This window comes from Megalops cyprinoides, chromosome 1 (assembly GCF_013368585.1).
Source record: "Megalops cyprinoides isolate fMegCyp1 chromosome 1, fMegCyp1.pri, whole genome shotgun sequence".
Lineage (NCBI taxonomy): Eukaryota > Metazoa > Chordata > Actinopteri > Elopiformes > Megalopidae > Megalops > Megalops cyprinoides.
Window position 1 is genome coordinate 3969786 of NC_050583.1, and position 72089 is coordinate 4041874.

Here is a 72089-nt window from a genome sequence, read left to right on the forward strand (position 1 = left end):
GAAAGGCCGTTTCACTTCTGCGCCCATTCTGACACAGCCTGATCCTGCCCGTCAGTTCATCGTGGAAGTGGACGCTTCAGACATAGGAGTGGGGGCCGTCCTGTCGCAACGGTCGGCTGCCGATAACAAGCTCCATCCCTGTGCGTTCTACTCTCACCGCCTCACGCCCACCGAGCGCAATTACGACATCGGCGACCGGGAGTTGCTAGCGGTGAAGCTTGCTCTGGAGGAGTGGAGGCATTGGCTGGAGGGGGCAAAGACGCCGTTCCTGGTGTGGACTGACCATAAAAACCTGGAGTACATCAGGTCGGCTAAGCGTCTGAACCCCCGACAGGCCCGCTGGTCCCTGTTCTTTTCCCGGTTCGACTTTGCCCTGTCCTACCGACCAGGAACCAAGAACGGGAAACCTGACGCCCTCTCTCGCCAGTTCGCGCCAGCAGGCGAGACCCCAGAACCCAGCACCATCCTGCCTACCCGGTGCGTGGTTGCGGCGGCGCAGTGGGACATCGAGACCACCGTCCGTGCCGCCCTCCGGACCGAGCCGGGTCCTAGCTCCTGCCCCCTTAACCGCCTCTTTGTTCCTCAGTCTGTCCGATCCCAGGTCCTGCAGTGGGGGCACTCGTCTAGACTTGCCTGCCACCCTGGCGCCCGACGTACTGCGGCATTCATCGGTCAGCGGTTCTGGTGGCCCACCATGAGGGAGGACATCTCCAGCTTCGTTTCCGCCTGCTCTGTCTGCGCCCGGAATAAGACGTCCAACCAGCCGCCCGCCGGTCTGCTGCAACCCCTGCCGGTTCCCCGACGACCCTGGTCCCACATCGCGTTGGACTTCGTCACTGGCTTGCCCCCGTCAGACGGTAACACCACCATTCTCACCGTCATTGACCGTTTTTCCAAGTCTGTCCACTTCATTCCGTTACCTAAGCTTCCCTCCGCCAAAGAAACAGCGCAGCTGCTTATTCATCACGTTTTCCGGCTGCACGGCCTGCCCTCCGACGTGGTGTCTGACCGGGGCCCCCAGTTCACCTCTCACTTCTGGAGGGCATTTTGCAGATTGCTGGGCGCTTCAGTCAGCTTATCGTCGGGGTTCCACCCCCAGTCCAACGGCCAGACCGAGCGGGCGAACCAGCAACTAGAGACGGTGCTGCGATGTCTGACCTCCCAGGAGCCGTCGGCGTGGAGCCAGCACCTGCCCTGGGTGGAGTACGCTGTCAATTCCCTGCCGTCTTCTTCGTCGGGGCTGTCCCCTTTCCATTGTTGCCTGGGCTACCAGCCCCCTCTGTTTCCTGCCCAGGAGGAGGAGGTCGGCGTCCCCTCGGCAGCTGTGTTCATCCGGCGATGTCGCCGCACCTGGAGGCGTGCACGGCTCGCCCTGCTGCGAGCCTCAGCCCAGGCTAAGCGCTTCGCTGACCGCCGCCGCTCCAAAGCACCTCGTTATCGCCAGGGTCAACGAGTGTGGCTCTCCACCAGAGACCTTCCCCTCAGAACGGACTCCCGCAAGCTCACCCCTCGCTTCATCGGACCGTTCCCCATTGCTAAGGTGATCAGTCCCACAGCGGTCCGGTTGAAGCTGCCGCTCTTGCTCCGCCGCATACATCCCACCTTCCACGTCTCCAGGATCAAGCCCGTCTTCCGCAGCCCGCTCTGTCCTGCACCCCGGGCGCCCCCGCCACCTCGCCTGATTGACGGATCGGAGGCGTACACCGTGCGCCGCCTGCTTAAGGTTCGGCGACGGGGGCGCGGACTCCAGTACCTGGTTGACTGGGAGGGCTACGGTCCTGAAGAGAGGTGCTGGGTCCCTGCCAGGGACATCTTGGACCCCGCCCTCATCCGAGACTTCCATCGCCAGCACCCTGGCGAACCCGCTGTGACGCCTGGAGGCGTCCGTAGGGGGGGGGGTACTGTCAGGGCTCCGCCCCCCTAGCTGTGGTGTTTTTGTTTTTCCCTGTCCATGTGCTTTTTGTTTTTCCTTGTGTTCCAGCCCCGCCCCGCTCCCCGCCTGGTCCCCGCCCACCTGATTGCCCCATTACCTTCACCTGCCTACCTGCTCACCTGCATCCCATCTCCTCATCAGCCCAGCCCTATTTCTACCCTGCTTGTTCCTGTCTTGTTTGCCAGTTCGTTGCAGTGTGTTTCGTACCTGTTTCGTTCCCGCAGTTTTTTGGATGTCTGATTTCTCCGTGTTTGACTCTGCCTGCCCTTCGTCTTTGTTTTTTGCCTGCCGTTTTGTCCCGTTGCCTGATCGTTTGCCTGCCCGGTTCCTGACCCTGCCTGCTTCTGTTACCGACCCTGCTTTTGTCCACGGACTGCCTTCCGGTTTTCGACCCTGCCTGCTTTTGTTGCGCAACTTGCCTGCCGTCATTAATAAACCCGCCTGGAACCTGAAGCTCTCTTGGTCTGCGACTGAGTCCCTGCCTGAGCCCTTACACAAGCGTTGACAAATTCTAAACTACGTATTATTCTGGTGGGTTATGCCAGACTATCAATAGGCCTACATATGATCAATACATAGGCTATTTCAGAGAAATCACCATACAACAAACAAAGAAACAAAAGTTTCAGATGGGACTGTAATGAACAGTGTGAGAGTCGTTTCACAGAATAGCATTATCAAAATGTGACGATCGAAAAAGTGGCCAGTAGGCGTCACCGTGGAGACGGGTGTCGGATTGTTTCGAAACCTCGAACCAATTTCCGGCACAATTGCTTCGAACGTTTCAGTGTTTCACAAAGCCTCGCTTCGCCCACCACTAAGCTTAACTGTCATGTTGTGCAGTTCACTGTGCTCAGAAACTAGCACAATTAACTTCTCCACAGCTACCTTCTCCATTTTTGGTGGTTGTTATGGGAAACGACAGGTGTCACTACTCCGCTTGTGATTGGTCAGCTGTCAAAAAAACGCTTGACGTGAGGGCGTTTTTTTCTGAGAAGTTGAACAAAAAACGCCGGCGACGGCGTAAAAAAACGCTCAGGGCGTGTTTGAAAACACGGTCTACTCCATAGGGTTATAATGTTAAACAGACGCTGACAGCTTCAGAAAGACGCTCCGTGTGAACACAGCCGTACGCGCGAAAGGGTGTGATAGGTGGGCCATGGAAGAAATTCTGCAAATTTATTTGGCGACCCAAATAAAATCTCCTGCGACCCAGTCTTTGGGAATCACTACTCTAGACAGCACCCAACTGTCCCAGAATATCAGCATCCCTTAAAGATAACAGCTCTTTCAACGTGTTTAACAAGAGACCACATTATAAACAGTTTTAACTCTTACACTAACACAGGCTACATAAGTCTGTAACGCTGATTTTAAAAGTCTCCAGATTTCAGTATGAAGTGGTTGCTTACTTGGCACTGGGAAATGCATTAGGTATGTTTCACAGAGATATTGATACACGGCGCTGTAAAAGTTGTACTTTTTTAATAAGGCGGCGTCAAAGAAACATGCAGTGCGATATTACTGAGAAAAACGAAAGTGAAAGGATTTATGCAACTGGAAGTCACCATTTTATGAAGAGAGCAGCACCTGTGGAATAATTAGCACCGTAAGGTAAGATGAATAAATGAAATACAGGCCTATAAAATATCATATATATTTCACTGGAGTGTTACGGGCTGGTTTGTCTGTAGCGGAAGACAAGTTTAAAGTTGCGTTTTGTCCAGTGGTTCGTTAAGATTTAGACTGAATACGGAAATAAGAAAAAAAAGAGCCCAATAAAATGGTGCCATTAAATTCCATCAAATAATACAAATTCGAAAGACAACACCTTAATTTTTAAATGTGGCCTGAATTCCGTAGATGAGGGACTTTTACAGGCGACTGTATTCGCTTAAGAAGCACCAGAGCGCCGCGCTAGGAAGCAACAAGTGTGACGCGGTTATTTGCGCAGAGCTTCTTCTAGTGACCTGAAGCTGCCCTTATCTAAAAATGGGTAATATAAATGTATTACACTGAATATTTATTATATCGTATTTTAGACACATTCCCTGTGAATGTGTATATTCCGCTAATGTGACGGATAAAACTGGAATCATGCATCAAGTACATCAGCTGGAAAATGATTAAAATGGCTGAACACTATACTGTTTCGGTTTGAGTTACATGCGCTTTCGGTAGCTAAAAGCTTATTTCCAACAGACGCGACTCGCAATGTGCAAATACTTGGGTATGAACAATTTACGCTGCAGAGCTTGAACACCGTTACCCAAGACGTGCGGGTTTGTGGGAGAGTTTGCTGTCGGAGGTGAAGTCATGCAAAGGGGATTCAAAGGTGGCGTCTTTGTTATTGGACATTCGCGAATTTAACCTAAATTATGGAGCTGAAAAATGGTTCAGAATATCAGATGTAATGTGTTTCTCATAAATACGTTATTAATCTCTGTAGAACACTTCTACAACACACCGAGTTTGGTTACAACTACATCATCCGAACATCAGCGGGCGCATTAAAAAAGTAAACTTACTGAGTCTTGTTTAATCATACTTTAACGGACTTACACAAGAAAGTAGCCTGCAGTCTTGGATAAATGAAATAAAACATTAAAACGTTTTAATGTAAAATGTCTGCCATTGACAACACGACTGAACATTACATGGATGTGATAATAAAACACACACGTGTAGCATTAATGATGAACCTGGGCACTTGGTACTTGAAAATGAGGTAAATGTTAAATAATCCTGACACAGACCTAACCAAGCCAGAGGAGCCTGGGGAGTGGGGTGTGACCTCCAGAATGAATGCTGAAGAGGATGGAGAGGAGGGGGGCGTGCCCTCTGGAATGCACCACGCCCTCAGTGGAGCAATGGACCCACCCAGAAAAAGGTGAGGAGAAACTGTGTGTGTGCAGGTGTCAAACACTGTCACATGTCACAGACATGATAGGGTTAGGAGGAGCTATGCTGAGTATTTCAACACTGTATACTTGTGTGTGCATAAATTGACGGAAAAACGATGTGAGGCTTAACGTCCTGTCTCCATGTGCTGCTACCAGGATCAGACTGCAGAGATCAGAGTCACCGGTGCCCAGCTGTCAGTCTGTGAAGAGCGACTGGTCCATGGACCGTCCCGTTCGGTTTAGTGATGAACATCAGCCCCATGAGTCAAGGTGAGGTCACTTTGGCCAAGACAGAAGTCTCAGCGGGTTAATGGAAGCCCGGTGTACCAAGATCTTACCTGAGATTTGAGCGAGCTTTGGATAAATGTGGTGCACCTGCTTTTGCTTGAGTCTGATCTGCTCCGTGGTTGATGACATCAGAAGAGGAAGCACATGGTCATGCTTGTTTATGATGACATGTAAAAACCCAGAAGATGGTTGAAACCTTTCAGCACTCAGCTCAATGAATTGATACAGTGCCACTTGAATGAAGTGTAATGTGTTATGATTCTTCCATTTTTTCATATCATGAATTGAAAACGCATGCTTTAAAAAACATTTTCACCAATATTTATTTAACTTGTCTTTTATGTCAGATTTGAGAGTATATTTAAACAGCTGTAGGGCATGAAATATTCAACAGATGCTGCGGGCTTCACAAGGCACATTAGACATGAATGTAGCCAGTTAGCTAGCTAGCAAACTCAGGAGCTTTGTCAATTTGCAGCATCTAACTTGACTAGTTAGGTAAGTGGATGGAAATAAACTAACTAGCTAACTAGCACTGTTAACTATTTAACTAGCCTCATATTTAGCTAGCTTGTGAGGTAGATGGCTGAAAGTAGGATTACCCAGGTAACTAGCTGGCATGGGAAATACAAGACTATCTAATGCCTTTAATACCCTTTTAATGAAATGTCTTAATTTTACTAGATGCAGAGAGTGTTATGTGTTTCACTGGGACATTGGTAACATTACTCTGGCCTTCCCTCCTGCATAGTCATAAATTGAAGAAGCTTTGAAGTGATGTGGCAGGAAAGTTAAGGAGAAGCAGAAGATAAGGAAAAAAGGGCCAAGGTTCCAAGTTTTGGCCTTCATCATATGTTCGTACGAAGTTGTATCTAAATGATGTCTGTTTAAATGAGGTCATATGGTACATAAGTACATGTCTGCAATGAGCCAGACTTCAGACTCATTGTGATGTATTTTTTTAGAAAATGCCAGAAGTAGCCAAAGTGTAGGTGTTGTATATGTATGGGGTATGCCCATAAATTGGTGCATGACATGTCTTCCATTCCAGTATGAATGTCAACATTTTGCGGATGTATTTGTGAACTGTGTGTCTAAATGTAGTGCTTTATAGATGAGTTAAATACACGTGGGTGCACAGAATAAATCCCAAGACCAGATTTCATCCACAAATAACAGTATTCAGACTCTGTATTCATTTCAGAGTTCAGTCACATTGAAAATGTGGAGCAGAAATGGCAATAATGATTTGAATTGAAACCATTCTGACCTTACCAGAAGCAAAGTAAAAGTATAGCAAATAATTTTAACATGCTGTGACCTTGAACAGGGAAGAAACTGAGATCTTCAGCTGCTTTGAAAGCAAACCTGATTTCTATTTGTCATCTTGGAAGCTTATCTGTAACTTCAAAAAGATAATAACGTGTTTTGATCCTCCAGTTCTTTCATTTAATACATATATAACAGCTATGCTGAGTATTTCAACACTGTATACTTATGTGTGCATAAATTGACAGAAAAACGATGTGAAGCTTAACGTCCTGTCTCCATGTGCTGCTACCAGGGTCAGACTGCAGAGGACAGAGTCACCGGTGCCCAGCTGTCAGTCTATGAAGAGCGACTGCTCCATGGAGCGTCCCGTTCACCTTAGTGATGAACATCACCCCCATGAGTCAAGGTGAGGTCACTTTGGCCAAGACAGAAGTCTCTGTGGGTTAATGGAAGCCCGGTGTACCAAGATCTGACCTGAGATTTGAGCGAGCTTTGGATAAATGTGGTGCACCTGCTTTTGCTGGAGTCTGATCTGCTCCGTGGTTGATGACATCAGAAGAGGAAGCACATGGTCATGCTTGTTTATGATGACATTTAAAAACCCAGCACATGGTTGAAACCTTTCAGCACTCAGCTCAATGTATTGATACAGTGCCACTTGAGTGTATGGTAATGTGTCATGATTTTTCCATTTTTTCATTTCCTGAATTAAAAATGTATAATTGGAAAAAAACATTTTCACTTATATTTACTTTTGTTGTCTTTTATGTCAGACTGAAGAATATATTTAGTCAGATCTAATACATCAGATGTTGAGGGCTTTATAAGGCACATTACTCATGAATGTAGCTATTTAGCTTGCTATCAGGCTCTAAAGCCTTGTCAATTTTAATGATCTTATCTGGCTTTGAAGGTAGCTAACTGGCTAGCAGTGTTTACTATTTAGCTGGCCAGACAGCTAGTGAGGCGGTTGGCTGAAAGTAGGATTACATACGTAACCAGCTGGCATGTTAAATACTAGGCTGACTATTGGTTTTAATGCATTCAATGAAAAATCAGATTTTTGAAATTTTCCTGGATTGAGGGATTGTTATCTGTTTCTCAGGAGATAATTTTACTTTTATGTTAATTTCTCTGGCTTTCCCTTCCGCATATTCATAAAGTGACGTCCGTTTGATGGGATGCGGTAGGAACATTCAGAAGGTAGAAAAGGAGATAAGTGGGACAAAACTTCGAGTGGTTGATGTTTATACATTTTTAATGTGTTTTATGAGATTTAATTCAACTTCTGTCTATTTAAATGAGTCAGACAGCAGGCTCACTGTTACTTTTTTTAGAAAATACAACAAGAGCAATCTCAGAACTCCTATGATAGCATAACTGCCATCCCAGTATAAATGTAAGCATATTTGGAAGGTATCTGTGAGCTGTGTGTCTGGGGGTACTGTATGTTTTGTATATGAGTTAAATGGTATATAATTAAGTTGTTAAATGAAGTATAAGAATATTGAATGGCTTCAATTCATTTTTAATTACAAATACTAGACCAAGTTTTGAATTTCACTGAATAGAGGTACTGTTATGTAATTAACAGGGAAAGCAGTTGGTTAATTTCATAACATTGGGACATGTCTCCAGCTAGCCTGCATGTACAGCTGAAAAGATAACATTTTACACTCAGTTTCCCATTATGCCTCTGTAATGCAGTGCACTGTGGGACTGTTACCATCATTTCAGTAAAAGTTGTGGATGTTACTTCTCTGTCAGACCTCTCCATTCAGTGAATCAACAGGGAGCCAGATGGCTGTTCCAGGCACATAATATCTCCCTGTAACATCTCCCCGTCACTACTGTGATGAGCAGAAGAGGTGAAACCTACAACATAATATTTTCAAAAGTAATAAATACAGGAACCAGCTTTGGACAAATAGCACACATCCAAACTGAAAAGAGTGATTCCCCCCTCTGCAGCCACACACCTGCATTTAAAGCCTGCTGATCAGAGCAGGTGTGGCTCATTAACCAATAGCTGGCTCAGGGTGAGACTCCCTGTCCAACACATCTCTGCTCTTCCTCACTTTACAACCCAGTCAGACTTCAAACAGTCTGGTGTCTCACTCACGCTGGTCCAAAGTCAGACGGAGTGTGTCTGTAACCTTGTGCTCTTTATGATGTTTAAATGAGCTGGTGAGATGATAAGATAAATGTGCTTAAATGAAAGGCAATAGAGGTCATTTCTGCCAGGAAACACTGGAACATAAAGAGCCTTCTGTTTGCTTTGTCTGCGACATTTGTCCTTAAATCCTACATCCTGGTAAGTCAGTGACTATTTATGAAGCCAAAGTGGGTTCACTTCTGGTAAAATATTCTTTGGAAATAATGAAACTCCATGATGCTTTTGAGCAGCTGTGTAATCAAAAATATTTTGAGCTTGTTTCTCCTTTTCGTCTTGCTAACTGGGCTCTGATTAAATGTGTATTCATGCGTCTGCAGTGAGCTGTCAGAGCTCCAGTCCAGCTCTGCAGTGTGTGAGCAGATGAGCCAGCAGAGACTCTGCCAGCAGGTAAAGGACTTCACTCATTCACCTGAATCTGCCTGTACCTGGAGTCACTCATTCACCTGCATCTACCTGCACCTGGAGTCACTCATTGACCTCTGTCTGCAACTGGATTCATCCATTTGCCTAAATCTGTCCTGGTTTCACTCATTCATTTGACTGTAATCCTCTTATTCACTGACTGGCTGGATTGTCTGTCCTTTAACCCCTCATTCATCTCGGTCTGTCTGTCCAGTATTAAGCCATTCACCTATCTGTGTCACATACTCACTCATTCATACTCTGCATATTTTATACTCACTCCTTTGTTCATTCATTCATCTGGCCTCACTGAAAGAAAGCTTTAATGTTTCTCCCGGTAATATTCTGAAATTTGTTTTCTCTAAGATTTTTCTTAGTTTTCATATAATCTTTTTCATTCTGTATTCTTAAGCTCTGGTTTAACTGATGTCTTTATTTCTCTGCAGTCCATGATTGTAGATGCTTCATCCCTGTGTTCCAATGATCAGGACCTGGCAGCAGAAAATAGTAAGTTGTTTTTTACTCCATTTTTCTTACAAATAGAAAAGGGTTATCTGAACAGGGCCATCATTTAGAAAACATCACCAATTTATCTCACCCACACCATCACTAGACACAGACACACTACTGCTGTTTAATACCACACCCTATGGCACGCTACTGCTGTTTAATAACACATAATACTCTCACACCCTTCAGCAACAGTCTGTTCTGAAAATGTGCCCATTTTCATGCAGGAGTCCAAAAGCAGCTGAAATCCAGTCTGAAGAAGAGCTTTGAGTGCATATTTGAAGGGGTTGCAACATCAGGGAGACATACCCTCCTCAACAATATTTACACAGAGCTCTACATCATAGAGGGGGACAGTGAGGGAATCAATAATGAGCACGAAGTGTTGCAGGTTGAGACAGCATCCAGGACACAGACCACACAAGACACTGCAATCAACTGCAATGACATCTTTAAACCCTTACCTGGACAAGAGAAACCCATCAAAACTGTGCTGACGAAGGGGATCGCTGGCATTGGAAAAACAGTTTCTGTGCAGAAGTTCATTCTGGACTGGGCAGAAGGAAAAGCCAATCAGGATGTTCGTTTCATGTTTGTTCTTCCTTTTCGGGAGCTGAACTTGATTAATGATGAACAATACAGTCTGCTTGGGCTTCTGCATGTCTTCTACCCTGAAACAAGAGGGATTGAAAACATCGAGTCTGATGTTGACAAAGTTTTGTTCATCTTTGATGGTCTGGATGAAAGCAGATTTCCCTTCAATTTCCAACACACCAATGTATTGTCTGATGTAACAGAGACATCCTCAGTGGATGTGCTGCTGACAAACCTCATTAAGGGGAATCTGCTTCCCTCTGCTCTCCTCTGGATCACCTCCCGGCCGGCAGCAGCCAATCAGATCCCTTCTGAATACGTCCACCGTGTGACAGAGATACAAGGTTTCAATGACTCACAGAAGGAGGAGTACTTCAGGAAGAGATTCAACGATGAGAACCAGGCCAGCAGAATTATCTCTCACATGAAGTCATGCAGGAGTCTCTACATCATGTGTCACATACCAGTCTTCTGTTGGATTTCTTCTACTGTTCTGGAGAGACTGTTTGGTGAGTCTGACTGTGGAGAAATCCCTACAACTCTGACTGGAATGTACACCCACTTCCTGCTCATTCAGTCCAACATCAAGAATCAGAAATATCAGAGAAGAAATGAGACAGATCCACAAAAGCTTCTGGGGCTGGATAAAGACATGATTCTGAAACTGGGGGAGCTGGCTTTTCAACACCTGGAAAATGGCACTCTCATGTTCTATGAAGATGACCTGAGAAGGTGTGGCATTGATGTCACTGAGGCGTCAGTGTACTCTGGGATGTGCACAGAAATCTTTAAAGAGGAGTCTGTGCTGTATCAGAAGAAGGTGTACTGCTTTGTGCATCTGAACATCCAGGAGTATCTGGCTGCTTTGTATGTGTTTCACTCATATGCAAGCAAGAATGTAAAGGCATTGAAGTCCATTTTTGGTCAAAATTCTGAAGTCACTGACTTGTATCACTTGCATGAGAGAGCTGTTCAGAAAGCCTTGGAGAGTAAGAATGGGCACCTGGACCTTTTCCTGCGATTCCTTCTTGGCCTCTCACTGGATCCCAATCAGAACCTTCTCAAAGGCCTTCTGAAACAGACAGGAAGTAATTCAGAGAGCATCAAGAAAACAGTCCAGTACATAAAGAGTTTGGAGAGAGATGATGCTTCCCCAGACAGGTGCATCAATCTGCTCCACTGTCTGGCTGAACTGAACGATCAGTCGCTTATGAAGGAGGTCCAAAAGTTCCTGAGCTCAGAAAGTCATGAAAGGATCTCACCTGTGCACTGCTCTGCCCTGGCCTATATGCTCCTGATGTCAGAGGAGGTGCTGGATGAGTTTGACCTGGGGAAATACAGGACCTCAGACGAGGGGCGCAGGAGACTGGTTCCAGCTGTGAGGTGCTGCAGAAAGGCTCTGTGAGTATTAACATGAGTATCTCCTTTCAAACATACCATGGTTATCCTGAAAACATGCATGTTAGAATATGATAGTGTATATTTAGCTCTACCATGTTGCCATATGATCAAAATCTCATTCGATTTTCGTTTTAATGCTAAAACAATTGCACAATCACAAATTAAAAAAAAAAATCAAATAAAACTATTATGGACATTTATAGAGTTCATATTAAACTGTTTGTATAGGCAAGAAAGTGGCAAAATAGTTGAGAAATATGGCCTGTGTCCACTTTAATGTTACATTGGAATATTGAATTGTTGAGTGGAATTAATTTGTACATTTTCCCTAAACATCATGCCATCCTATTTCTTGGGAGTGGATAAAATCTTTTCTCTGCATTTTATTCAGAATAAAAATGTTGTCTAGAATACGCAACATTCGCAGGTTGGATTATAAATATGTGTCACTGCTTTATTACGGACCACCAGATATGTTCATGATTGCTGCTGTTGCTGTTACAGCTGTAATGTAGGGCGGCATCATTAGGATCTAGGGGCATCATTTATAAAGTGTGCCTGCTCCCAAATTTCATGCTAAATTCTGCATGTGCAGAAAGCCATGCCAGCGTTTTGACTTAAAAACCTTGATGTGAGAATGTGCGTACTTCAGTGCAGACCTCAGACCAAGCGTACAAATAATCCTTTTGGCTGAACAGGTGTGTTACAGATACGAGTTTTCCTATCTGTAAACATGACCCTCTGAAATAGCAGAAACGACAGCCTTAAAAGAAGTGGAAGATGTACCTGTTCAAGCGAGAGCACTGTGTGAAATACACAGGCAAATTTTCAGTAAAACTCTGTACTGCAGGTAGTGATCTTTCAGAAATAAATATTCTGTAGAAACATTCTACATCAATATCATTCATATTAATACTTGATGCAGTTCAAGCAATTTATTAACAGGTTTTTGGTACGGCTGGATGTAAATATTCGACTATTTGGATATTCGTTTGTTGGGTAGGTATTTGGTTTTCAATTTTGAGATTTAGATATTCGTTTTTTTGCTAAATGTAGGCTATCAATAAAGGTGAACTGCAAAACACATTTGTCAGCACATTCTTGCACTATATTTATACTTTTTAATTGCACTGTTAAAATGTGGAAATATATACCATCTCAGCTTGGGCGCCTGACATCCCTCTCACTTACAGCAGTGAACGTCACGGTGATGGGAAATAAAAAGTAGCTGGCGACCGCTGAGCTCGTGCTTTGGGACTTGAACAGAGGGTCTAATTGTTTCGACCGACCCCCCTAGCTAAGTTTGTCACCCTGGGAGGACGCTAGCTGCAGCGATGCCATGCTTCTCTCTGCTTCCAGTGGGGCGTGAGATAATTTTTAAATACCACGGCTCCGTAAGCAGTGATGGAGATGAGTGTATAGGATGGGTTAAATGCAGAGGACACATTTCATTTCAGTGTATGTGGGTAGTGAGAAATGACAATACAGAAATTATAAATAAATATAAATTTCATAAATATAAATCTCAATTCTTAAATTTGTTTTAGCTAGTATGCTGTTTCTGCGCTTCTGTTTCACAGCGCTTTGTCAGCCGCTGTCTCGGATTCAGAGCCTATTATTATGAGCATTTATGTAGGTCTATAATTTATCCATGGTAAGAAAAAATGTCACAAGCTGTTATAATTTCACAAAAAGTGCATAGATAGGGGCTCGTTCAATCAAACCCCTCGGGATTCAGGGCTCCAGACTCCGACCATTTAGTCGCATTTTGCGACCATTTTTGGAGACAGTGCGACTAAATTTTATAACTAGGCGCACCAGTGCGACTTGCAAATATGCCTGCATGTGCCAACATTTTTTGAGAGTGTGCAAGTTAAAATTTCACGTGGTCGCATTCGTGCGAGTGCATGATGATCATTTTGGTGCCCTTCCCGCACAGGTACTGCGTTAGCCATTGTGCTTGAAAGTAGTACTTTTTCTTCACTGGCTTAGTCGGTCTCTCCCTACCTGCACTCTCCCTGCCTGTACACACGCACTGATGGTGAAACGTGCGAAACGATCCATTGCTGTTATCCTGTTGCAAAGATGAAGCGGTCTATAGCTGATTATTTTAATCCTTTCGCACATAACTTATTTTATGTTATGTAGCACGAGTAACCTTACATGGTTCGTTATGTTTTCACTAGCATTATTAAGTAAGTAAGTAGTGCTGTAATTGCAGTAAAGTTAATGAACAGTGATCACTTATCTCATGGTTGCATTTAATGTATTTGTTTCGTTGTTTTTTGTACTGTAATGACAGGAAGGTCACTGAACAGATATTTCTTTGTGTACATTTGTTAAGTTGAGGTTCTTCTCTGACTACATACCTCATTCTGACTACATTCTGTAAACATGATTGAAAAAGCACCATTTCATTTAAAATGTGACACTGGTAACAGCACATTGTAGTTTCTGTATTTATTACAGTTAAAATGGGGGGACATGTGAATAATTGTGTTGCAAATCGATTTATGATGTGCGCCCCTAAATTTTCTGCTTGCGCTCCTAAACATTTCAGTTAGGGGCTACAGTGCTCCTGGTAAAAACGTTAGTCTGGAGCCCTGGGATTACAAGCATGCATAAAACATACCAAATCTTTTGGAAAATGTTTTTTTTATTAACAAATAACAATACAAGCAACAATACTGTAGCATAACAGAATCCTTAAACATTAATTCCTTTATTTAAATGGAAAGACACGTGTTGCAGCGCTATGCCGTCCATCTCAGCCAAGAACGGAGAAATGTGTGGCTGAGTCCTTCCCGAGTCATCCTCAGCCCCCCCCCCCCCCCCCAAAAAAAAAACAAAAAAAAAAAAACAAAATGGTATTCAGGACAGCCCTAGTTTTTGGATTGATCCACAATTAATAAATGAAAGATAATGTCATTTTGACTGATGTGGTAGCATGGCTATGAAAAACAAATTATTTTCACTGGTGTGACAGTTTAACAAAGACATGATATCCCTGTGTGTATCTGTACTATCTCTACTGTAGATGTGTGTTTTTGCTCCACTTAATGCACTAGCACTTTTGGAGGATGTGGCTAATGGTACCTTACACCATGAGTGTGCATTCAGAGATTAGGCAGACTTTATGGTGCGTATGAATGGTACAGCACTGCTTCTTCATAAATATTTGCATGCTGTTTATCCCAGCACTGGAGAGCCCAACTAGATGCAATACTGCTGTACAAGTGCAGAGGCAAGTCCTCTCCACCTGTGGTTTTCTGGCCACAGGGAACTTTCAGAGGGACCCCAGTGACAGGTCTGCATGTCCCCATCACTAAGAGGCATTATGGCTGATGCACAGAGCGGCATCATTCACATCACAACACAATATACTCACTTCCTCTGCACTGCAGAAACACACATCACAATATACTCACTTCCTCTGCACTGCAGAAACACACATCACAATATACTCACTTCCTCTGCACTGCAGAAACACACATCACAATATACTCACTTCCTCTGCACTGCAGAAACACACATCACAATATACTCACTTCCTCTACACTGCAGAAACACACATCACAATATACGCACTTCCTCTACACTGCAGAAACACACATCACAATATACTCACTTCCTCTACACTGCAGAAACACACATCAGCAGGACATCAAAGGGAATTTATAGTTTGTATTTTTACCTGCACCTCATTTAGAGTAAAATACATTTTTGCATGGTTGCATCTCTCACTATAGAGCCATCTTCATTTCTTCAGCTGTTCCTTTTGTTACACAGAATGACTTTATTTTAATTTTAAATATGATTAAATTCCAAGTTCTACTGACATATTTCATAGTTCGATGTTGTAATGGGCCGTAATGGGCTGTTTAAAAACCCATCAGTTAAAATCACATCATCAATTTTTAAGAATCAGTTTCCGCTCATTTATCACTTGTAATACAAGACTCGATGGAGTGCACTCAGTGAGGTAGCACAGTGCTGTTCATTGTGTAGAGCTTGTACAATATCATTAACTACTACAGAACCTGTAGTTATACAGCTGTCACCAGACCTAAATACTTACTGTGCTTCACTGTATTATTATCATGTAAGAAGTGTTTTAGCTGAGCCTTAACCTGAGCATTACGTTTAACTGAGCATTAAAGCTTACAGATTTGTTTGGTAATTAAATTTGCAGCAAGCTTCAAAAAGCAAGGGTCCAAGTTAAGAGGACCAGCAGGATTTCAGGGTTGAATATCTTTAAAGGCCTTACACATCTCCATATCAGATACTGGATTAAATATAAATGTCCATGTGCTGTTGACAAGATGGGTGAGTTCTGTCTCTACATATCCAAATATTCTTAAAACAGGAACCAGCAGATATAAAATGTTGTCTAAAACCTTTACAACATTGTATTTATGAATTTGCTGAAGGAGAGTGGAAGAGGCTTCAGTCCCAATCAGTGATTTAATCATTTTCCAGAATTTGGAAGGATTGTTTATGTTGCTTAGACTGTAAAAGATTTTCCATAATATTCTTTTGTGCCTTATAGGACATTTGTTGCAGAAATATCTGGAATGAGTCCAATCACAGGAGGAATTTTTCTTTCTCAGTTTTGATTAGGTCTTGTGGGCACAAGTTGCTTGAGGTTTAAAGTGTCACATAGTGTATGCCTTTATTGGAATCAGATGCTGATGATAACCAGTCCAGAATTAAATCCCCCATAAGAACAAATTGTGAATCATTAAACTTAGCCAGTTGACTGGGTAATGATGTAATGGTCTCCTTCAAAATCAGCAGATAAGCAGACCTCATAGCAACCTATGACTGTTACATGTAGGTTATTGGTGATATTCATCCTAACTGAACACCTTGTGCTTTTCATTTAATGTTAAAGTGCATTTCGCACACAGGAAAATTCTGCGATTTAGGTCTTTACTAGGCATTCCTGATTTTTTTTTTCAATTGAAAATGTCAACAACATGTAACAAACTGCATTGCCTTCTCCATGGAAGTACCTTCACTCTGCTTGCTTAAGCTGAAAGATGATTGACAAACCTTAGTCCTATATCCTGCTATTTTCTTGGCAATGTTGCACCTGAGCTCTGACCTAGGAGTCGGGGTTGAGCGGGAGATCTGAGAGTCTTTCATCACACTGGCAGGCCTAATCGAGCTTGTGAGAGTGTGGTGGCGATCTTGCTGATGGGAACGCCAGGTTGTGGGGATGGAAGCAGCAGCAGCAGGTGGCTGGGTTATCAGGAACCTCAGGAGTAGCAGAGAGTCTCACAGCAGCAGCACTGCAGGCAGACGCAGTAGCAGTGATGGAGGATTTAGTCCTGGGAGGAGGACCAACACTTCCACAGACACGGCACCACAATCAATGCTGGGATGGTCACTGCTGTAAATGTCATTAAAATCAGTCAGATCAATAGGAGATAAGAAGTCAAATGCTGTTAATGTACTTTAATGGAAATATATGTTAAATCTGTAAAAGCTTTTCAGGGTCTTCTCATACAGGTGTTCAGGATCAGGTAGTTACTTTTCTCTAAGACACAGTTTTAAGTAGAAATGCTTTTGTTGTAGTGAATATTTGATCATTAATGCTTTTTTATGCTTTTTGTCTTTTCAGGCTCAGTAACTGTAACCTTACAGAGAAGTCCTTTGAAATTGTGGCCTCAGCTCTCCAGTCAGCCACCTCACCCCTGAGAGAGCTGGACCTCAGCAAGAATAAGCTGGGAGAATCAGGAGTGAAGCTGCTGAGTGCTGCACTGATGAGTCCAAACTGTAAACTGCAGACTCTGGATCTGAGCTTCTGTCAGATGGGAAGTTCAGGAGTGGAGCTTCTCTGTACTGGACTGAGCAAAGTATCCACTCTGAGGTTAGAATCCTGTCATTAATTTTGGTTAATATCCTCTCGTTTTTTTCTGTACAGGATTTTAAACAGCATCAACAGCAAATTCTTTGCTTTCGTTCTTACCTATTTGATATTGGCCTTCTCTCAGTCTGCCAGGTCTTTTAACAAAAGAGTCATACAAACTGATTTACAGGACTGATTTTAAAAAAGGAAAATCCATGGATTTTCCTGGCCTGGAAAAGGATGTGGTAGACAATGTAAAAACATTACTAACTACAGTTTACTGTAATGCGTGAGACAGTCTGAAGTGTTGATGCGGGATATCAGACACAATTAGTGGAACAAGCTAACAGAGTATGAATTCAGTCCTTTCCCTCTGAAAGTTATGGTGATTAAAATAACATTTCATTTTGGTGAAGAGAGACAGACTTTCAGCTAACAATTTTAAACCCTTGTCTGGAGAATCCTTAGTTTTGTATGCACAGCAGGAATGATAACCATCTTCAGCTACACAGTGAAAATCAAAATAAAATTGATTATAACTAAAATCTTATATGCAGTCTGCTTTGGAATATAAAGAGTCAAAGAGATCAGTGTCTTCGAGAATATCACTAAACTAATAATACGTGCGTGAACTAATCTAGTAGACTGATATATGTAGGTCAGGCAGTTAGTACAGATTTATTTTGTATTTTTCTTAACAAAGAACTCCTTTCATAGCACCTCATAGTAACAAGTATGTGTTCCAGGACATAGAACAAAAGTGTCTGCTAGCAAAGTCTGTATTGTGAAATGTATGAAAAATAGCATTACATTAGTAACAGTGGTAGTGATCATCATTTCATACATGTTGTGATCATATTTTTTAGTGTATGAACAATTTCCTGCAGTGCAAGATGACACTGTGTGGGAGGATGAAACTTTGTATGTAATTTTAAACTGAAGGCTGTCCCCAGTCATGGTTGGCTGTGCCAGGTGTCTCTTTGGAGGAGCAGATCAGTAAAAGGTATGAAGCTCAAAGAACTGAACTGGGTCCAGACTTTAAAATAAGTTCCTCTTTGAAGTGAATATATCTGGAGTCTCAGTGCAGGAAGTGTTTGTTCAGTGTCTTTGTAGGATCCTCTTGTGCTGTTGTAAGAAGAGCCTCTTCTCCCTTTGCAGAATGGATCAGTGTTGTTTCAATGACCAGTCCTGTGATCTCGTGGCCTCAGCTCTCCACCAGTCAGCAAACTCCCAGCTGAGAGAGCTGGACTTCAGCAACAATAATCTGGGAGAATCAGCAGTGAAGCTGCTCTGTGCTGGACTGAGGAGTCCACTGTGTGATATACAGGCTTTGAGGTAAGTACTAATTGGTTATGAACTGTATCAGTGAATCATTTTATGCAGGAATAAAGAAATAGTTCATGAGAGGGTGTGTGTTGTTGTGAGTATTGGCACAACTATGCTATCTTGTCTACTGTCAGCATTGTCGTGACAACATCAGCATCTACACTATCATAAAGGAACATAAGTGTCTGCATTACCAAATCTCTAGCTGCCTGCAGTGGCACAGAAACACAGCTGGGTTTTATAGTGGTGACCCCATTGGTCCATGTGAGGAAATCTCAGTTGTGGGTGAAAATAAAAAGGCAGCGATGCAGTTGTGTTGCAGTCGTTTGGAATGTTTAATGTTACATTGGAATGTTGAGTTGTTGAGTGTAATTTATTTATACATTTTCCCTAAACATCATGCCATCCTGTTTCTTGGGAGTGGATAAAATCTTTTCTCAGTATTTTTATTATGAGAATAGTGTCTAGAATATGCTACATTTGCAGGGTGGATTGTAAATATGTATGACTGCTTCATTACAGACCACCGGACATGTTCGTTATTGCTACTGTTGCAGTTACAGCTGTAATGTAGGGCGGCATCATTAGGATCTAGGGGCCTCATTTATAAAGTGTGCCTGCTCCCAAATTTCGTGCCAAATTCTGCGTGTGCAGAAAGCCATGCCAGCGTTTTGACTTAAAAACCTTGATGTGAGAATGTGCGTACTTCAGTGCAGACCTCAGACCAAGCGTACAAATAATCCTTTTGGCTGAACAGGTGTGTTACAGATATGAGTTTTCTCTCATCTGCAAACTGTAAATCTGTAAACACGGCCCTCTGAAATAGCAGAAAAGACAGCATTAAAAGAACAGGAAGATGTACCTGTTCAATTTTCAGTAAAAATCTGTACTGCAGGTAGTGATAACTTTCAGAAATAAATATTCTATAGAAACATTCTACATCAATATCATTCATATTAATACTTGATGCAGTTCAAGCAATTTATTAACAGGTTTTTGGTACGGCTGGATGTAAATATTCGACTATTTGGATATTCGTTCGTTGGGTAGGTATTTGGTTTTCAATTTTGGGATTTGGATATTCTATGCTAAATGTAGGTTATCAATAAAGGTGAACTGCAAAACACATTTGTCAGCACATTCTTGCACTATATTCATACTTTTTAATTGCACTGTTAAAATGTGGTAATATATACCATCTCAGCTTGGGCGTCTGACATCCCTCTCACTTACAGCAGTGAACGTCACGTGATGGGAAATAAAAAGTAGCTCGTGCTTTGGGACTCGAACGGAGGGTCTAATTGTTTTGGCCGCCCCCCTCGCTAAGTTTGTCACCCTGGGAGGACGCTAGCTGCAGCGATGCCATGCTTCTCTCTGCTTCCAGTGGGGCGCGAGACCATTTTTAAATACCGCGGCTCCGTAAACAGTAATGGCGATGAGTGTATAGGATGGGTTAAATGCAGAGGACAAATTTCATTTCAGTGTATGTGGGTAGTGAGAAATGACAATAAAGAAATTTTAAATAAATATAAATCTTATAAATATAAATCTCAATTCTTCATTTTGTTGGAGCTAGTGTGCTGTTTCTGCGCTTCTGTTTCACAGCGCTGTCAGCCGCTGTCTCGGATTCAGAGCCTATTATTATGAGCATTTATGTAGGTCTGTAATTTATCCATGATAAGAAAAATTGTCACAAGCTGTTATTATTTCACAAAAAATGCATAGATAGGGCCCCGTTCAATCAAACCCCTCGGGATTCAGGGCTCCAGACTCCGACCATTTAGTCGCATTTTGCGACCATTTTTGGAGACAGTGCAACTAAATTTTATAACTAGGCGCACCAGTGCGACTTATGCCCGCAACTAGATGCAATACTGCTGTAAAAGTGCAGAGGCAAGTCTTCTCCACCTGTGGTTTTCTGGCCACAGGGAGCTTTCAGAGGGAGCCCAGTGACAGGTCTGCATGTCCCATCACTAAGAGGCATTATGGCTGATGCACAGAGCGGCATCATTCACATCACAACACAATATACTCACTTCCTCTGCACTGCAGAAACACACATCACAATATACTCACTTCCTCTGCACTGCAGAAACACACATCACAATATACTCACTTCCTCTACACTGCAGAAACACACATCACAATATACTCACTTCCTCTACACTGCAGAAACACACATCACAATATACTCACGTCCTCTGCACTGCAGAAACACACATCACAATATACTCACTTCCTCTACACTGCAGAAACACACATCACAATATACTCACGTCCTCTGCACTGCAGAAACACACATCACAATATACTCACTTCCTCTGCACTGCAGAAACACACATCACAATATACTCACTTCCTCTACACTGCAGAAACACACATCACAATATACTCACTTCCTCTGCACTGCAGAAACTCACATCAGCAGACCATCAAAGGAAATTTACAGTCTGTATTTTTCATGAGTGCCTCTCTCACCGTGTAGCCACCTTCATCTCCTCAGCTGTTCCTTTTGTTAGAACTTCATTTTAAGGAATTGGAATCTCCGTTCCTCAGTGATTAGAAAATAGTTTAAATGGCAGTTAGTCTGGAAAAATTAAACATACCAAATTGATGTGAAAAGCTTCACACCATCTACAAGGAATATAATGAAATATGACATCTTTCCCTTTATATGTGTGATTTTTTTCACACATCTGTTTAATAACTCTTTCTTAAGATTCTGACTCCCTCACATTTGTATAAGTGGTGGCATGTATAATTCCTTTGGTCCCATTCTTACTCTTAGATCCAATTATATGTCAGTATCTTGAATGCTGGCACCTGGACACCTTGTACTTTTCATTTAATGTTAAAGTGAGTTTTTGCAGCAGGACTGAATTGCGATTGAGGTCCTCAATTGGCATTCCTGTATTTTTCACATTCAAAATGAGCAGTAAAAACATGTCAGAAGATTGACACAGCATTTTCCTCTTATTGTAAATACCGTCATTCTCCTTGTTCATGCTGAAAGGTGATTGTCCCACAGAGAAACATCCTGCTATTTCCTTGGCAATGTTACACCTGAGCTCTGGCCTAGGAGTCAGAACTGAGCAGGAGATTTGAGAGTTTCTCACCACACCGACAGGCCGATTTGTGCTTGTGAGAGTGTGGTGGCGATCTTGCTGATGGGAATACCGCGTTGTGGGGATGGAAGCAGCAGCAGCAGGTGGCTGGGTTATCAGGAACCTCAGGAGTAGCAGAGAGTCTCACAGCAGCAGCACTGCAGGCAGACGCAGTAGCAGTGATGGAGGATTTAGTCCTGGGAGGAAGACCAACACTTCCACAGACACGGCACCACAATCAGTGCTGGGATGGTCACTGCTGTAAAAGTAATTAAAATCAGTCAGATCATTCGTTCAAAACATTTAAAAGCTTTTCAGGGTTTTTGATACAAATAAAAAACAAGACATTTTGAAGTAGAAATGTTTTTGTTATAAAGAATTATAAAATAATGTATGTATATAATGAAAGATATCAAGTACAGTTTTGCGCTGAATTCATTTGTTGAAATGCAGACAATGCTGTTCACCACAGGCTTGTTCCTTCATAGTAGCAGAAAAGGTATCAAATTTGAGGAGTGTGTGTATTTATATAATGAGCAGAGATTCTGTCTCTTTTTCTCCACAGACTGGGTTGCTGTAATCTCACAGAGGGCTGCTGTGATGATCTGGCCTCAGTGCTGCGCTTACACCACTCAGAGCTGAGAGAGCTGGAGCTGAGAGACAATGACCTGCAGGATTCAGGAGTGACAGCGCTCTCTGCTGGACTGGAGGATCCACACTGTAAACTACAGAGACTGGGGTGAGGAGCATAATAATGTACAGTTAACTCCTGATTATCTGGGCTAATGGAATGGAGCCATGGCACAGATAATCAATAAAATGTTACTTTAATCTTTTTATGTATATCTACCATTTAAATAAAGAAATAACCTTTAGTTTGAAATAGCATGCTGTTAGAAGATGCACAATACAACAAATCCAAAGTTTCCATTTGAATGGCTGGTGAGTGTTAGACTGAGCCCTTCCTCCAACCCTCCCATGTGACAGGAAGGGTCCAGCTGCAGCTGTACTTCACTGGGGGCTGGACTTCAGGACGACTCTCTAACCTATTGGCTGCCAGCATTCTCTGCTTGGTGCATGTCACCTGTCCATTTGGTTTGGTGTCTGCTTAGGCACAGTTAGAGCTAGAAGAAGAATAAATAATAATAATAATGGTAATAAAGGACACAAGAACAATAGAGTGGTTGCCTGTATCTCCATGAATACTGGTTCTACACACGTACAATTTACGTCAAAATAGAGGTTCACTGTTCTCAATGTTTTCAGTTCAGTGCTGTGATGAACAAATTTTGATTTATGAGCCAAAATATTCGCCGAGTTCAGTCTCCACTTTAGATCACATGTAGCCGTTACTGCTAGCATAACGATATTTACATATCTTCAACGGATCCAGTCAGGGACAGCTTGTGTGAAGCCACTGCTCTGAGAAGTAGGGGGGAGGGAGACGGCAAGCCAAATGCACACAAATTCCTGACTTCACTTCCACGTCTGAAAAACATGTATTTTTAAACTGCCGTTCCCAAGAAATTCACATGTACCATCAATGCACATCACATTTTCTTTATGAAATGCACAAAAATCTTTGTTTGATTTGTTCAAATGAGATTTACAGGAGCCTAGTTAAATTCCAGAATCATGCTGGTACAGTAATCGCAATCCTGGGAAAAATGGTGTAAGCCTAGAATACTGTTCACCAGCTGTTAAAAAGAGCTCAGTCTTTTCCTATGAGTAAAAATATCAGTAAAAATCAAATACGTGAAGTATTAAGGCAGGATAGCTTTGTTAACCAGTACTTCCTATATCTCGGGTTCTGTAGAATTCATCATTTTAAATGCTGTTGCCAAAGGACACAGGACAGGTAGAAAAGTTCAGCTTGTTCTAATCCCATTGTCCTTTGTAAAATAAATTACTCAGTAATACCCATGTGTCTTTAAGCTTCTATAACTGTCATCTTGACATAAATGTTCTTATTTTTCCATTGTTTAAACTTTTGTCACTGTCAAACAGATGAAATTCAGCTGTCAGTCATTTCAAAGATTGAAAGTTTTTGACCTGCCTCACCCGTGATACTAGGTGGTATATCTGAGCTGTGGTTAAACTCCATCTATGGCATAAACGTAGCTCAGATGTGGGCTGGAAAGCTAGTTTCACCTAATATTGAAGTTTTTAATCATCAGTGACCTGAAGAAAAACATTGACCAAAGTCTAAAACTAGATTAAGGGGTGAATGCACCAACATTTTAGTTTGATTGTAAAACAGTTATTTTAAAACATGGATTGTTTAAATACATTTATCCTCACACTATCACAGCAAGCAGAGGTGAATGGTATTTTGTCATGAATATAATGCCGCGAGGTTTATCAAATAATTTCAGTTATTATCTCTAATAACCAAAACTGTATGGGTAAATTGAATCATCTCTTCTTTATTCATCTGTCCCCTGGGTCCATGCACCAGAGATGAAACTGTGGAATCAGTTGCAAATGTGCACTTTTTATTGCATTATTATATTGATAATTAGTAAGAGAACAGTGATGATAATGGAGGTATTGTCCTGTGGAAAGAGATTTAATTAAATATAGCAGCAGGGCATGTTCTCTTTGCATACAATGCACTCTCATCTGGTTGGTCAAGAAGTGAACAGATGTGATGACTAGACCAATTAGAGGAGATTGCACATTGTATGTGCAGGGAAAGGTCATGTGCTTTACCTAATTACAGTATTGATCAGTTTAACTTCTAATGGCCCGTCCACATTTAAAGCGTTTCGCTTGTCACCCGTCCCTTTGTCGCTGACAGTTGGTCGCTAGTGGACATTCAGCCCCATACACACAGGAAGAGACTAAGCGACGAGAGGCCATGGAATGTTAATGAAATTCGGCGACTTGCAGCGATGTCAGGCGAAATGACAGTTGGCGACGTGAAGTGGCAGGGTTCCAATGGGAGCGAAGGATATCGTTGACTGACAAGGTATCCTTCGCTCCCCTTGGTAGTCGCCTCAATTGTGTCGCCTCAAAGTTGAGATTTAAACTAATCGGAACCCTCCCACTTCATATAGCCAACTGTCATTTCGCCTGACATCGCTGCAAGTCGCCGAATTTCATTAACATTCCATGGTCTCTCATCACTTAGTTTCTTCCAGTGTGTACGGGGCTATACTTGTCATTCATGCTTGCTGTTCATTTTTTTTGATGGTCAAATGACATTTTTGCAAGGGTCTAACCCACATGCATTAATATAATTATTGTTCTCTGCTGCAGTCTCCATGTACTGAGTGTCAGATATTCTGGTAATTTCTCCTGCTTTTCCTCCAGAGCTGTGACAGTGAAGAGCTCTTCTCTCCTTCTCTCTGCAGGCTGTCAGGCTGTCTAGTCACAGAGAGAGGCTGCGCTTCTCTGGCTTCAGCTCTGCGTTCAAACCCCTCACACCTGAGAGAGCTGGATCTGAGCTACAACCACCCAGGAGACTCAGGAGTGAGAGCGCTCTCTGCTGGAGTGGAGGACCCCAGCTTTAAACTGGAGACACTGCTGTAAGCAGAGTTCTGCTCCTTTGTGTGTGTAGATGTCTGGTGTGTTAATGGAAAACCTAGTGAGATGTGTAAGATGGTTCCCAGTGTTCTCATCTGATCAGTAGAGTCCTGGCAGTGTGTGGAGCTCTCCCATTGTTACAGAGCTCTGAGTTTCCACACTGCACTTCGTAGACGGAAAGTCTGTGTCTCTCAGTCTCTGTTCTTCTGTTCCTACAGTGTGGACCATGGAGGAGAGATTAGGCTCAAAGCAGGACTGAGGAAATGTAAGATACACACACACACACACACACACACACACACACACACACACACACACACACACACACACACAAACAGACACACACACACACACTCTCACATACACATATACACACACACACACACTCTCACATACAAATATACAAACACAAACACACACCGACACACACTCACACGCACACATACACACTCTCATATGCAGATTTACACTCACACACACACACAAATACACACACACTCTCACATACAGATATACACACACAAATACACAAACACATGCACACACACACACTCGCGCACACACACACACACACTCTCACGTACAGATATATACACACACAGACACAAACACCCACACATACATACACACACACACACACCGAAGCACACACACTTTTCTGTGTGTGCATGTATGTGTGTGTGTGTGTGTGTGTGTGTGTGTGTGTATGTACGTGTATGTGTATTTGCGTGTGTGTATATATGTAAGCGCACGTGTGTGTGCGTGTATGTGTGTGTTGGCCCACGTGTATGTATGTGTGAGTGTGTGTATGTGTGTGTGTCTGTATTTGTATGTGAGTGTGAGTGTGTGTGTGTGTGTGTGTGTGTGTGTGTGTGTATTTGTATGTGAGTGTGTGCGAGCGTGCATGCGCAGGCATAGGTGTGTGTGTGCGCACGAGTGCATGTCTGTATGTGTGTGCTTATGTGTTACTGTATACGTATGTCAGTGTGTGTGTGCGTGCGTATGTGAGTATGTGTGTATATGTGTTTGTGGGTGTTTGTGTGTATCTGTATGTGAGTGTGTGTGTGTGCGCGTGCATGTGCAGGCATAGGTGTGTGTGCGCACACGAGTGAGTGTGTGTGTGTGTATCTGTATGTGAGTGTTTGTGTGTGTGTATCTGTATACGTATGTCAGTGTGTGTGTGTACATGCATAGGTGAGTGTGTGTGTGGATGTTTGTGTGTGTGTGTGCGTGTGGGCATGTGTGTGTGTATGCGTGTGTGTACATCTGTAAGTATATGTGTGTGTGTGTGTGTGCATGTGTGTGAGTATATGTGTGTGTTAGTCTGTGTGTGTGATTCTGCATGTGTGTGTATGTGTGCGCATGCATGTGCGTGTGTGTGGGCGCGTGTGTGTGTGCATGTGTGTGGATTTGTATGTATGTGTGTGTGTGTGAGTATGTGTGTGTTCGTCTGAGTAAGTGGGTGAGTGCGCGTGCATTTGTCTGTGTATGTGTTCATGTGCATCTGTAAATATCTGTGTGTGTGTGTGTGTGTCTGTATGTGTGCATGTGAGTGTGTGTATCTGTGTGCACGCATGTGTGTGTTCGTCTGAGTGTGTGTATGTGTTTGTGTGCGTGTGCATGCATATGTGTGTTTGTGCATGAGTACGCATGTCTGTGTTCGTCAGAGGGTGTGTGTGAGTGTGTGTGTGTGTGTGATTGTGTGTGTGTGTGTGTGTGTGTGCATGCACGTCTGCGCTTGCATGTGTCTGTGTGAGCGTGTGTGTATCTGTATGTATGTAGGTGTGTGTGTGTGCATGCGCATGAGTGTTCGTTTGTGAGAGTGTGCGTGTGAGTATGTGTATCTGTATGTGTGTGTGTGTGTGTGTGTTGGCATGTGTGTGTTCATCTGAATGTGTGGGAATGTATGTGTGTATCTGTATCTGTATGTGTGTGTGTGTGTGTGTGTGTGTGAGTTCATATGTGTGTGTTTGTCTTTGTGTATGTATGTGTGTTTATGTGAGTACACGTATGTAAGTGTGTATGTGTGTGAACATGCATGCGTGTGCATTTGTCTCCTGACTATGTGTGAGTACAGTATGTGTGTGTGTATCTGTGTGTGCGCATGCGTGTGTGTCTGCTTGTGCGTGTGTGTATGTGTGTCTGCATGTGTGTGCGTATGTGTGTTCGTCTGTCTGTGTGAGATTATGTGTGTGTGTGCGCATCTGTAGGTATTTGTGTTCGTCTTTATGTGCATGTGCGTGTGCATGCATTTGTGTGTGCGTGGTCGTGGTGTGTGTGTGTGGTTGTGTGTGAGTGTGTGTGTGTGTGTGTGTGTGTGTGTGTGTGTGTGTGTGTGTGATGCTGATCTCCTGGTTCTGATGCAGTAGATTGTGTTGGAGATGTTGCCTCTTCTAACCTCTTTCCTGTCTGCAGATGCCTGCCAGCTCACACTGGACCCCAACACAGCAAACAGATACCTGTCTCTATCTGAGGGGGACAGGAAGGTGATACACACACCGGGGAGAAAGCAGCCATATCCTGATCACCCAGAGAGATTTGACTTAGTGCGGCAGGTGCTGTGCAGAGAGGGTCTGTCTGGGACTCGCTGTTACTGGGAGGCTGAGTGCAGTGGGAGGGCTGTGATTGCAGTGGCGTATAAAGGAATCAGCAGGAAAGGAGGAGGGGGTTCTGACAGTAGGTTTGGATGCAATGATCAGTCCTGGAGTCTGTACTGCAGTGGTTACAGGTTCTCTGCTCGGCACAATAAGAACCGCACTTCCATACCCGCCCCCTCCCCCCCCCCCTCCTCCCGCAGAGTAGGAGTGTATCTGGACTGGCCGGCCGGCACTCTGTCCTTCTACAGCGTCTCCTCGGACACTCTGACCCACCTGCACACTTTCCACACCACATTCACTCAACCCCTCTATCCTGGGTTTGGGGTTTGGTGCAGCTCAGTGTCCCTGTGCATGCTGGGATAGATCCCTGTATCCTGGAGGAGTGGATGGGATGTTATTCGCTGTTTTGTCATTTGCACACACACACATTCACACACACACACACACATCACACACACCACACACACAGACACACTCGCACACACACACACACATCACACACACCACACACACAGACACACTCGCACACACACACACACACTCGCACACACACACACACACACTCGCACACACACACACACACACTCTCACACAAACACACACTCACACACACACACCACACACACACACACACACCACACACACACATTCACACACACACACACACATCACACACACCACACACACAGACACACTCGCACACACACACACACACACCACACTCACACACACTCTCACACAAACACACACTCACACACATACACCACACTCACACACACACACCACACACACACACAACGCTCACACACACACCACACACACACTCTCTCTCCCCCTCTCTGTCTCCATCTCTCTGTCTCCCTCCCTCTATGTCTCTCTCCCTCTCTCCCCCTCTCTTTCCCTATCTCTCTCTCTCCCCCTCCCTCTCTCTCTCTCTCTCCCTCCATCCCTCTCTCCCTTTCTCTCCTTCCATCTCTTTCTCTCTCTCCATCCATCTTCCTCTCTCTCTTTGTCTCTGCCTCTCCCTCCATTTCTCTCTCTATCTCTCCGTCTCTCTCTCTCTCCATCTCTCTCCCTCTATCAATTCATTTCAATTCAAGAAAGCTTTATTGGCATGAACATTACAACAACATTATTGCCAAAGCCATGTACATACACACACATAAAAAAAGGAAAAAGGGACAATTATGTTGAACAGAAAACAGGACAGAAAGGATTCCAGATAGGAATGGAGCTGCTGTTTTCTTATGGGTGGCATCACTGGCTGTCCCTCAGGTTATGACAAGCTGCCACAAATTTTGCTGCCAGAGTGGCCAAATCCTTGTTCTCTCCCAGAATGTGTGGTAATTTTTCTTCATGTGTGTAGTTTCGAAACTCAGGGAGGATTGAGTAGAATTTAGTAAATGAAGATTCTCTAATTTCAGCATATTTAGTGCATTCGGTTAAGAAGTGCAGCTCTGTCTCTACAGCCCCCAGACTGCAGTGCGAGCACAGCCTCTCCTCTCTGGGCAGCCAGGTCTGCCTGTGTCTGCCTTTTTCGATGGCGAGGCTGTGCTCACTGAGTCTGTACATTGTCAAGGTTTTCCTGAGTTTCACGTCTTTTACTGTACTCAGGTAAGTAGCTGTTGTATATTCATGTTTTATGGCCGAATAGTATTGTAATTTGTGTTGTGTTTGAGTGACTACTTTCCAATGGTTAATGTAATTTTCCTTTTCAGGGGCTGTAATTTTGTTGGGTCTAATTCTTCTGGCTATTGTGTCATTGTCCTGAGCCTCTGTGATGTGCGCTGGTGTTAAATCACTGAGGCTCAGGACAAATTGGCTCAGTGGGCTCCTTCCTATATTCAGCTCTTGGTTTTTCAGGACTATGTAGTGGAGTGAGTGGGGGTCGCTCATTTTTAGGTGTTGCCAGAATTTGAGTGCTCTTTTTTGGATATTGATAATTAGAGGGTATTGGCCTAATTCTGCCCTGCATGCATTGTTGGGCGTTTTCCTCTGTACCCGGAGGATACTCTTGCAAAACTCTGCATGCAGGGCTTCAGTGGGATGTTTGTCCTAATTTGAAAAGTCACATTTTGTGAGTGGACCCCAACACCTCACAGCCATAAAGTGCAATGGGTTCAATAATTGATGTGAATAGTTTAATCCAAGTTCTAATTGGTAACTCTAATTGTATTGATCTTTTGATGGCATAAAATGCTCTTTTTGCCTTTTCTTTAAGTTCCTTCACAGCCAAGCCAAAGTTTCCTGTTGAATTGATAGTTATGCCTAAATAAGTGTACTTGTTTGTTTGTTCAATTTTGATGTTGCCAATTGTAAAATTGTTGGTGTTTCCCTGTAGCCTGGAACGTTTTTGAAAGATTAAAACCTTGGTTTTTTGAGGACTTATTTTCAGGGCCCATGTTTGACAAAATTTTGCCAACACATTCATGCTGTGCTGCAAGCACTCTTTTGTGGGTGACAGCAAAACCAAATCATCTGCATAAAGCAAACATTTGATTTCGGTGTCCTGCAGTATGAGTCCTGGAACTGTAGAATTCTGTAATGTGTGTGCCAGTTCATTAATGTAAATGTTGAATAGTATAGGACTCAAACTGCAGCCCTGTCGCACCCCCCTCATTTGGTGGAAAAAGTCAGTCCTGTTGCATCCAATTTTGACCGCACACTTACTGCTGGAATACATAGATTTAATTACATCATACAGTCCCCCCCCCCCCCCCCCCCCCCCACCACTCTGAATGAGTTTATATTATAGTCCTTTATGCCAAATAGAGTCAAATGCCTTTTGGAAATCCACAAAACAAGCAAATATTTTACCTTTATTTTGATTTACATATTTATCGATTAGGGTGTGAAGGGTGAAAATGTGGTCTGATGTCCGATAATTTGGGAGAAATCCAATCTGGCTTTTACTTGACACATTGTGTTCTGTGAGGTAGTCAATTATTGTAGGAGCCAAATGTTGCTGATAATTTAGTTGTAGTCTTTCTGTACACTGGGTGTCACTGTTATTAATTGGGGTGTTCAGGTATATAGGTAGCCAAGTTCAATGTTGTGGTTAGGTGTTTGACCCCGGAAGAGCAAAGGGTTTTTGACCGCTAGGTTCACGCTGGGCTCATGCTAAGCTCATGCCTGCTGTAAGATATACCGCGAGTTTGTTTAGTTTGGTGTTTCGGGAATGGACATTGAGCTTGATCTGCGACTGCTGTGGAATAAATGCGGATTGCTTTACCACAAAAGAACCGTCTGCAGACTCTTTGCTGAATAATCTGGTAGGTTTAGCAAATTTAGCAACATCAAGTCTAAAACACTTCAGTAGTTCTGTATTAGACAGAATTCCTTTAACAATTATTCTTGTGTTAAGCATGCTGCAGAACACTTTCCCAAGGTTACTGTTGACACAGATGCCCCTGTAATTGTTTGGGTCAAATTTATCACCATTTTTATATATGGGGGTGATGAGTCCTTCGTTCCAGGAGTCAGAAGTAGGTAGAGGGAAGTAGCCTACCTTTAGTATGAGATTGAAAAGCTTTAGAATGACCAATTTGAATTTGAGGTCTGTATGTATTAGCATCTCATTCAGGATACCACCTACACCACAGGCTTTTCTGGGCTGGAGATCGTGTAGCTTTCCCTCAAGCTCTTTCTGAGTTATTGGGAAGTCCAGTGGGTTTTGATTATCCTTTATAGTAATCTCAAGGTTTTCCAATCTGTGCGATATTTGTTGCTGGTCAGAATTTAAAGTAGGGTGGTTTGCGAAGTGCTCTCTCCATATATCTCCATTCTGAATTGCTAAATCATCATGAGTCCTTTTGTTTAAATGTTTCCAATTGTCCCAGAATTTGTTTGAGTTAATTGATTCTTCTATATCTTTCAGCTGGTTTTGGATATGTTTGTTTTTCTTTGCTCTTATTGTATGTTTATACCTCTTGAGGGATTCAGTATACTGAATACGAATATCTTGGTTGTCTGGTTGCCGATGTTTTTGGTTTGATAATTTTCTCTGATTTTTTCTCTGTTTTTTGCATTCAGAGTCAAACCAGTGATCTGATTTTCTTTTCTTTCATTTGTTTTTAGTGGTGGCCAAATGTGAAAGTTGAGCTACATGGTCAAATATATTGTTTAGGTGGGATACAGCCAGGTTCATGCCTTCTTTATCGTCTGGGTAATTTGTGGATAGAAATTAGTTTAGGAGTGATTGGGTTTCCAAGTGTGAAACTGAGCTTTGATAATTTTCAGAGCTGTCTTCACCCCATCTGTAGCTGGGTTTGATTTTGAGCATTTTCCCAGGCTTTGTGTAAATGTTGGGTGTTTCTGTTCTGTTCAGATAGACTGTGATTTGACTGTGATCAGAGAGTGGTGTCAGTGGCTTGACTGTGAAGGCTCTCAGAAAGGTCAAGTTCAAATCTGTTATGGCATAGTCCACAGTGCTACTGCCAAGAGCTGAGCTATAGGTGTAGCGACCGAGGGAGTCCCCCCGTAGCCTACCGTTGACAATGCACAGACCCAGGCTTCGACAGAGCTGCAGCAGTTCCTTCCCATGTGCATTTGTGGACTTGTCGTAGTTCTGTCTGGGGGAGTAAATGGGGAAATGGATGTTATCTCCCATTATAAAATCATCCCCTTGTGTGCTGACAAAGTCAAGTCCATCCCCAGTCCTAGAATTTAGATGTCCACAGATCATAACATGCCCCTGAGTCTGAAAGTGGCTGATTTTGCTCTCTAGGTCAGAGAAGGTGTCCTCATTAAAGTAAGGGGACTCTATTGGGGGAATATAAATTGCACAGTGAAAGAGATTTTGAGGTGTCAGTATGGTTTGTTTTTTGATTTTCAGCCACAGATTATTTTCTCCTTTTTTGACTAGTTCTATTGAGTGTGAAAGTTCTGATTTAAACCAAATAAGCATCCCCCCTGAGTTTCTTCCTTGAGTCACTCCTTTCAGTTTGGTAGATGGGATTACTAACTCTTTGTAACCTGGGGGACAGCCAGTGGCCTCATGTCCTCTACACCATGTCAAAATTAAAACATCAACATCCTTTACTGATGTAATGAACTCAGGCTCTCTACTCTTTAAACCAATCACAGAGGATTTTAGACCCTGAATGTTCCACAGAGAAACACGAAAAGATTTCATTTAGTCTCTCAATGTAGTTTTGTGTCGATTGCATTTTTTTTAAAAAAAGAGAAACATTGAAAAATTGCATTTGTAACTGTAATGTTTTGAATTAGGCATTTTAGTAATAAGTAACAGAGTGAAACATGTAAACTTTAAACTTTTTTTTTATTATCATAGTTAATAATTTTTGTCCATTTACCATGTGGTTGGGTATCTCTTACCACGATCCACTGCCCATTAGGCATGTACAGATGAGGCTGAGCATCTGTTGAATGGTCAGTGCTGGCAGGGCTTCCTGTTCCACTGAGTGACTGAGCGTAGGTGAGCGTACCTGGCCGAGGCTGGAGTTGCTGGGGTGGTGGAGCTGGGTTATGGGGCAGTGCAGGTACAAGGCGAGTTGCAGCTTGCGGTGGAGTTTCTGGTCCAGGGTTCTCGTGGCGTCTCCTCTGCCTGCCTGGTTGTGGTGGATAGTGTGAGGTGTGATATTGGATCCTCGGTGGGGGGGTTTGCGATGTTCTGTCTGGAGGTGCTGAGGTACGTCTCATTGGTCGAGGGGTATTTGGGTGTCCTCTGTTGTTGTGTTTTTGAGGGATGATTTTCCGAGTGAGTACAGCATCTTTCAGTGTCTTAGCAAACACAGGGACTACCTCTTTATGTAGATGGACGTGGTCGTAGAGGCAGTCAATGTTCAGAGTGGGGTGATGGGCGAAATGGACATTTGGCCGTAGTGCACAACCCCTGGAGATGTTGACATTAATCTTTTGGATGGTGAGTGGGTGAAAATCTTTCCTGGGCAGCAGGGTGGATATGACAATCTTGGTTTGTGGAAATATGTTGCAGGCCTTCTCTATTACTGCTCTCAGTGAATCAGCTACTCTCTCTTGCTGAGCCCTCAGGTCATTTGTTCCTGTGTGGATCAGGATGTGACTTGGTGACCCGAGTTGTCTCTTGTTGAGAAGCTCTAAGGCTTTTTGGGTAGTGGGACACCAGAGCTTAGCTGCTTTGTGTTTTGGGAAGAGCTCTTTCTCATCAATGAATTTCCCGTTTGAGTCCATGAGAAGAACAATGTTTGCTCTCTCTGGGTGTCGCGAGTCCTGTCTCTCACCTGTGTTTTCCTCATGAGTGTTGGGCTCTATGTGTGTTGGCTGGCTAGAGGGGGTTGCCTGTGAGCTGGTAGATGCTGAAGAAGATGGCTGGGTTTGGGAGTCTTGGTTGGTCTGGGTGGGGGTCTGTGGTGTTGGTAGGTTTTGATGGCTGAGGGAGAACAGCTGCTCTCTCAGGCTCTGCACTGTGCTGTCTCTGTCCTTCAGCTCCTCTATGAGTGCTGCCAGCTCTCTCCTGTATTTGTCTCTGTCCTGCTACAGCTCTTTCACCTGCTCTCTCTGAATATCCAGCTCCTCCCTGTAACTGTCTCTGTCCCTCTGCAGTTCTCTCACTTGCTCTGTTAGAGCAGACAGCTCTTTCCTGTAGCTGTCCCTTGTCTGTTGTGACTGCTGTTTAAGAACAGTCTCCCTGAGTTGCACTAGTTCAATTTCTAGCTGTGTGAATTGTTTTTTCATTATGATCAGGGAGTTTTGTGTTGATGGTGGTTGGTCTTGCTCTGAGGTGGGGGGTACATTCGTCTCCTCTGCCCTGCTGCTGACAGTAGGGGCACAATCTGTCTCTCTCTCCCTCTGGGAGTTCTCACACCCATGGGACCTCTCATTCTCGGCTATTTTTTTAGTTTATTAAATCCAACGTGAAACTCTCTTAGGTTTCCTTGTACCATGATAGTTCCATTCTTGTAAATGTTCACTGTTATCATTATGCTATCAGGGTCATTGGAGTCTCTGATTTTTATTTTCCACCAACTGCAGATTCCCTCTTTTTTCACAGAGGGGTAGTGCTTGATCAGAGATTTGTGCCAGGCACTCTCTATCCCTCTCTCTCCCTCTCTCGCTCCCCCTCTCTCTCCCTCTCCCTCGCTCACCCTCTCTCTCTCTCTCTCCTCCTCCTGTTTCTCTCTCCCTTTCTCTCCCCCCCCCTCTATCTCCCTTCCCCTCCCCCCTCACCCCCCTCTTTCTCCCTCTCCCCCCTCACCCCCCTCTTTCTCCTTCTCCCTTGCTCTCCCTCTCTCTCTCCTCCTCTCTCTCTCTCTCTCTCCTCCTCTCTCTCTCTCTCTCTCTCACCCCCCCCCCCCCTCTCTATCTCCCTTAATTGATAATTTAACAGACCCTTCATCTTGGCCGTCCGAAGCAGGGACGATTCCGGGATTTTTAAAATGAGGTGGCACGGGGGGGGTTCAAGAACCAGTGGGGGGGCGGTGATAATACCTGAAAAGCGGCACTGCACAAGAGCCTGAAAATCGTTTTGTATTGAATAACTGTTTTGCATGGATAGGACAACACAATTTAGTTTTTTACTAAATAAAAACATCACATGGGCATTAATTATTCATTTAACTTGTTATATATTAAATACAAACATTGCAGTGTGTGTGTGTGTGTGTGTGTGTGTGCGTGTGCATGCATGTGTGTCTGTGTGTGTGTGTGTGTGTGTGTGTGTTCACTGCACTCCATGTTCTGAGCTTGAAATCTGTGTCTGTTCATGTGGGCTAACTGTACCGTCACACATGTAGGCTATGCTCTGCCTCAGAACAGCTGTATTCTGCGGTTTCTGTGCTGGCTCCTAAACAGTCGAATAAACTCGTCCATGTCCAGGGACTTGGCTCTCCATGACTACGCTGATCACTCCCAGGTCTCTCAGTTGCTCATCAGTCATGGTTGTTCGTAGGTGATTCTTGATCAATTTCAGAGTGGAAAAACTCCATTCACAAGCAGCATTGCTTACTGATATTGCAATAGCAATTTTTGCACAACCAGAAAAGTTCATGGAACACCTCTCTGAAAGGCTCCAGAAACACAGTGAACTCCAATATGCTGGTCAGGCTTTGCATTCCTCCTTTCTTTATCCTTTTGGCGTGGTGCAGCTCATGCCTCAGATCATCTAAGTTTGACTCGAACGAAAAAACAGGTGACTCTTCTAAAAAGCTGTTGCTGCTGGGATGGAGTGTTTGAACGCCTCTCATTATGTTGCGGTTGGGCTTGGAGAAGCATTTCTGTAACTCCGTAATCATAGAGTCAAAGATTGGATAGAGGATGTTCTTTCTAAAACTATCCTTGTCATCTTGGCTTGCCAACAGTGGATGTCGCTGCAGATCCCTCTAGAGCTGGTCTTCCGTTGCCTTTTTTTCACCCTTTCTTTTTTTTTTGTAATTTAAGTTTTTATTTTAACTTTTTAAACAGAGATGGTACATAACTCATGTTGTACATCATATAGAAAATAAAGAGTAAAACACATGATCAGACATTAAAGTTAGAAATTAGAAAGTGCTCCTGGATAAAGACAATATCCATATATTGTATACATCTGCATGCAAGTTTTACAACATACAAAGTATGACCTTAATATGCATAATTTACAAAGAGAATGTTCAGCTATGTGGTAGTCTCTTACACTTATGCCACTGATCAGAGGTAAGGTACTCTTGAAAGAAGTCCCAACTGCTCAACACTTCAGGCCTTTTGCCTCTTATTCTGGTCAACATGACCTCATATGACACAGTTTCAGTCATCAAAACTTTCCATTCTTGGAATGTCGGCTTATCAGGTGACTTCCAATGTCTTAGTATAATTCTAGCAGCTGATGTTAGCCCTACTATCAGCACAGTGTGTGTATCTTTTGTCAGTTGAGGTATTACGGTTCTATCTCCTAGAAGACACAAACGTGGGCATATTGGGAGGTTTATTGTCGTCCATTTCTCCAAGAACTTCAATATGTTACACCAGAATGGCTTAACCATGGCACAGTCCCATATGAGATGTAAAAGCGTGCCAGTTTCCTTTTTACATTTCCAGCAGATATTATTATTCATTAAACCCATTCTAAAAAGTCTACATGGTGTCCAGTAAAACCTGTGTAGGATTTTGTATTGAATAAATTTACATCTAATTTCTTTGATATATTTACCATTATCAGCCAAAATATGTTCCCAAGTGTCTTTGTCTATGTCACATTCCAGATCTCTCTGCCAGATCATTCTTAAGTTTTCACATGAGGTACTGGTCAAACAAATCGAGCTATTGTAAAACACTGAAGCCTTATGATTACATGGCAATCGGAGATAGTCAACAATTGGGTTGTCAATGTCATTTGGTTGAGGTATTTTTAATATGCAGTTTCTGATCTGCAAATACTTCCAGAAGTCACTCTTTTCTTGCAGATTGTACTCCTGGGCTAACTCAGCAAAGGATTTAATAGTGCCTTCTTTGTAAAGGTCATTAATTGTGTGTATTCCGTTCTCTAGCCACTTTTTCCAAAACACTGTTCGTTTCCCAATTTTGATTTCTGGGTTATGCCATAGTGAGGCATATAGCTGTTTGTAATGAGACAGTTTGTATAACTTATGAATTTTCACCCAAACCTCCCTTGAGTGTTTAAAGACTGGGTTTCTATCCTCCTCAGAGTTAGTCACCTGTTGGGATAATGTCTGTATAGGATGAAAGGGTGTGGCAAGAGTCTCTTCTATAGTGGCCCATTTTAAGCCAGACACCATTCCACTCCAATGTTTAGCAATCTTTGCCATTTCAAAAGATAGGCTGTACAGTCTAATATTGGGTAAGCCTAGCCCACCTTTATCCTTGGGTGCAAATAATTTGCTCAGTTTAAATCTAGGTTTTCTCCCCGCCCAAAGGAATTCTTTGATGAGATTGTCATACTGTTTAAAAATGTGGTCTGGTATGCTGAGGGGGAGCATCATGGATATGTAATTAAACTGTGGAGCAATCACCATTTTAATGACATTCACTTTACCATACAAGGTCAGATTTAACTTCCCCCACTTTCCTATGTTTGTCTTAATTTTTTGAAGCAGTGGTTCATAGTTCAAGGCAATCATCTCGTCAAAGTCTGGGCTCAACTTAATGCCCAGGTAGACCATGCCCTTTGGCAACCATTTAAAGTTATATTGAGTGATTACCTGTGGATGACAATATTTGGACACTGGCATTGCTTCAGACTTAGTCCAGTTGATTTTATAGCCTGAGAGCTGAGAATATTGACTAATAGTGCTCATCAAAGCAGGTAGGGAGTTTTGTGGGTCACTAGTCAAAAAAAAGAATGTCATCAGCATAAAGCATTAGTTTATGCTCACTACCACCTCCATCCACTCCTTTGATGAAGGAGTTTGCTCTTATGGCTATCGCCAAAGGTTCAAGGACAATTGTAAATAGAAGTGGTGATAGGGGACACCCCTGTCGTGTTCCTCTGGAGAGATTAAAGAATGGTGAGATCACCCCATTAGTCATAACTGCTGCCTTAGGATTACTATACAGTATTTTAATCCATTTCATGAAACCATTTCCAAACCCGAATTCTGACAGGGCCGAGTGAAGAAAACCCCACTCGACCCTGTCAAAGGCCTTCTCAGCGTCCAATGAAATGGCCACCACTGGCGCAGTGTTAGAGGAATTGGACCACATTAAGTGCATGAGCCTTCTTAAATTATCTGTAGACGACCTGCCTTGTAAGAAACCAACCTGGTCTGGATGTATAATGTCTGGTAATACTGTTTCCAGCCTCATAGCTAGTACTTTGGCCAGTATTTTGCTGTCCACATTAATTAGGCTAATTGGTCTGAAATTGGCAGGATCAGTATGATCTCTGCCTTTCTTAGGGATCACTGAAATGAGCGCTTCATTCAGAGATGGTGGAAGAGAGCCTTTCTGAAAGGCCTCTTCATACACTTTAGTCAAGACAGGGGTAAGTATATCTATGTATTCTTTATAATATTCAACAGGAAACCCGTCGGTTCCAGGTGACTTCCCTGTTTTCATAGATCTAATAGCCTTCTTCACCTCCTCCTGAGACACAGGTTTATCAAGACTTCCCACCTGTGCAGGTGACAAGCATGGAAGAGCTACGTTAAGGAAGAAGTTCTGCAGTGATAGTTTGTTAGGCATGCCTTCTGACCTATACAACTCCTCATAAAATGTTTTAAAGATGTCATTAATTTCTTTGGAAGATGTTACTAGTGAGCCCCCTCTTCTAATTGCAGGAATTACATGAGCACAACTTTGCTCTTTGAGCTGTCTCGCCAGGAGTCTTCCCGTTTTCTCTCCTGCTTCATAAAATGTTGTTTTTAACCTAAATAGGGCATATTCCGCTTTTTTGTTAAATATTTCATGTAATTTAAGTTTACTTCTACAAATATTATTAAACAGACTATCAGAGTAATGTTCTGCCAGTTTTCTTTCCATTATGATTAAATCTGCTTCCAATTTTTTAATGGTGTTAATATGCTCTTTTTTCTTTTTAGACGTTTGTGCTATAATTTTACCTCTAATATATGCTTTTGAGGCCTCCCAAACCATTGCCATACTGTCTGTGCTACCTATATTGATCTCAAAGAATGATGATAGATCTTTTGCCAGTTCATTATGAAATACCTCATCTTGCAGCATGGAGGTATTCATTCTCCATCTACCTCGCCTGAGTCTGTCTGGATGTATTTTTATACAGAGTACAACAGGTGCATGATCTGACAGAGAGATGGCATTAATGTTGCTGTCAATTACAGCATTGATTAGATTCTGAGAGATTAAAATGATATCTATACGTGAATAGGACTTGTGGCAGTGAGAATAAAAAGAATAGTCTCGTTTACTTGGATTGACGACACGCCATATATCAATCAAACCATTATCTTTCATTAGCATATGAATAGCTGCTCTATCCTTAGGTATGGAAGATTGGAAAAATCTGCTTTTATCTAATGCACTATCAAGAACCTGGTTAAAATCTCCAGCTAATAGCACTTGTCCTTGTGCATTCCCCAATATTCTATTAACCTCATGGAAAAAAGATGGCTCTTCTTTGTTGGGGGCATAAATGTTACACAGTGTTAGTTCCATGCCATTTATGATGGTTTCAAGGCAAATAATTCTGCCATTAACATCCGCAAATTCCTTTACTAGTGAGAAATTTAACCTTTTGTGTACTAAAATAATAACTCCATTTTTCTTGCTTGAGAAAGAACTGTAGAAAACTTGTCCTACCCAATCTCTTTTAAATTTTTTAGCCTCATCATCTTTTAAGTGTGTCTCCTGAATAAATGCTATGTCTGTTTGTTGAAGTTTAAGATATGAAAGCACTTTTTTTCTTTTTACAGGGTTACTGCAGCCATTAATGTTCCAGGACACTACCTTAACATAGGAGCTATTTGCCATTCAGGCTTTTAAAGTAAATAAAAATGTATATGGGCAAATAAAAGCAATTCAAATTTGTCTGACCTTCATAAAACAATATCATTTTCAAAGCTGTTGTTGTACCATCGCTGAACAATTCCAAAACGTCTATAACTAGACAGAGAACAAGCATGACCAAACTGGTCAAAATAATCCCCCCCTTATCATTAAACCCCCTAACTGAAACAGTAGTCATACTTAAGAGACTCTTAACTAGAGACTCTTCCTTGTTAAATCTATCCAAATGTAGAAAAATAAAAAATAAAAAGGAAAAAACAAAACAAAAAGTTGAGCTGGTCTGTGGAACGTCCAACTAGTCTCCTAGGTTCAGACAGCTTCACAAGTTATCCAACCACACCATACCTTTCTCAAAGTGTCCCTTAGTGGTAACTGTCTATACTGGATCAATCCTCACTGACGTTGTCTCTCTCATCGCTCTCTGCCTCTGTCATTCGTTGTTCAATGAACTCGACAGCCTCCGACGCATCTTGAAACTTTCTGCTCCTCCCCATCCATGTAAACCGGAGTGTCGCAGGGAAGGCGAGGGTGAACTTCACTTTCTTGGCGTGCAGTAGTTGTTTGGCCGCTGTGAAGGCTTTTCTGCTCTCAGCCAGGTCTCTTGTCATGTCGGGGAAAAGCGAGAGGTTACATCCACTCCACGTTGCTCCACCTTTTTCCCTCGCTGCTTTAAGCACTTTATCCCTCGCGGAGGAGCGCAAGAATCGAATCATTACTAACCTCGGAGGTTTGTTCTCCTCCGGACGAATTCCAGGGGAACGATGAGCCCTCTCAATTTCAAATTCACTGTCGATATCCATGCCTAATCCCTCAGACAAGATCTTTTCAATGCAAGTCTTTATATTGTTCCCCTCCTTGCCCTCCTTCAAGCCAAGCAACCTAATGTTATTGCGGCGACTTCGGTTGTCTAAGTCTTCCACACGGCTCCATAACATGTCGATTCGCTTACGATGTGCCTCGCGGTCATTAACAAGCTGTTGTGTGGTGTCTTCCACATCGGATATTCGGGTTTCTGCCTCAGTCAATCGTTCTTGCATGGCACTTACAGTGTTTTTCAGTTCCGTTGTTGTTTCTTTAATCGTTGACACGTCTGTGGCCACTGTATTAAGCGTGGAGCTCATCTTGCTCATTTCGGCCAAAAGGTTTTCAAGGCTAGCATTCTTCTCAGAACTTTTCGGGCTAGCACCACCAGCATCCAGGGAAGGCTTACCATGCGTGGGCTTGAAATATTTGGAGGATGAAGCCATAGGTTGTATTTGACGGTCAAATTGACGAAAAGACTATTAAAGGATTGTTGTTGAATTTGAAAATAACCACAAATAAGGAGATATTGACGGATAAATTACATTATATTGGTGAGGCTTCTGGACAACTTCTAGTGAGCAGCCATCTTGTTCGGCGATCCCACGTGACTCCTTTTTTCACCCTTTCAATGCTGATATTGCATTTTTGAGATGTGTCTAAGACCTCTCTCCATAACTCATCAAAAAGAATTCCTCTCTGTAATTCTGACATGTGTCCCGAAGTGCTTCAATAAGCTCAACAGCTCTCGCTAGGTCTAGTGACGGTGACTGAAGCATATCAGATAGAACACTGATTCTCAATCCTGCTCCTGGGGCCCCCCTGCTCTGCACGTTTTCCATCTTTCCCTGCTCTACCTACCTGACTGAACTCATCAGTGGCACTTTGGATTAGCTGAGCACACCGGATTTTATCAAGAGCGTGTTAGTCATTTCAATCAGGTGTGTTTGGAGCAAAGATAGATAGAAGATATGCAGGAAAGGGGTCTCCAGGAGTAGGATTGAGAAACACTGAGATAGAAGCTTGGTGTCATCCAGCACTTTGAGGAATGTTGCTAAAAGTCCATTGAAAGGTAAGTCAATTTGGGCAAGTAGGCCCCGTGCCTCCACAGACCTGTCCCTTTCTTCTCCCATCAGCAATATCTTCAAGGACACAGAGCACTGCAGGTAGCCTTTTCATCATATTACAGCAGGCAAAGTGGTTGCATGCCCATCTTGTATTGCTAAGCTTCTGAAGCTCTCTAGGCCGACCTCCACACATTTCTCGCTGCACTTCAAGCCATTTGTGGTGAATGTACAGATCCGACATGAAGCATATAGCTTCTCTAGTAAAGAAAAGAAGCATACCGCCTCAGGTACTGACTCAACAGTATCAGCTAGAACTAAGTTCAGGCAATGTGCGTTGCAGTGCACATACAATGCATGTTTTGCCACTGCCTTTATGCATGCAGAAACACCTGCATGTTTTCCGCTCATTACGGACGCTCCGTCATGTCCCTGGCCTACAAGATTGGTTTTGGACTCCAGCCCATATCTCTCTAGACAGTTGATGATCTTCTCTGTTAACCCTGGAGCGTCTAAATAATCAGCTTTTTGAAAATGTAAAAAACTCATGCATTGCCCCCTTATAATAATATCTCAGGACCAGTGAAATGTGTTCTTTTTTTTCTCCATGTCCTTAGTTTCATCGACTAGAACACTGAATGCCTCACTTTCTTTGAACTCTTGGATGATATTATGCGAACCATCTCCACCAAACACGATTTATTTTGGTGTGGTATTACTTGTGTATTTAGCATTTCCAATGGACAGTTTCTTCTTCACTATTGGGTCATGTTTTGCTATTTGTTCCAATATGGCCAGAAAGTTCCCCCTATTCTCCGACTCCTCTGAGTCACGATGGCCTCTTTGGGGAATATTTTGTGTAGCAGTAAGCAGGAGAACATCTGCCACAGTTTTTATATAGTCCTGATTCTCTTTCACTCTTTTTTGGCGCTCTTTATCCATTGATTGCAACGAAGATGTGTTACCCTCAGCTCCCCTTTTGTATTCAGACCATGCCAACATGGCATTTACATGGTGCTCTGAGTTGGAATGTACTGCAAAACCACTGTCCTTATATAGCGCTTTTTTCCGGTTTGCAAAGCCAGAGAGTGAAGTGAAGGCAGACTGAGGGGCAGAGGGGTGTGAAAAATGTCTGCGTACAAAACAATGGGCCGAGTCCTGACTTTGTGAATATTCTCTCCATGGATGTTCTTTATACCATGCAGAATTAAATGCCCTCCTACGCTTTCCTTGCTGTGTTCTAGGGAACATCAAGTTAGGCTGCACGGGACCCACCGCTCTGGATTGTCAAATATCTAAAAATGTAAATACACTAAAGATTTGTCCCTGTTATTTCATCATGACATTTGTCAATATACCTTGAGGTCCAACAGCAGCAGCAGATTCTGATCCAGGTGGGACTGGGCGGTGCTCTCTGTCTCTGTCACCCTCCGAATCTGAACCACTTCTGCTGCGAAGCCGGCTCTGACACTTGTCCTCTCCCCCCTCAGCGGTTTGGTGGGAGCTTTCATTACTGGGGATATCTAAAACATTAATCAATTACCATGGTTAGCATGTTTATCTGGGAAGTGGTACCTTGTGAACTGGCTGTGAATGTGGAAAGGAAGAAAACATATAACAGGCTCGTGTTCTGACTTTCACCCGTTGCTGCAGATAGATGGCTGCTGGAGCAGCCCTCCCTGGCCCTCTCAGGCCGGCTCTGACCTGTGCTGGCAGGTCCATGGCTGCTGGAGCGGCCCTCCCTGGCCCTCTCAGGCCGGCTCTGACCTGTGCTGGCAGGTCCATGGCTGCTGGTGCAGCCCTCCCTGGCCTTCTCAGGCCGGCTCTGACCTGTGCTGGCAGGTCCATGGCTGCTGGTTTGCCTGCCTGGTGGAAGGTTGGCTCTGACCTGCACTGTATCTGTCTGACTCTGACATGTTTTCTGCTTAAAGAAACCTTGGATATCCTGCTGTGTCTGACTCTGTCCCCTTTTCATTCTTTATTTTTTTTCTGCTAAATTCTCCCTAAAAATAAATACAATTAGCCATGAATATAACACAAAGCTACATTTGATAGCTATGGGGCCACATGTATCAACGGTGCCTATGCACTAAAATCGTGCTGAGCTATTTTCTACACATAAAACGGTATTCATGAAAAGATGCTTCCCGGGAAAACATGCGTACCTCTGCGCATGGTCTCAAGGTGGCATTCGCATACAATTTTTAATTTGCAGATTGGCAACAGCAAGAGGAACTAACGGTGATGCATGTAAACGGGTCTTGTGTCAATCATTGATGAGTGTTATCGCGCCAGGCCCGGTGCCAGGGTGAGGGAGCTAATCTTTTTATACAGTAAAACAGTAGATTATCATCCTGCTATGCCTATTTCTGCGTTTTTTTCCATCCTGCGGGTGGTAATATAGTGGCGTTTTGGCGAGAAAACGACAAATTCAAATTCACTGCACCCAGGGACATACCCAATAAATATTATTTCATCCCCACACACTAGTGAATGGTTTACGTTCAGCTCCTGTTGTTCTTATTGCAGGTGAGACTGTAGAGAGCGTAGATTCTCCTCAGTCATTTACTCGCCTTAAGCGCACGGAACGTACAGAGCAACCATTCCGAAACCGTCTCCTCCGACTACTCCTCGTTTAGAGACGCATGTTTTAGGTCCCAAAACGAGGACGGGTCCGGGAAGGAGAGGACGTATGATCACCCTACTCGAGACACTCAACTGTCCCAGAATATCAGCATCCCTTAAAGATAACAGCTCTTTCAACGTGTTTAACAAGAGACCACATTATAAACCGTTTTAACTCTTACACCAACACAAGCTACATGCCGACTTTAAAAGGGTTTCCAGATTTCAATATGAGGTGGTCGCTTACTTGGGCACTGGGAAATGCATTATGTTTCACAGACATTTTGATACACAGCGCTGTAAAGGTTGTGCTTTTCCATAAGGCGGCGTCAGAGACACATGCAGTATCGTATTACTGAGAAAAACGAAAGTGAAAGGATTTATGCAACTGGAAGAGTTTTTGTAAATATTTTATAAAGAGAGCAGCACCTCAGGAATAATTAGCACCGTAAGGTAAGGCGAATGAATAAAATACAGGCCTATGTAATAGGCTACCATATATATTGCATTGGAGTGTTACGGGCTGGTTTGTCTGTAGCGGAAGACAAGTTTAAAGTTGCGTTTTCTCCAATGGTTCGTAAAGCGACAGATTTAGACTGAATAGGGAAGTAAGAGAAAAGAGCCCAATAAAATTGTGCCATTAAATTCCATCAAATAATGCAAATTCGAAAGACAACACCTTAATTTTTAAATGTAACGTGAATTCCGTAGATGAGGGACTTTTACAGGCGACTGTATTCGCTTAAGAAGCACCAGAGCGGCGCGCTAGGAAGCAACAAGTGTGACGCGATTATTAGCGCAGAGCTTCTTCTAGTGACCTGAAGCGGCTCTTGCCTAAAAATGGATAATAGAAATGTATTACACTGAGTATTTATTATATCGTATTTTAGACACATTCCCTGTGAATGTGTAGGCCTATATTCCGCTACTGTGACGGATACAACTGGAATCGTGCATCAAATACATCAACTGGAAAATGTTTAAAATGGCTGAACTCTATACTGTTTCAGTTTGAGTTACATGCACTTTCGGTGTCTAAAAGCTTATTTCAAACGAACGTAACTCGCAATGTGCAAACACTTGAGTATGAACAATTTGCGCTGCAGAGCTTGAACACCGTTACCCAAGACGTGCGGGGTTGTGGGAGAGTTTGCTGTAGGAGGTGAAGTCAAGCAAAGGGGATTCAAAGGTGGTGTCTTTGTTATTGGACATTCGCGAACTTAACCTAAATTATGGAGCTGAAAAATGGTTCGGAATATCAGATGTAATGTGTTTCTCATAAATACGTTATTAAACTCTATAGAACACTTCTAGAACACACTGAGTTTGGTTACAGCTACATTATCCGAACAACAGCGGGCGCATTAAAAAAGTAAACGTACTGAGTCTTGTTTAGTTATACTTTAACGGGCTTACACAAGGAAGTAGCCTACAGTCTGAGTGTAGGCATCCGCCTTTTAAAGGCGAGTTTTGACATTGATTTGAAAAGTCTTCATAACAAGAATTTGCACAAATTTCATCTTAATGCAAAAGTTTAGTTTACAATTTTGAAAAGAAATTGTTTACAATAGCTTTTGTTTATTTATTTATTTATTTATTTATTTATTTTACCTCAGCTATCGTCAAGGAATCGTGTACAGTCATAATTTGTTTTCATTCAAACTATGTTCAAAATATCTTGACAGTATCGAACTGTGAATTCAGTATCGTTTATTGAACCGAACCGTGAGCTGAGTGTATCTTATTAAATGAAATGAAACATTAAAACGTTTTAATGTAAAATGTCTACCATTGACAACCCGACTGAACATTACATGGATGTGATAATAAAACAGACACATGTAGCATTAATGTTGAACCTGGGCACTTGGTACTTGAAAATGAGGTAAAATGTTACATAGTCCTGACACAGACCAAACCAAGCCAGAGGAGCCTGGGGAGGGGGGCGTGGCCTCCAAAATGAATGCTGAAGAGGATGGAGAGGAGGGGGGCGTGGCCTCTGGAATGCACCACGCCCTCAGTGGAGCAATGGACCCACCCAGCAAAAGGTGAGGAGAAACTGTGTGTGTGTGCGCGTGTGTGTGTGTGTGTGTGTGTGTGTGCGTGCGTATGTGTGTGTGCGCTCGTATGTGTGTGTGCGCACGTGTGTGTGTGTGTGTGAGTGTGTGTGTGTGCAGGTGTCAAACACTGTCACATGTCACAGACATGATAGGGATCAGGAGGAGCTATGCTGAGTATTTCAACACTGTATACTTATGTGTGCATAAATTGACGGAAAAACTATGTGAAGCTTAACGTCCTGTCTCCATGTGCTGTTACCAGGGTCAGACTGCAGAGATCAGAGTCACCGGTGCCCAGCTGTCAGTCTGTGAAGAGCGACTGGTCCATGGACCATCCCGTTGGGTTTAGTGATGAACATCACCCCCATGAGTCAAGGTGAGGTCACTTTGGCCAAGACAGAAGTCTCAGCGGGTTAATGGAAGCCCGGTGTACCAAGATCTTACCTGAGATTTGAGCGAGCTTTGGATAAATGTGGTGCACCTGCTTTTGCTTGAGTCTGATCTGCTCCGTGGTTGATGACATCAGAAGAGGAAGCACATGGTCAGGCTTGTTTAAGATGACATTTAAAAACCCAGCAGATGGTTGAAACCTTTCAGCACTCAGCTCAATGAATTGATACAGTGCCGCTTGAATGAAGTGTAATGTGTTATGATTCTTCCATTTTCTTCATATCATGAATTGAAAACACATGCTTTAAAAAACATTTTCACCAATATTTATTTAACTTGTCTTTTATGTCAGATTTGAGAGTATATTTAAACAGATGTAGGGCATGAAATATTCAACAGATGCTGCGGGCTTCACAAGGCACATTAGACATGAATGTAGCCAGTTAGCTAGCTAGCAAACTCAGGAGCTTTGTCAATTTGCAGCATCTAACTTGACTAGTTAGGTAAGTGGATGGAAATAAACTAACTAGCTAACTAGCGCTGTTAACTGTTTAACTAGCCTCATATTTAGCTATCTTGTGAGGTAGCTGGTTGAAAGTAGGATTACCCAGGTAACTAGCTGGCATGGGAAATACAAGACTATCTAATGCCTTTAATACCCTTTTAATGAAATGTCTTAATTTTACTAGATGCAAAGAGTGTTATTTGTTTCACTGGGACTTGGGTAACATTACTCTGGCCTTCCCTCCTGCATAGTCATAAATTGAGGAAGCTTTGAAGTGATGTGGCAGGAAAATTAAGGAGAAGCAGAAGATAAGGAAAAAAGGGCCAAGGTTCCAAGTTTTGGCCTTCATCGTATGTTCGTACGATGTTGTATCTAAATGATGTCCGTTTAAATGAGGTCATATGGTACATAAGTACATGTCTGTAATGAGCCAGACTTCAGACTCATTGAGATGTATTTTTTTAGGAAATGCCAGAAGTAGCCAAAGTGTAGGCGTTGTATATGTATGGGGTATGCCCATAAATTGGTGCTTGACATACGTTTCATTCCAGTATGAATGTCAACATTTTACGGATGTATTTGTGAATGGTGTGTCTAAATGTAGTGCTTTATAGATGAGTTGAATACACTTGGGTGCACAGAATAAATCCCAAGACCAGATTTCATCCATAAATAACAGTATTCAGACTCTGAATTCATTTCAGAGTTCAGTCACATTGAAAATGTGGAGGAGAAATGGCAATAATGATGTGAATTGAAACCATTCTTACCTTACCAGAAGCAAAATAAAAGTATAGCAAATAATTTTAACATGCTGTGACCTTGAACAGGGAAGAAACTGAGATCTTCAGCTGCTTTGAAAGCAAACCTGATTTGTATTTGTCATCTTGGAAGCTTATCTGTAACTTCAAAAAGATAATAACGTGTGTTTTGATCCTCCAGTTCTTTCATTTAATACATATATAACAGCTATGCTGAGTATTTCAACACTGTATACTAATGTGTGCATAAATTGACGGAAAAACGATGTGAAGCTTAACGTCCTGTCTCTGTGTGCTGTTACCAGGGTCAGACTGCAGAGATCAGAGTCACCGGTGCCCAGCTGTCAGTCTATGAAGAGCGACTGCTCCATGGAGCAGCCCATTAACCTTAGTGATGAACGTCACCCCCATGAGTCAAGGTGAGGTCACTTTGGCCAAGACAGAAGTCTCAATGGGTTAATGGAAGCCCAGTGTACCAAGATCTTACCTGAGATTTGAGCGAGCTTTGGATAAATGTGGTGCACCTGCTTTTGCTTGAGTCTGATCTGCTCTGTGGTTGATGACATCAGAAGAGGAAGCACTTGGTCATGCTTGTTTATGATGACATATAAAAGTCCAACATATGATTGAAACCTTTCAGCACTCAGCTCAATGTATTGATACAGGGCCACTTGAGTGTATGGTAATGTGTCATGATTTTTCCATTTTTTCATTTCCTGAATTAAAAGTGCATAACTGAAAAAAACATTTTCACTTATATTTACTTTTGTTGTCTTTTATGTCAGACTGAAGAATATATTTAATCAGATCTAATACATCAGATGTTGAGGGCTTTATAAGGCACATTACTCATGAATGTAGCTATTTAGCTTGCTATCACGCTCCAAATCCTTGTCAGTTTTAATGATCTTATCTGGCTTGGAAGGTAGCTAACTGGCTGAATATTAACTGGCTAGCTATCTAGCAGTGTTTACTATTGAGCTGGCCAGACAGCTAGTGAGGTGGTTGGCTGAAAGTAGAATTACATGCGTTACCAGCTGGAATGTTAAATACTAGGCTGACTATTGGTTTTAATGCATTCAATGAAAAATCAGATTTTTGAAATTTTCCTGGATTGAGGGATTGTTATCTATTTTTCAGGAGATAATTTTACTTTTATGTTAATTTCTCTGGCTCTCCCTTCCGCATATTCATAAAGTGACGTCCGTTTGATGTGATGCGGTAGGAACATTTAGAAGGTAGAAAAGAAGATAATTGGGACATAAATTCCAGTGGTTGATGTTTTTACATTTTTAATGTGTTTTATGAGATTTAATTTAACTTCTGTTTATTTAAATGAGGCTATTTAATGTGTAAGTTTTTAATGAGTCAGACAGCAGGCTCACTGTTTTTTTTTTTTTTTTTTGAAAACTACAAGAGCAATCTCAGAACTATTAGAGCATAACTGCCATCCCAGTACAAATGTAAACATATTTGGAATGTATCTGTGAGCTGTGTGTCTGGGGGTACTGTATGTTTTGTATATGAGTTAACTGGTATAATTAAGCTGTTAAATGAAGTATAAGAATATTGAATGGCTTCAATTCGTTTTTTAATTACAAATACTAGACCAAGTTTTGAATTTCACTGAATAGAGGTGTTGTTATGTAGTTAACAGGGAAAGCAGTTGGTTATTAATTTCATAACGCTGGGACATGTCTCCAGCTAGCCTGCAGTACAGCTGAAAATAAAATTTTACACTCAGTTTTCCATCATGCTTCTGTAATGTAGTGCACTGTGGAACTGTTACCATCGTTTCAGTAAAAGTTGTGGACGTTGCTTATCTGTCAGTCCATTCAATGAATCAACAGGGAGCCAGATGGCTGTTCCAGGCACATAATATCTCCCTGTAATATCTCTCCGTCACTACTGTGATGAGCAGAAGAGGTGAAACCTACAGCCCAATAATTTCAAAAGCAATAAATACAGGAAACAGCCTTGGACAAACAGCACACATCCAAACTGAAAAGAATGAGCCCCCCTCTCCAGCCACACACCTGCATTTAAAGCCTGCTGATCAGAGCAGCTGTGGCTCATCAACCAATAGCTGCTTCAGGGTGAGACTCCCTGTCCAACAGGCCTCTGCTCTTTCTCACTTTACAACCCAGTCAGACTTCAAACAGTCTGGTGTCTCACTCGCGCTGGTCCAAAGTCAGACTGAGTGTGTCTGTAACCATGTGCTCTTCATGATGATTAAATGAGCTGGTGAGATGATCAGATAAATGTGTATAAATGATAGGCAACAGAGGCAACACTGGAACATAAAGAGCCTTCTGTTTGCTCTGTCTGCTACATTTGTCCTTAAATCCTACATCCTGGTAGAAAGTCAGTGACTATTTATGAAGCCAAAGCAGCTTCACTTCTGGTAAAATACTCTTTGGAAATAATGAAACTCCATGATGCTTTTGAGCAGCTGTATAATCATATAATGATATTTTGAGCTTGTTTTTCCTTTAGTCGTTTTGCTGTTGTAGCACTGATTAAATGTGTATTCCTGTGTCTGCAGTGAGCTGTCAGAGCTCCAGTCCAGCTCTGCAGTGTGTGAGCAGATGAGCCAGCAGAGACTCTGCCAGCAGGTAAAGGACTTCACTCATTCACCTGAATCTACCTGTACCTGGAGTCACTCATTCACCTGAGTCTGCCTGCACCTGGAGTCACTCATTCACCTGAGTCTGCCTGCACCTGGAGTTACTCATTCACCTGAATCTGCCTGCACCTGGAGTCACTCATTCACCTGAATTTACCGGCACCTGGAGTCACTCATTTACCTCTGTCTGTAACTGGATTCATCCATTTGGCTAAATCTGTCCTGGTGTCACTCATTCATCTGACTTATTCACTGACTGGCTGGATTGTCTGTCCTTTAAACCCTCATTCATCTGAATCTGGCTGTCCAGTATTAAGACATTCACCTGTCTGTGTCACATACTCACTCATTCATACCTTTGTTCATTCATTCATCTGGCCTTACTGAAAAAAAAAGCTTTAATGTTTCTCCCGGTAATATTTTGAAATTTGTTTTCTATAAGATTTTTCTTCGTTTTCATATAATCTTTTTCATTCTGTATTCTTAAGCTCTGGTTTAAATGGTGTCTTTATTTCTCTGCAGTCCATGATTGTAGATGCTTCACCCCTGTGTTCCAATGATCAGGACCTGGAAGCAGAAAACAGTAAGTTGTTTTTTACTCCATTTTTCTTACAAATAGAAAAGGGTTATATGAACAGGGTCATCTTTTAGAAAACATCACCAATTTATCTCACCCACACCATCACTAAACACAAACACATCACTGCTGTTTAATAACACACCCTATGGCACGCTACTGCTGTTTAATGACACATAATACTCTCACACCCTTCAGCAACAGTCTGTTCTGAAAATGTGCCCATTTTCATGCAGGAGTCCAAAAGCAGCTGAAATCCAGTCTGAAGAAGAGGTTTGAGTGCATATTTGAAGGGGTTGCAACATCAGGGTGGCATACCTTCCTCAACAATATTTACACAGAGCTCTACATCATAGAGGGGGACAGTGAGGGAATCAATAATGAACACGAAGTGTGGCAGATTGAGACAGCATCCAGGAAACAGACCACAAAATACACTGCAATCAACTGCAATGACATCTTTAAACCCTTACCTGGACAAGAGAAACCCATCAGAACTGTGCTGACGAAGGGGATCGCTGGCATTGGAAAAACAGTCTCTGTGCAGAAGTTCATTCTGGACTGGGCAGAAGGAAAAGCCAATCAGGATGTTCGACTCATGTTTGTTCTTCCTTTTCGGGAGCTGAACTTGATTAAAGATGAACAGTACAGTCTGCTTGGGCTTCTGCAGGTCTTCCACCCTGAAACAAGAGGGATTGAAAACATTCAGTCTGAAGTTGACAAAGTTTTGTTCATCTTTGATGGTCTGGATGAAATCAGATTTCCCTTTAATTTCCAACACACCAATGTATTGTCTGATGTAACAGAGACATCCTCAGTGGATGTGCTGCTGACAAACCTCATTAAGGGAAATCTGCTTCCCTCTGCTCTCCTCTGGATCACCTCCCGGCCGGCAGCAGCCAATCAGATCCCTTCTGAATACGTCCACCGTGTGACAGAGATACAAGGTTTCAATGACTCACAGAAGGAGGAGTACTTCAGGAAGAGATTCAATGATGAGAACCAGGCCAGCAGAATTATCTCTCACATGAAATCATGCAGGAGTCTCTACATCCTGTGTCACATACCAGTCTTCTGTTTGATTTCTTCAACTGTTCTGGAGCGACTGTTTGGTGAAGCTGACTGTGGAGAAATCCCTAAAACTCTGACTGGAATGTACACCCACTTCCTGCTCATTCAGTCCAACATCAAGAATCAGAAATATCAGGGAAGAAATGAGACAGATCCACAAAAGCTTCTGGGGCTGGATAAAGACATGATTCTGAAACTGGGGCAGCTGGCTATCCAACACCTGGAAAATGGCAATCTCACATTCTATGAAGAGGACCTGAGAAAGTGTGGCATTGATGTCACTGAGGCGTCAGTGTACTCTGGGGTGTGCACAGAAATCTTTAAAGAGCAGTCTGTGCTGTATCAGAAGAAAGTGTACTGCTTTGTGCATCTGAGCATCCAGGAGTATCTGGCTGCTTTGTCTGTGTTTCACTCATATGCAAGCAAGAATGTAAAGGCATTGAAGTCCATTTTTGGTCAAAAATCTGAAGTCACTCAATTGTATCACTTGCACAAGAGAGCTGTTCAGCAGGCCTTGGAGAGTAAGAATGGGCACCTGGACCTTTTCCTACGATTCCTTCTTGGCCTCTCACTGGATTCCAATCAGAACCTTCTCAAAGGCTTTCTGACACAGACAGGAAGTAACTCAGGCAGCATCAAGAAGACAGTCAAGTACATAAAGAGTTTGGAGAGAGATGATGCTTCCCCAGAGAGGTTCATCAATCTGCTCCACTGTCTGGCTGAACTGAACGATCATTCACTCATGAAGGAGGTTCAAAAGTTCCTGAGCTCAGGAAGTCGTTCTGGTGAAAGGATCTCACCTGTGCACTGTTCTGCCCTGGCCTATATGCTCCTGATGTCAGAGAAGGTGCTGGATGAGCTTGACCTAAGGAAATACAACACCTCAGATGAGGGGCACAGGAGACTGGTTCCAGCTGTGAGGTGCTGCAGAAAGGCTCTGTGAGTATTAACACGAGTATCTCCTTTCAAACATACCATGGTTATCCTGAAAACATGCTTGTTAGAATATGATAGTGTACATTTAGCTGTACCATGTTGCTATATAATCAAAATCTCATTTGATTTTCCTTTTAATGCTTAAACAATTGCACAATCACAAATTAAAAAAAAAATCAAATAAAACTATTATGGACATTTATAGAGTTCATATTAAACTGTTTGTATAGGCAAGAAAGTGGCAAAATAGTTGAGAAATATGGCCTGTGTCCACTTTAATGTTACATTGGAATATTGAATTGTTGAGTGGAATTAATTTGTACATTTTCCCTAAACATCATGCCATCCTATTTCTTGGGAGTGGATAAAATCTTTTCTCTGCATTTTATTCAGAATAAAAATGTTGTCTAGAATACGCAACATTCGCAGGTTGGATTATAAATATGTGTCACTACTTTATTACGGACCACCAGATATGTTCATTATATCTGCTGTTGCTGCTACAGCTGTAATGTAGGGCGGCATCATTAGGATCTAGGGGCATCATTTATAAAATGTGCCTGCTCCCAAATTTCATGCTAAATTTTGCATGTGCAGAAAGCCATGCCAACGTTTTGACTTAAAAACCTTGATGTGAGAATGTGCGTACTTCAGTGCAGACTTCAGACCAAGCGTACAAATAATCCTTTTGGCTGAACAGGTGTGTTACAGATATGAGTTTTCCTCTGTAAACATGACCCTCTGAAATAGCAGAAAAGACAGGCTTAAAAGAAGTGGAAGATGTACCTGTTCAAGCGATAGCACTGTGTGAAATACACAGGCAAATTTTCAGTAAAACTCTGTACTGCAGGTAGTGATAACTTTCAGAAATAAATATTCTGCAGAAACATTCTACATGAGTATCATTCATATTAATACTTGATGCAATTCAAGCAATTTATTAACAGGTTTTTGGTACGGCTGGATGTAAATATTCGACTATTTGGATATTCGTTTGTTGGGTAGGTATTTGGTTTTCAATTTTGAGATTTGGATATTCGTTTTTTTTTTTTTTTTTGCTAAATGTAGGCTATCAATAAAGGTGAACTGCAAAACACATTTGTCAGCACATTCTTGCACTATATTTATACTTTTTAATTGCACTGTTAAAATGTGGAAATATATACCATCTCAGCTTGGGCGCCTGACATCCCTCTCACTTACAACAGTGAACGTCACGGTGATGGGAAATAAAAAGTAGCTGGTGACCGCCGAGCTCGTGCTTTGGGACTTGAACGGAGGGTCTAATTGTTTCGACCGCCCCCCTAGCTAAGTTTGTCACCCTGGGAGGATGCTAGCTGCAGCGATGCCATGCTTCTCTCTGCTTCCAGTGGGGCGCGAGACCATTTTTAAATACCGCGGCTCCGTAAGCAGTGATGGCGATGAGTGTATAGGATGGGTTAAATGCAGAGGACACATTTCATTTCAGTGTATGTGGGTAGTGAGAAATGACAATAAAGAAATTATAAATAAATATAAATCTTATAAATATAAATCTCAAATCTTTGTTTTGTTGGAGCTAGTGTGCTGTTTCTGCGCTTCTGTTTCACAGCGCTTTGTCAGCCGTTGTCTCAGATTCGGAGCCTATTATTATGAGCATTTATGTAGGTCTATAATTTATCCATGGTAAGAAAAAATGTCACAAGCTGTTATTATTTCACAAAAAGTGCATAGATAGGGCCTCGTTCAATCAAACCCCTCGGGATTCAGGGCTCCAGACTGCGACCATTTAGTCGCATTTTGCGACCATTTTTGGAGAAAGTGCGACTAAATTTTATAACTAGGCGCACCAGTGCGACTTGCAAATATGCCCGCATATGCCAACATTTTTTGAGAGTGTGCAAGTTAAAATTTCACGTGGTCGCATTTGTGCGAGTGCATGATGATCATTTTGGTGCCCTTCCCGCACGGGTACTGTTAGCCATTGTGGTTGAAAGTAGTACTTTTTCTTCACAGGCTTAGTCGGTCTCTCCCTACCTGCACTCTCCCTGCCTGTACACACGCACTGATGGTGAAACGTGCGAAACGATCCATTGCTGTTATCCTGTTGCAAAGATGAAGCGGTCTATAGCTGATTATTTTAATCCTTTCGCACATAACTTATTTTATGCTATGTAGCACGAGTAACCTTACATGGTTCGTTATGTTTTCACTAGCATTATTACGTAAGTAAGTAGTGCTGTAATTGCAGTAAAGTTAATGAACAGTGATCGCTTATCTCATGGTTGCATTTAATGTATTTGTTTAGTTGTTTTTTGTACTGTAATGACAGGAAGGTCACTGAACAGATATTTCTTTGTGTACATTTGTTAAGTTGAGGTTCTTCTCTGACTACATACCTCATTCTGACTACATTCTGTAAACATGATTGAAAAAGCACCATTTCATTTAAAATGTGACACTGGTAACAGCACATTGTAGTTTCTGTATTTATTACAGTTAAAATGGGGGGACATGTGAATAATTGTGTTGCAAATCGATTTATGATGGGCGCCCCTAAATTTTCTGCTTGCGCTCCTAAACATTTCAGTGAGGGGCTACAGTGCTCCTGGTAAAAAAGTTAGTCTGGAGCCCTGGGATTACAAGCATGCATAAAACACACCAAATCTTTTGGAAAATGTTTTTTTTATTAACAAATAACAATACAAGCAACAATACTGTAGAATAACAGAATCCTTAAAAATTAATTCCTTTATTTAAATGGAAAGACACATGTTGCAGCGCTATGCCGTCTATCTCAGCCGAGAACGGAGAAATGTGTGGCTGAGTCCTTCCCGAGTCATCCTCAGCCCACCCCCAGAAAATGGTATTCAGGACAGCCCTAGTTTTTGGATTGATCCACAATTAATAAATGAAAGATAATGTAATTTTGACTGATGTGGTAGCATGGCTATGAAAAACAAATTATTTTCACTGGTGTGACAGTTTAACAAAGACATGATATCCCTGTGTGTATCTGTACTATCTCTACTGTAGATGTGTGTTTTTGCTCCACTTAATGCACTAGCACTTTCGGAGGATGTGGTTAATGGTACTTTACTCCATGAGTGTGCATTCAGAGATTAGGCAGACTTTATGGTGCATGAGTATGAATGGTACAGCACTGCTTCTTCCTATATATTTGCATGCTGTTGATCCCAGCACTGGAGAGCCCAACTAGATGCAATACTGCTGTACAAGTGCAGAGGCAAGTCCTCTCCACCTGTGGTTTTCTGGCCACAGGGAGCTTTCAGAGGGAGCCCAGTGACAGGTCTGCATGTCCCCATCACTAAGAGGCATTATGGCTGATGCACAGAGCGGCATCATTCACAACACAAACACAATATACTCACTTCCTCTGCACTGCAGAAACACACATCACAATATACTCACTTCCTCTGCACTGCTGAAACACACATCACAATATACTCACTTCCTCTGCACTGCAGAAACACACATCACAATATGCTCACTTCCTCTACACAGCGGAAACACACATCAACAGGACATCAAAGGGAATTTACAGTCTGTATTTTTCATGAGTGCCTCTCTCAGTGTGTAGGCATCTTCATCTCCTCAGCTGTTCCTTTTGTTAGAACAGCTTCATTTTAAGGAATTGGAATCTCCGTTCCTCAGTGTTTAAAGATGTTGAGGGGAAGTAAAACAAAATCTGTGTTAAAATAGTTTAAATGGCAGTTAGTCTGGAAAAATTTAACATATCAAATTGATGTGAAAAGCTTCACACCATCTACAAGGAAAATAATGAAATATGACATCTTTCCCTTTAGATGTGTGATTTTTTCACACATCTGTTTAAGACTCTTCTTAGATCTGACTCCCTACATTTGTATAAGTGGTGGCATGTATAATTCCTTTGGTCCCATTCTTACTCTTAGATCCAATTACATGTCAGTATCTTGAGTGCTGGCACCTGGACACCTTGTACTTTTCATTTAATGTTAAAGTGAGTTTTTGCAGCAGGACTGATTTGCGATTGATGTCCTCAATCGGCATTCCTGCATTTTTCACATTCAATATGAGCAGTAAAAACATGTCAGAAGATTGACACAGCATTTTCCTCTTATTGTAAATACCGTCATTCTCCTTGTTCATGCTGAAAGGCGATTGTCCAACCTTAGTCCCACAGAGAAACATCCTGCTATTTCCTTGGCAATGTTACACCTGAGCTCTGGCCTAGGAGTCAGAACTGAGCAGGAGATTTGAGAGTCTCTCACCACACCGCCAGGCCGATTTGTGCTTGTGAGAGTGTGGTGGCGATCTTGCTGATGGGAATGCCGGGTTGTGGGGATGGAAGCAGCAGCAGCAGGTGGCTGGGTTATCAGGAACCTCAGGAGTAGCAGAGAGTCTCACAGCAGCAGCACTGCAGGCAGATGCAGTAGCAGTGATGGAGGATTTAGTCCTGGGAGGAGGACCAACACTTCCACAGACACGGCACCACAATCAGTGCTGGGATGGTCACTGCTGTAAAAGTCATTAAAATCAGTCAGATCATTCATTCAAAACATTTAAAAGCTTTTAAGGGTTTTTGATACAAATAAAAAACAACAGGTGATAACTTTTCCCTCAGAGACATTTTGAAGTAGAAATGTTTTTGTTATAAAGAATGTTTGATTATAAGTGCTTTTTTCTGTCTTTCTATCTTTTCAGACTCAGTGGCTGTGACCTTACAGGCGAGTCCATTGAAATTGTGGCCTCAGCTCTCCAGTCAGCCACCTCACCCCTGAGAGAGCTGGACCTCAGCAAGAATAAGCTGGGAGAATCAGGAGTGAAGCTGCTGAGTGCTGCACTGATGAGTCCAAACTGTAAACTACAGACTCTGGATCTCAGCTACTGTAACCTGGGAGAATCAGGAGTGAAGCTGCTGAGTGCTGCACTGATGAGTCCAAACTGTGAACTACAGACTCTGAGGTGAGTGATGCTGTTTGAGAATCCTGATTCATCAGCATTTTTCACTGAATTCATATTTTAAGTGATGCCTGAAAGATTCCATGAAAATTAGAAATATGGATCCTTCTTAGTTTTGACTTCAACTGGTCAGTAATATAGAAGTAAATGTTTGTACGCTGAGGTTGAGTAACCCCTGACTGGCCGTCATTCTCTCATGAGTGTGTTCAGCCAACTGTGAGAAAAGACCCAGGGCCAAATTTACTAAAGGATTCTGTGTGCAGTGCTGGCAGTAAAGGCTACAGAAACATTTGGGAGGAAAGGGTTAAAACTGCTCAGTTAATAGATACTTGCTTTTGCGCAATAGATCTTCCATTTTGTTAAAGAGTTTATATGGTCTGTCAGTTTGTATCAGATCTATTAATTGTCATTTATTCAGGAATTTAGAATTTGGTTTTGTGGGCACATGAACAAGTTGCATGAGGTTTAAAACATCATATATTGTATTCCTTTCATGGAATCAGATGCTGATGATAATCAGTCCCGGTTTAAATCCCCCATAAGAAGAAATTCTGAATGGTTAAACTCAGCCAGTCGACCGGACCGCAATCTTTGACCATCACATGACAATTACATGACTTATAAAAACCAAAAGTGCTTATGTGTTTGTTACTGATTAGGTAACTGTTGTGCTGCATTTTATGTTCATTATGTTACGTAACTACTCAGCATAGTGATGCACTTATTTGTAAGTTGCTCTGGGTAAGAGTGTCTGCTAAGTGAAGTAATGTAATGTTCACATTGACTGGGACTTGAATCTACATTTGTATTTGTTTATTAGTCATCTATATAAACACACATACAGTTCTCAAGCAAAGGCATTTGAAAGTATTGCTGAACTCTGTATGTCTGTGTTCGTCAGTGTTTGATGATGAGGGGATGTACATTATTGTCATTCAGCACACACTCTTTCCAGAGCGACTTCCACAGGTTACAGCTTTACATGTTATCCATCTATACAGCTGGATATTTCCTGGAGCAACTGTGACTGCCCAAGGGTACAGCAGCAGTACCCATTCAGGGAATCGAACCAACAACCTTTCAGTTACGAGCCCTGCTCCTTACCACTACGGAAACACTGCAGCCCATTGTGTGTCGTTTGTAAGGGATGTAAAACAAAATCTCTGTTCAAAACAGTTTAAATGGCAATTAGTCTGTCAAAATGTAAATGTAAATGTAAAACCAAATAGAGCAATTTATTTGTGAAACGCTTCACACCCTCACAAAGAAAAATAAATCTCGTAAATACCATCAGTCTCCTTGACTTTGCTGAAAGACGATTCCCTCTTGACGCAACCCTGTTTTTGGAATCACCTGTTGCACGTTAGGCTTGTCTCACTGCAACAGCCTCTGGACACTGAGGCAAATGCAATCCTCTGATACACTCACATGCAGCCAGCAGCTATTATTCACACTGCATGTAACACAGTGTACTACTGTGAAGTGGGCCATAGGTGGGACTCCACTTGTGTGATCTGAGCATGTAAATGCTCCTTTATCCAATCAGATATTCCAAGCAAATGTGGGGTAACAATGATGTGTCTGCAGGGGATGATGGTATATGGTTAGACTCTTTTAAGGTGCTTTCAGATAGGACCCGGTGGGCGCAGCACTGCGCTAAAGAACCCATTCATTTCTATGTGTTTGCGTGGCGCAAGAGCGCATCGGCGCTCCGCTGAGCTGAGCACAGCGCAAGGCCGCGCCTGCCGTTAAAAAATGTTCAACTTGGCTGCAGCGCCCTGTGACGTCAACTCGGCGCGTCCGATTGCAGAGAACCTGACAGCTCCTTGCAGACAGGTCCGCAGAAAAATGGAGGAGAAGCTGATATTGGCGGTGTCCAAGTACCCTGAAATCTGCAATACTAGTTTAAAAACATACAGGGACATAAACAGAAAAGACGTGATTTGGAAAGAAATTTCCAACAACCTAGGCAGGTGTGTTTAAAAAGCGGTAGAAACGTGATGTTTTCTATTTTCATAATAAAATGTTTGCCTAGCCTACAGGAAAATCTAGCCCTCTCTTGCCATCAGTATATGTTTATCAGCACAACTAAAGCCAGAGCTTTTCACAGAGATGCAGAAAGATACATGGTACTTCCAAAACCGCTGCTCGAAAAACCAGCCTCTGCTACTACCTGCTAACCACTTCCTGGAAGTCTTTTTGGTTGCCTAGTAACTGGCGCCCACGATTTCCCCGTGTCCTATCTGAAAGCACCTTTAGGGATTTCCTACAGAAATAACCACAAAGTCTTTTAAACAGACTTGTGAATCTGAACTCTTCTAGAACTCTTCTAACTGATCAACAGATCAGTAAAGCACAAAAACTCTCTCTCCCCCTGTCTTTATACAGTATGTATACTGTGTATATATATAGAGAGAGCGATAATGAAAGGTATCAAATACAGTTTTGTACTGAATTAATTTGTTGAAATGCAGACAATGCTGTTCACCACAGGCTTGTTCTGTCATAGTAGCAGAAAAGGTATCAAATTTGAGGAGTGTGTGTATTTATATAATGAGCAGAGATTTTGTCTCTTTTTTCCACAGATTGGGTTGCTGTAATCTCACAGAGGGCTGCTGTGATGATCTGGCCTCAATCCTGCGCTCACACCACTCAGAGCTGAGAGAGCTGGAGCTGAGAGACAATGATCTGCAGGATTCAGGAGTGAGAGCGCTCTCTGCTGGACTGGAGGATCCACACTGTAAACTACAGAGACTGGGGTGAGGAGCATAATAATGTACAGTTAACTCCTGATTATCTAGGCTAATGGAATGGAGTCATGGCACAGATAATCAACAAAATGTTACTTTAATCTTTTTATGTATATCTACCATTTAAATAAAGAAATAACCTTTAGTTTGAAATAACATGCTCTTAGAAGATGCACAGTACAACAAATCCAAAGTTTCCATTTGAATGGCTGGTGAGTGTTAGACTGAGCCCTTCCCCCAACTCTCCCATGTGACTGGAAGGGTCTAAAAGCACTCTGCACTAGCTTAGCACGTAACTCAGTATCTTACTGACCTCTTGTAATACTTCTGGATAACTACGCTTAGCATAGCGATGCACTTATTTGGAAGTCACTCTGGGTCAGCGTCTGCTAAATAACATAATGCAATGTAATGTAAAAATAGCAGAAAAAATCAAATACATGAAGTATTAAGGCAGGATAGCTTTGTTAACCAGTACTTCCTATATCTCAGATTCTGTACAATTCATCATTTTAAATGCTGTTGCTAAAGCACACAGGACAGGTAGAAAAGTTCAGCTTGTTCTAATCCCATTGTCCTTTGTAAAATAAATTACTCAGGAATACCCATGTGTCTTTAAGCTTCTATAACTGTCATCTTGACATAAATGTTCTTATTTTTCCATTGTTTAAACTTTTGTCACTGTTAAACAGATGAAATTCAGTTGTCAGTCATTTCAAAGATTGAAAGTTTTTGACCTTCAGTAGTTTGTGTGTGAAATATAGATTCTGAAGTATCATGTCCTTGAGCCCTGCATCTAGCCTAAGTGGTACAAAGCTGTTGATATACACAGTAGATGTTAAGGCTGAGACTCTGGAGGGCAGATCAGATGTTTGTTGTACCCCTTTCCAAACTCTGTAACCAGCCCATAGCCACTCACCCAATGACTCCCTGTGACAAGAGTATATGTGCACATTTAAACTGCATACTGAGCCACCTGGTACTGGCAGTGTCTAGCATCCATACTGTCATTGCACAGAGCTGGGCTGCTGCCAGTAATGATACATTTACATTTACCTTTATTCATTTGGCAGATGCTTTTTATCCAAAGTGACTTACAAGTGAGGCAGAAATGTTAAAGATGAAGTAGTTCTAGACCTTCCAGTTGTTTTGGTGGATCCATCTACCCTACCAGATAAATCTGGATATGAGCTTATCAAGTGAGTTAAACGTGGGTTTGGGCTACAAAAGTGTGTCTGGAAGCGGAACAGGAGTCTGAGGACTAGATTCAGTATAACTGACTCTGCTGTGTCCATTAATGTGAGGGGCAGCATGGACCAGCAGGTCAGATCACCCTTAGTTTTGAGTGAGTGATACCATTCTTAGGCCACCTGAAACACCATGAGGATTTCACCTGGGGAGTAATCAGTGTATTCATCACCAATGCCTGTGTTTTGTCAACATTTACCTTGTAACCTCAGTAAAATCCAAAATTTCCAAAGCCTGTTGTTAGCTTAGAGATTTTTAATTGAAAGGGAAGCATATTTATAAGAGGACATTGTAATGTCTTCACTGTTACTTACTGTTTGTCCTAGGATTTGTCCTAGGTTCTACACTGAGGGGAATGAAAGCAGGGAAGAGGGAAACCCTGCCTTGGGCCCCTGCCTGGCTGGAATGGTTGCTAGAAGCTGTCATTTACTGCTAGCTGTGATTGTGGGGAAGAGTACAGAAGCGGAATGAACTTGATAAAATTCAGACTAAATCCAAGTGTTTGTAATGTTTTAAAAAGAAATGGTGAAGACGCAGGGCCCAGTGCCTTTTAAGCATGCAGTGCTAGTGCCACACATGCTACAGGCTGGGATGTAACATTAAGGAGCCTACGGATATTAGCACGCCGCTGGGGGATGGGGGGTCCTGGCCAACCTGCCCACCCCTCCACCCCGCTGGAAGGAGGCCAGTTTGTTCTGCTGTTGCTCCCAGTCGCTGTCGGCAGATGATGGAGCTGGTTTTGAGCTTGGACTGTAGGTCTCAGCCTGTGCTTGGAACAGGCGTCTTTACTGTCTGAGTCCCGTAAATGTCTCCTCTTAGAATACCTTTGTTTCAGGAGCTTTAAATTCCTCTCCACTCTTTCTGATAATAAAGAGTTAATAGCGTCTCAGCTTCATTGAGCTGGGCTAAGCTGGCAGCAGATGATTTCCCTTAGTGTTGCTGTTCCAGTCTCCTCATTTGCTTTTCCAGTGCTAGACCTCCAATGCTTGGCCTCTCTGAGGGTTTTTACTGATGCATAGGTGACGAGTTTCCCTCTCAGTTTTACTTTGGCTGCCTCACCCGTGATACTAGGTGGTATATCTGAGCTGTGGTTCAACTCCATGTATGGCATAAACGTAGCTCAGATGTGGGCTGGAAAGCTAGTTTCACCTAATATTGAAGTTTTTAATCATCAGTGACCTGAAGAAAAACATTGACCAAAGTCTAAAACTAGATTAAAGGGTGAATGCACCTACATTTTAGTTTGATTGAAAAACAGTTATTTTAAAACATGGATTGTTTAAGTACATTTATCCTCACACTGCCACAGCAAGCAGAGGTCAGTGGTATTTTGTCATGAATATAATGTCGCGAGGTTTATCAAATAATTTCAGTTATTATCTCTAATAACCAAAACTGTATGGGTAAATTGAATCCTCTCTTCTTTATTCATCTATCCCCTGAGTCCATGCACCAGAGATGAAACTGTGGAATCAGTTGCAAATGTGCACTTTTTATTGCATTATTATATTCATAATTAGTAAGAGAACAGTGATGATAATGGGGGTATTGTCCTGTGGAAAGAGATTTAATTAAATATAGCAGCAGGGCATGTTCTCTTTGCATACAATGCACTCTCATCTGGTTGGTCAAGAAGTGACCAGATGTGATGACTAGACCAATTAGAGGAGAGTGCACATTGTATGTGCAGGGAAAGGTCATGTGCTTTACCTAATTACAGTATTGATCAGTTTAACTTCTAATGGCCCGTCCACATTTAAAGCGTTTCGCTTGTCGCCCATCGCTGACAGTTGGTCCGTTGGCGACGTGAATTGGCAGGGTTCCTATGGGAGCGAAGGATATCGTTGACTGACAAGGTATCCTTCGCTCCCCTTGGTAGTCGCCTCAATTGTGTTGCCTCAAAGTTGAGATTTAAACTAATGGGAACCCTCCCACTTCACATAGCCAACTGTCAATTCGCCTGACATCGCTGCAAGTCGCCGAATTTCATTAACATTCCATGGTCTCTCATCGCTTAGTCTCTTCCAGTGTGTATGGGGCTATACTTGTCATTCATGCTTGCTGTTCATTTTTTTTGATGGTCAAATGACATTTTTGCAAGGGTCTAACCCACATGCATTAATATAATTATTGTTCTCTGCTGCAGTCTCCATGTACTGAGTGTCAGATATTCTGGTAATTTCTCCTGCTTTTCCTCCAGAGCTGTGACAGTGAAGAGCTCTTCTCTCCTTCTCTCTGCAGGCTGTCAGGCTGTCTAGTCACAGAGAGAGGCTGTGCTTCTCTGGCTTCAGCTCTGCGTTCAAACCCCTCACACCTGAGAGAGCTGGATCTGAGCTACAACCACCCAGGAGACTCAGGAGTGAGAGCGCTCTCTGCTGGAGTGGAGGACCCCAGCTTTAAACTGGAGACACTGCTGTAAGCAGAGTTCTTCTCCTTCGTGTGTGTAGATGTCTGGTGTGTTAATGGAAAACCTAGTGAGATGTGTAAGATGGTGGCCAGTGTTCTCATCTGATCAGTAGAGTCCTGGCAGTGTGTGGAGCTCTCCCATTGTTACAGAGCCCTGAGTTTCACACACTGCACTTCATAGGCAGAAAGTCTGTGTCTCTCAGTCTCTGTTCTTCTGTTCCTACAGTGTGGACCATGGAGGAGAGATTAGGCTTAATGCAGGACTGAGGAAATGTAAGATACACACACACACACACACACACACACACACACACACACACATACACATGCATACACACGAACGGAAAACACACACACACACAAATGAACAGAACCACACACAAACACACACTCATAAGCACCCCAATCCGTCCCACCCACTTTTGATAAAAAAAAAAAAAAACTTCTGATGAGCAGCATCACATCCCTAGTTATGGTTGGATGTCTGAATGTTTTACATCATCATTTAGCCTACTGTGACGACCATCACAAACTAGGCTACTCGTGGCAAGTGATTGCTGTAGTGTAGCCCACTCAAACACCAAACACACGCATTTCCTGCTGTCTCCCGTTCACCCCGTTTGCTAGCTAGACATTGTAGAGTGTATGCACTGCTATTAACCTCAACATTTTCACTAATTTTTAACCTCAATGTTTTACACAAACACACACAGACACACATACAGATACACACACACACACACACACACACACACACTCTAACATACAGATATACACACACACAGACAGAAACACACACATTCACACACTCACACACACACAGACACACATACAGATATACACACAGAAGCGCACACACACTCACACACTCACACACAGACACAAACACACACATACACACACTCACACACACATACACATACTTACACACACAAACACACACAGACACACATACAGATACACACACACACACACACACACACACTCACACACACAGACACACATACAGATATACACACACACACACTCACACATACTTACAGATGTACACACACACGCACACACACACACACACTCACATACAGATATACACACACACACACTCACACATACTTACAGATGTACACACACACACACACACACTCACATACAGATATATACACACACACACACACTCACACACTCACATACAGATATAAACACACACACACTCACACACTCACATACAGATATAAACACACACACACTCACACACTTACATACAGATATACACACACACACACAAACACACCGAAGCAGAAACACGTGTGTGTATGTGTATTTGCGTGTGTGTATATGTATGCGTGTATGTGTGTGTGTGTGCATGTATATGTGTGTTGGCCCATGTGTATGTATGTGTGAGTGTGTATGTGTGTGTCAGCATGCGTGTATATGTGTACATGTGTGTCAGCTCATGTGTTTGTATGTGTGTGTGTGAGGATGTTTGTGTGTATCTGTATATCTGTGTGTGTGTATGTGTGTTGGTGTTTGTGTGTGTGCGTGCATAAGAGTGAGGTGCATGTGTGTCTGTGTGTGTGTGTATTTGTATGTGAGTGTATGTGAGTGTGTGTGCGAGCGTGCATGCGCAGGCATAGGTGTGTGTGCGCGCACAAGTGAGTGTGTGTATATATGTGTGTGTGGGTGGTTGTGTGTGTGGGTGTATCTGTATGTGAGTGTGTGTGCATGTGTGTGCGTGCGTGTACAGGCATAGGTGAGTGTGCGTGCAGGAGTGAGTGTGTGTGTGTGTGTGTGTGTATCTGTATGTGAGTGTCAGTGTGTGTATGTGCATGCACATACATAGAGTGTGACTGTGTATGTTTGGGTGTTTGAGTGTGTGTGGGCATATGTGTTTGTATGCGTGTGTGTACATCTGTAAGTATGTGTGAGTGTGTGTGTGTGTGTGTGTGTGTGTGCGTGTGAGTATATATTTGTGTATCTGTATATGTGTGTGTGTGTGTGTGCGTTCGTGCGCATGTGTGTGTTAGTCTGTGTGTGTGTGTGTGATTCTGCATGTGTGTGTGTGAGTGTGTGTGTATCTGTGTGTGTGTGTGTGTGTGTGCGCATGCATATGTGTGTGCATGCATGTGCATGTGGGTGGGTGCATGTGTGTGTATGTGTGTGTGTGGATTTGTATGTATGTGTCTGTGCATGAGTGTGTCTGTGTGCAAGTATGTGTGTGTGTGTGTATGTGAGTATGTGTGTGTTCATCTGAGAAAGTGTATGTGTGGGTGAGTGCGCGTGCATTTGTCTATGTGTGTGTGCGTGAGTGTGCTTGTGCGTATGTGTGTGTGTGCATGCATGTGCATGTGTGTGTTCGTCTGTGTGTGTGCATGTGTGTGTTCACGCACGTGTGTGTGTGTGTGAGTTTGTGTGTGTTTCTATGTTTGTATGTGTGCATGCGTGCATGTGTGTGTGTGTCTGAGTGTTTGTGTATCTGTGTGTGAGTGTGTGTGCGTGTTTGTGTGTTTTTGAGTGTGTGTGTGAGTGTGTGTGTGTATGTGAGTGCGTGTGTGTGTGTGTGCGTGCATGTGCAGGCATAGGTGTGTGTGCGCGCACGAGTGTGTGTGTGCATTTGTGTGTGTATCTGTATGCGTATGTCAGTATGTGTGTGTGCATGCACATACATAGGTGAGTGTGTGTGTGTGTGTGTGTGTGTGTGTGTGATGCTGATCTCCTGGTTCTCTTCTAACCTTCTTCCTGTCTGCAGATGCCTGCCAGCTGACACTGGACCCCAACACAGCACACAGAGAGCTGTCTCTATCTGAGGGGGACAGGAAGGTGACACACACACACACAGAGCTGTCTCTATCTGAGGGGGACAGGAAGGTGACACACACACCGGGGAGAGAGCAGCCATATCCTGCTCACCCAGAGAGATTTGACTCCGTGCCGCAGGTGCTGTGCAGAGAGGGTCTGTCTGGGACTCGCTGTTACTGGGAGGCTGAGTGGAGTGGGGGGGCTGATATTGCAGTGGCGTATAAAGGAATCAGCAGGAAAGGAGGAGGGGGTTCTGACAGTGAGTTTGGATACAATGACCAGTCCTGGAGTCTGTACTGCTGTGATGTCGGGTTCTCTGCACGGCACAATAATAACATCACTTCCATACCCGCCCCCTCCTCCCGCTCCTCCCCCTCCTCCTCCTCCTCCTCCTCCCTCTCCACCCCCCCCTCCTCCCGCAGAGTAGGAGTGTATCTGGACTGGCCGGCCAGCACTCTGTCCTTCTACAGCGTCTCCTCTGACACTCTGACCCTCCTGCACACTTTCCACACCACATTCACTCAACCCGTCTGTCCTGGGTTTGGGGTTTGGTATGGCTCCTCAGTGTCCCTGTGCATGCTGGGATAGACCCCTGTATCCTGGAGGAGTGGATGGGATGTTATTCGCTGTTGTCATGACTGCATAAATCTCCACATTAATACTGACAGTGTACAAACACTGAATATGATTTACTTACTATGATTTATTCCAATATTGTAAAGGAGTGATTTATTTTATTAATATTTTAATAACATGTTTTATAAAATCTTTTGCAATATTAGTATGATGCTGAAATAAAGCTGTATGTGTGTATATAGCACATTTATATGGTGTGTTTTGTGGGAGAGGGAGGGTTTAAAATTATCATTTAAATATTCAGCTATTTGTATTTTGTCAGTCACACTTACACACACACACACCACACACACACACACACACACACACACACACACACACACACACTACACACACATTCACACACTCACACACACACACACTCACACACACACACATTCACACACATACTCACACACACACACACTCACACACACACACACCCATACCACACACACGTACACACACACACACACACATACTCTCTAAAACACACACACACGCTCACACAAACACACACACACACACACAAACTCACACACACATACACATACACACACACACACACACACACTCACACACACACCACACACATCACACACATCACACACACACACACACACACACACACACACTCACACACACACACACACCACACACACGTACACACACACACACAAACTCTCTCTCACACACTCACACACCACACTCACACACACCACACACACACACACACACACATACCACACATACGTACACACACACACACACACACACACACACACACACACACACACACACACACACATACACACACACACACACACATACACAAGTTGATCTCCTGGTTCTGATACAATAGATTGTGTTGCAGATGTTGCCTCTTCTAACCTCCTTCCTGTCTGCAGATGCCTGCCAGCTCACACTGGACCCCAACACAGCACACAGAGAGCTGTCTCTATCTGAGGGGGACAGGAAGGTGACAGACACACTCAGAGAGCTGCCTCTATCTGAGGGGGACAGGAAGGTGACACTCACACACAGAGAGCTGTCTCTATCTGAGGGGGACAGGAAGGTGACACACACACACAGAGAGCTGTCTCTTTCTGAGGGGTACAGGAAGGTGACACACACACACAGAGAGCTGTCTCTATCTGAGGGGGACAGGAAGGTGACACACACACTGTGGAGATTTGACTCCATAGAGCAGGTGCTGTGCAGAGAGGGTCTGTCTGGGACTCGCTGTTACTGGGAGGCTGAGTGCAGTGGGGGGGCTATGATTGCTGTGGCATTTAAAGGATTTAGCAGGAAAAGACAGGGTTCTGACTGTGGGTTTGGAAATAATGACCAGTCCTGGAGTGTCTGTTGCAGTGGTGACGGGTTCTCTGCTCTGCACAATAATAACATCACTTCCATACCCGCCCCCCCCTCCCGCTCCTGCAGAGTAGGAGTGTATCTGGACTGGCCGGCCGGCACTCTGTCCTTCTACAGCGTCTCCTCTGACACTCTGACCCACCTGCACACTTTCCACACCACATTCACTCAACCCCTCTATCCTGGGTTTACAGTTTGGAAAGGCACAGTGTCCCTGTGCATGCTGTGATAGATGTCTGTATCCTGGAGGAACTCCTGTGTCTTCAGGGAACTCCTGTGTCTTCAGGGGAGTCTCATTCCTGTTCAAAGCTGTGTGACATGATGGGATGTTATTCACTGTTGTCATGACTACATAAACCTCCACATTAACACTGACAGTGTACAAACACTGGAGGGCACTCATTTGCTTTATGCTAAATTCTTTTGAATAACAATGAATCATTTCACTATTGTAAATAAGTAACTTGTTCTGTTAATATTTAATCTTTTACCAGTCTGTTGTGGCAAGTGCAATTTTCTTTGCAGCCATCTGTTGGGGCGGCAGCATCCGAGCACTTAAACTGATTAAGAAGGTGGGCTCTGTGCTGGGGACTGCTCTGGAGCCCCTAGAGTTGGTTGCGGAAGGTGCTCAACATAATGGAGTGTCTTCAGTTAGAGGCTCCTTCAGCTCCGCTGCAATAAGGACCGTTACAGGAGGTCATTCCTGCCCACCGCAATAGCCATCTACAACAACTCCCCTCTGTGCCAGGAGAGGAGACTCCTCCGCTGAGTGGCAATTTGCACAATGCACATTTTACTTTTACTAACAATGCACATTTTACTTTTAATAACAATGCACAATGCACATTTTTACTTTTTTACTTTATCTATCTATCTATCTAATGTTAAATTAAAATTGGGAGTTGAATGAGAAGAATGCCTTACTTGAAACATGTAAATAATAATCATGATATAACCAATAAAGATGCTCTGGCTGTTGTGTGGGGGTGTGAACACTTTCACACACACCTCTGTGGAGCCCCATTTACCTAACAGAGCTGGATAACCAGATCACTCCTCGGTCTGAAAGTGGTACAGCAGAATGGTGGCCCTCAGCACAACCACAAGTGGATGCATTCTGACACCACAGCAAACAAACTGAAGCGAATATATCTGGTGCTTTTCTAAAGATTGGAGTGTGGAAATTTGGGGAATTATGAGAAAATTACAGATTCTCTGAATATATAAGAGGCTTTCAGACCCAGACATCATAGTGTAACAATTAGATATACAAAATACATTACATATACATATGTTATAACATAATTATTTATGTTGTAATAATGACAAATTTCTAGAAATTTCTCCCAAAATTATTTTGATTTCTGTGGAATGTTCTATTTGCAGTGATGGTATGTGTATCCATAAACATATGATTGGCCATCCCTCAGAAATTAGTCTCATCTAATCTCATCTGAGTAAAGCACTATTGGAAGTGCAGGAACAGGAATCAGGGTGCACCTGTATTACCATTCTGCTCTGTCTCCCATTACCTGTGTAAATAAGGATGTACCACTGCGGTGCTGCGGTCAGAGCACAGCCACACCCTCCTCACTCCTTCTGCTCATTAAAGAGTCATTCCTGCCCTTTCCCAAATTAAAAACTCCCCAACCAGCATGATACCTTTTCTAATAACACTATTTGTGCCTTTCACCTGTGGCTGAAAGCTGCACCTCCCACTCAAATAGGGCTCTTGCTGTGTTTACCAACCAACATTTTACATGTATATACAATTACTTTTTAAACTAAGAGCAGTTAAAACTGAAAAATACACAGATTAATATGTGGTAATTAGTGGTAGCCGTATATTCTTCGGAAGACGATGAGCTCCATACAAAGCGCTCCGTTCCTAGATTGGGGAATGAGTTTCAGGTGTGATTGAGTGTGTGCATGGTTGTGTGGGAAGTCGGAAGGCATAAATCTCGATTTCACAGTCGGGGCACTTTCTCTTCTGTTGCTGCTGCTGGGGCCAACTACAGTGGGGTAATTTTCCCCGCAAGGTACGCATTTTAAAGTTTGCTGCTGCTCATATGGTGTCTTTTTTTTTAACCGGGTAGATAATCCGGTTAATTCGTTTGTTTTAAAGGTTACACGGGAAGCCGCTGAGTGGACTGCGCAACATGTAGAATTCGACACAGGTTTCGCACAGCGGTCAGTGTGTGCAAGTGTGAAGTCAGTAGGCAGTGAATCTTTTTT

At 42.8% G+C, this 72089-nt stretch overlaps 2 protein-coding genes across 2 annotated transcripts; both read left to right on the forward strand.

The window, feature by feature from the left end:
• Positions 1–9623: 9623 nt before the first annotated feature.
• Positions 9624–28251, forward strand: LOC118784262 (protein NLRC3-like). The gene is made up of 9 exons (XM_036538380.1): positions 9624–9630; positions 9712–11479; positions 17106–17365; positions 18068–18072; positions 18568–18668; positions 22329–22502; positions 25120–25293; positions 25510–25556; positions 27707–28251. Exons 1-9 carry the CDS (start codon positions 9624–9626, stop codon positions 28249–28251), a joined length of 3081 nt encoding a protein of 1026 aa, XP_036394273.1.
• A 22809-nt stretch (positions 28252–51060) lies between these two features.
• Positions 51061–68606, forward strand: LOC118790431 (NLR family CARD domain-containing protein 3-like). The gene is made up of 8 exons (XM_036547346.1): positions 51061–51126; positions 51660–51720; positions 51951–53724; positions 61251–61424; positions 64905–65078; positions 65296–65342; positions 67816–67909; positions 67955–68606. The coding sequence occupies exons 1-8, from the start codon at positions 51100–51102 to the stop codon at positions 68451–68453; spliced, it is 2850 nt and encodes a 949-aa protein (XP_036403239.1). The 5' UTR covers positions 51061–51099; the 3' UTR covers positions 68454–68606.
• Positions 68607–72089: the final 3483 nt, after the last annotated feature.

Coding starts and splice junctions, on each gene's coding strand:
- LOC118784262 (XM_036538380.1), top strand. Junction 25,294..25,509: donor TTTAAACTGGAGACACTGCT/GTAAGCAGAGTT, acceptor CTGTTCCTACAG/TGTGGACCATGGAGGAGAGA. Junction 25,557..27,706: donor CAAAGCAGGACTGAGGAAAT/GTAAGATACACA, acceptor TCCTGTCTGCAG/ATGCCTGCCAGCTCACACTG.
- LOC118790431 (XM_036547346.1), top strand. CDS start 51,100: ATGAGCCAGCAGAGACTCTGCCAGCAG. Junction 61,425..64,904: donor TGTAAACTACAGAGACTGGG/GTGAGGAGCATA, acceptor TTCTCTCTGCAG/GCTGTCAGGCTGTCTAGTCA. Junction 67,910..67,954: donor ACACACACACACACAGAGCT/GTCTCTATCTGA, acceptor CACACCGGGGAG/AGAGCAGCCATATCCTGCTC.